Source organism: Alligator mississippiensis, chromosome 1 (genome assembly GCF_030867095.1).
Source record: "Alligator mississippiensis isolate rAllMis1 chromosome 1, rAllMis1, whole genome shotgun sequence".
NCBI classification, from domain to species: Eukaryota; Metazoa; Chordata; order Crocodylia; family Alligatoridae; genus Alligator; species Alligator mississippiensis.
The window spans coordinates 151,812,130-151,884,218 of NC_081824.1; the positions used below are offsets into that span (position 1 = coordinate 151,812,130).

Consider the following 72,089-nt stretch of genomic DNA (forward strand, 5'->3'; position numbering starts at 1 on the left):
CCATTTTTGCTACCCTTTGCTGGATTCTCTCCAACTTGTCCACATCCTTTTTGTAGTGGAGGGGGGCAACACTGGACATATAACTATTAGGTGCTATTGCAGGGGTGTAGAAAATGGCAAATCTGGCTGACTGGTGGCTCCATTTCACAGCAGCCACTGCTCGTGTCACTCTGGGGCCAGGGCTGGGATCCTGCAGTAGTAACATCATGGTCTGGAACCAGGGCAAAGCCGTGATCCCTATACCCCTACCCAGGGCATGCTGGCAGCAGATCGCAGCAGATCGCAACTCTACCCTGGCTCCAGACCATGCTGTCAGTGCTGAAAGATCCCAGCCCTGGAGCAGCTCACTGACCAGCCGTGTGCCTTGCCAGCAGTGCTGGGACCTGTCTCAGAGGCCATCAAAAGCCCAGGGACTAGTGTAATGCCCTGGGCTTGGCGTCTGAATGTGTTGACCCCCTTCCCTTCCCTCCCCTCTGACCTCCTATATAACATGAACCATGGAATCTCATTTATTTACCCCTGCACTGAGCACAATACATGTGTCTGACTTCAGCATATCTGCCAATTTTGATATGAAAATTAGACATGAAGAATCAACCACAGCCCTAGGTTGCTTATGTCAATGTTTAATCACCCTGTTAAAAAATCGTGCTTTTGTTTGAGAGATAATTTCATCTCACTTTAATTTCTAGCCCTTGGTCTTTGCTAGGAATTTCTTCTCTAGGTTACAGAGCCCAGAGTTGCTGCCTTTTAAAATTTCATTGTGTACCCTCTTCTGTGGCTGCATAAATAAGAGAGGCCCTATAGCATGTTATTATTTTATTTTAATTTTATATTCCATTATAATTCCTCTTCTTTATGTCATTGGTCCATATTTCTCTCACCTGTACTGAAGTTTTACAGTCCTATTGGGGTTGTTGGTTGTAGCCATGTTAGTCTAAGGACACAGGCAGACAAGGTTCTTTGGGTAAATATAATATCTTCTATTAGACCAACTAAATAGTTGGAAAAATTGTACTTTGCAAGCTTTCAGGTACAAAATGTCCTTAGACCAACATGGCTACACCCCAGAAACACAGAAGATACTGAATTTTGCGGTTTGAAATGGAAACTTCACAAGATGGAAAAGAAGAGGAAGGTGTTTGCACCCGAAAGCTTCAAAGAACAACTTTTCTAACTATTTAGTTGGTCTAATAAAAGATATCACATCTACCCAGAGAACCCCTGCCAATAGGGCAGACAAGATTTGTTGGGTAGATGTGATATTTATTAGGCCAACTAAACAGTTGGGAAGATTGCTCTTTGCAAGCTTTAGGGTACAAAATGTCGTTAGACCAACAGGACTACAACCAACACCCCCGCAACACAGAAGATACTGAATTTTGCTGTTTGACATGGAAACTACTCAAAAAAGAAGAGGAGGGTGTTTGCACTGAAAGCTTGCAAAGAACAGCTTTTCTAACTATTTCGTTACTCTAATAAAAGAGAACACATTAATTTCCCCTGAGAACCTTGTCTGTTCACATCCCTATTTCAAGAGGTTCTTTGGGGAAATGTGATCTCTTTTATTAGACCAACTAAAGAGTTGGAAAAATTATTATTTGCAAGCTTTTGGGTGCATGCACCCTTCTTCAGACAGAGGGAAAGCTGGTACATCTTCAGGCAGGGGGAAGCTCTCCAGGCAGAGGGAAAGTTGGTACATCTGCAAACAGAGTGTAAGTCTCCGGGCAGAGGGAAAGTCTTTATAGAATGATAGAAAATAAGGGTTGGAAGAGACCTCAGAAAGTCATCTAGTCCACCTGCCTGCTCAAAGCAGGACTATTCCCATCTATATTATCCCAACCAGGGCTTTGTTGGGCAGAGGGAAAGTCTGTACATCTTCAGGCAGAAGGAAAAATCTTCATTCAACCACAGAAAATGAGGGCTGGAAGGGACCTCAGAAGGTCATCTAGTCCAACCCCCTGCCCCAAGCAGGATCATCCCGATCCCCATCCATATCATCATGGCTTTGTCTCGCAGAAGGGAAAGTCTGTACATCTTCAGACAGAGGGAAAATCTTCATTGAACCATCAAAAATGAGGGTTGTAAAGGACCTCAGGAGGTCATCTAGTCCAACCCCCTGCTCAGAGCAGGACCATTCCCATCCCATTTATATCATCCCAGCCATGGCTTTGTCCAGCCGAAGGAAAGTCTGTACATCTCCAGGCTGGGGGAAAATCTCCAGGCAGAGGGAAAGTGTGTACATCTTCAGGCTGGGGGAAAGCCTCCGGGCAGAGGGGAGGGCTGTACATCGTCAGGAACAGAGGAAGCCTCCAGGCCGACGCCGGCAGAGGAGCAGTCCGGAGGCAGAAGGCAAGCCTGCACATCCCTACCGCCCCCGGGGCAGGGCGGGGGCGGTCCCCGGCCCGGATACCTGAGCGGGGCGTCACGTGGCCGCCACATCATCTCGCGCTCAAAGCCAAGGCCAGGAAGCCGGGGCGGCGGCGGCGGCGCGCGCGGGGAAGATGCTGCAGTCGTTGGCCGGCAGCTCGTGCGTGCGGCTGGTGGAGCAGCACCGCTCGGCCTGGTGCTTCGGCTTGCTGGTGCTGGGCTACGCGCTCTACCTGGTCTTCGGCGCCGTGGTCTTCTCCTCCGTGGAGCTGCCGTCCGAGGACCTGCTGCGCCAGGAGCTGGCCAAGCTCAAGCGGCGCTTCCTGGACGAGCACGCCTGCCTGGGCGAGCCGCAGCTGGAGCGCTTCCTGGCGCGGGTGCTGGAGGCCAGCAACTACGGCGTGTCCGTGCTCAGCAACGCCTCGGGCAGCTGGAACTGGGACTTCACCTCCTCGCTCTTCTTCGCCAGCACCGTGCTGTCCACCACGGGTAAGCGCGGGCCCGGCAGCTCCGAGCCGGGCCGGGGGGCGAGCCGCAGCAGGGCGTGCGGGCTTGCCGGCGGCCCGCATCACGGGAGGCTGAAGCCGGGATCTTAGCACGTGAGGGCTGCAAGGGACCTCGTGTAGGCCAGCCCCCTGCTCCAAGCAGCGTCCTCCCCTTCTAGACCAGCGGGTCTCAACCTTTTTTTGTACCAGGACCCATTCGTAAACATCAATGGCCCGTCCAGACCCAGTGCCCCTCGTGCCTGGCCCACTGTGTGTGGGGCATGGGGAGGCCCCAAGCAGCCTGGAGCTCTGCCAGCGGGCAAGGGGAAAGCCCCAGTTTCCCACCTTTTTCTCCTTTCAAGGAGAATCCGTGTTTAAAAGTTTGTATACTCTTGCAACCCACTTTTTGGGTCGCAGCCCACAGGTTGAGAAACACTAATCTAGGCCAGCCCCCTTCTCCAAGTGCAGCCTCCGCATCCAGAGCAGTGGTTTGCAAGGTTTTGTGTGCCAGGACCCGTCTGTAAACATCGATAGCCGGTCCCATCCCAGTGCCTCTTGGTCTTGCCCCGCTGGCCCACGTGTGTGGGGCAGGGGGCCCCCAAGCAGCCCCTCACAGCCTGCAGCTCTGCCAGCCTGCAAGGGAAAAGCCCCGGTTTCCCACATTTTTCTCTTTTCAAGGAGAATCTGTTTTAAAAGTTTGTTGATTCATTATTTTAAGTTTGTCCGTGACCCTTTTGTACATTCTTGCTACCCACTATTGGGGCTCGACCCATGGGTTGAGAAACGCTGCTCTAAATCATCCCAGCCAAGACTATGCCAGCCCGGGGCTTAAAAACCTCCAAGGATGGAGATTGCACAGCCTCTCTGGGTAGAGAGGTTGTGTACAATTTACCTGTGTACAAATTGTTGCTTCCATGCCATGGGAAGAGAAGCCATTTCCCCAGCACTTCCTGGTGGGCAGCAGGGCTGCGTAGGGCTTGGTTGGTGATGTTCGCTGAGCATCTCTTTCCTGTATCTTTGGACGTAGGGCGTTACGAGACTCTTCTGTAGGTCCCACCTGTGTTTGGGTGGGGGTCGGGTCAGGGACCTGCCAGCCTACCCACTTTGGCGGTGCCAAATAGGGAGGCTAGGTGTGTGGGCACATACTGATACAGCAAAGGCTGAGGAAAACTGTCATGTACAAATTAAGATAGAAGGCAGGGTGGATCTGCCCCTTTACAGATTAGTGAAATAAGAGATAGTATAGGGCAGGGGTAGGTAACCCCCAGTACAAGTGCCAGAGCATGCCATGTGAAGGCATTTTGCTTGGCATGCAGGCCTCTGGGCAAATGGCAGGGATGGGGCCGGGGCTGTGCTGCCCCAAATGGATTGGGCCCCTCAGCTCCCCTACTGTCTGCCTCTGGCATGCCAACATCTTACAGGTCGAGGTTGCCCATGTTTTTGGCACTCTGCCCACATACATTGCCACCCCTGGTATAGAGTACAAGTTTTCATGAACCCAGGTTCACTTCTCAGGTGCTGATTGCTCTGCATGAATCAAGATTATTGAATTCTCCCTGGATTTGTAGCAGTGTAACACTTGGTTTCAATTCTGTTTCTAGCTTTGTACATATGAGCCACAGTAGTTCCACTGGCTTATCTGGAAGAGGAATTTGACCTGGTGACTTTCAGGTTGATGGATTTGACTTGGGTGGGGCTGGTCTAGTGTAAATGAGAAGGGAAGTTGACTCAGGGAAGCTATTCTGTGCTCTTTAGTTCAATGTTTTGAATCTATGATTTAATGGGTAACTGGAAGAAGACTAAAAACTTAAGGGGTCTGATTTACCACTCCATCGCGCTTAGGAAAATTATGCTGGTGTAAGGATCCAGTAATGCAGGAGGGAAGCAGCGCTCAGGTTCCATCACCCTTGCTTCATTTGTAAAGTAACTTAAGGAGAGCAAGTGAGTGTTTGGTTTCTTTTCACAGTGGAAAAACTAATTGTTCCTTGCGTGTCTCTGGAAAAAGAGCACACCCATAACTAATTCAGTATGCATACTTTCTATCTGAGCAGTCTTTTCTATATTTACAGTTATTCACTGAGTGCCAAACAGTGTTGGTGTGATTCAAATATATATGTAGACATAGTTGCTTCCCCCAAGCTGCATACAGTTTTTTTTAAAGTTTTGAGCCATCTGTCTGCTTCTGGGCTGATAGTTCAACAGTATGTTCTAATTTAAAGAGATACTGTCAGCTTAAACTCGTATCCCACAGTCTCTGAACTGAGCAGCACCAGGCAAAAAGTGAATGCGGCAAGTGTTGCCTTATAATTCTTTGCTAATATGTGGCAACATGCTGCCAAAGTTTTTTAATTCTGTCCACTGACCCATGGCTTCAAGGGATGATTCTGCTGGGTAGAGAAAGCCATAACACGGAGGTATCATAGAAATGTCCCGTGTCAGGATTTCAATGGAAATAAGGCACCAATATGCTTACTGAAAATTTTAAGAGCGTCTCTGCATCTTTAGGCCTCTGAATGACTTTTACAGATCTGGATTTGTGGCCTTGGTTTGTTGCATTTCCATTATCCAAACTGAAATAAATTAAAAACCTAAATGTCACTCTTGTTGTGTATAGTTATTTTCAGTTTTAGATTCCTAGGGATGTGATATTTGAGTCCAATATGTGATAACTGAATGATGTGCTTAAAAACAACTTTAAAACAATTTAAATTGATGGTGTCCTTTTACGAGTAAGTACAGCTCTATGTGCCAGGGGAGTCAGACTGACAATTCAGTGACTGTTTAAAAAGTGACTCATTGGAACCATAAGAAAGACCTCTTCAATAAATGTGAGATGCTTTTAAAACTGCCCTAAAATTAATCCAGATTGAGTCATTTGCCATTTGATTGAGCAGGTCCTGGCAGCAATGTGTTAAGGTTATAAAAGAAACAAATTATTTTGTTTTAGTAAGCATTTCTGTTTTCCTTTGGCTGCTGATTAATGATGATGACACATATCACAGTGTTCTGCTTAGTCTTACTTTGTTACTTTCTGGCAGACAGACATATTTTGCCTGTTTCAAGAAACACATATTGGATGTTAAATATGTAAACTAAGTTGTTATTTAATAGGGATGCCTTTATAGTACAACATATGATGTATTCAGTGTAAGGGTTGATGATAATTTTTTTTTAAATTTGACTATGAAAACCCTAGTAGAGGTAATGAGAAATGAAGGTAAAATGCTTGTGACATGGAAGTTAAACGTTTTGTAGGAATAAAGGGTTGGGGTTTTTTTAAAGGTTTAGTCATCATAAGATTAGCAGCAATATTGGTAAATTCTAGGAAGCTAAACATATTTTGAATATATAATATAAACGTTTAACCCTCGTGTTTTTTCAGAAACTGGGGAGGGGGGTTGACCCTCTCTGAAGCACAATAAAATTTAAGTACTTAATTGTGTTGACCTAGTGCTGGTGCTGTATGTTATCTTTGTTCATAAATAGTAGAACTAAATGTATTTACCTTCTGGAGATTATAGAAGTTACTTTAATATTTAAAGGCTATTTTAAAATTTAAAATTAATGTTTTACTATATGTATTACGGGGCATATAGTAATGCATACTATATTAAGGTATGTTATAGAAACGGTATATTTTTATGTAATTTCTTAAACACTCAATAAATATGTAGTTTCTCTTGTTAATAAAATATTAATTTATAAACAACACAATATGGTGCTTAATAAACTTGGCAGGTTATGCATCAGGCATGAGTCAACATTCAGAAGATTCAATGCCTCTCAATATAAATAAAGCACTAGGTTTGTACTGAGTTGGCAACTCTTCAAAAATGTGCTATGGTCCATATTCACAGAGTACTATTATTTAGATTGGTTGTCATTTAGGTACACTGTAATATCTTTTTTGTAGAGGTGTAGCCAGGGATTTAAAACCCATTTTTGAAAAAAACATTTTAATGGCCTTTCAGAACTTCCTGTCACCTACATTCAGATGGAATAGAGATCCATAGTCATGCATAAAATTACCTTGATGTACTTACTGTAAGAGGAGAGGGTTATATCTCTTCCTATGGGCCAAGTCCAAAGACTTCTTGGACACATGAGTTTTAATCGGAATATTGGAATCCATCTTTGGTTTGCTCTCGGCAACAGCAGAGATGTTGTATGTGCAACAAGGATATTTTGTGCTCAAAACCTTGACTGACATCTTTCCTAACTACAAAGTTGGCTCAATAAAAGTCCAACAGATCTTGTTAAGTGCTGCAAAAATATTTTTAGGCAATCTGTTGTTACCCAAATCTTCCTTCCCTGCATATAACTAAATATGGAAAGTGGATTCTTGAAGTGAGGGGAAAATAAAAACATTGTGATGTTTTATGTTTAAAAAATATATACAGGTTTATTATTTTACCTTGGGTTGTTTCCTGGGTACAATAGTTCACAACCAAACCAATCTAGAATGTGCAGCAGTTATCTAAATTGCATCTGATTGCAGACAACACTCTAGGCCTGATTTCCCTCCCCTCCCCTCCCTTTCCTTCCTCCCCACCATTGCCTTGCAACTTGTGTAATTATTTACACCTGTACAGAGTGAATGAATGACCCTACCATATCAGATTTCTTTACATGGCAAATGCAGGTGTGCATGTAGATGACAGTAAAGAATTAAGTCTTCAAACTCCTACTATTCTTTAGGACTTGAGGCAGTTATCCACTTCAGTGAAAGTTAAGAAACTTAGCAGTTTGGGACAATCAACGGTTAAGATTGTTGCACATATAATATGTCTCCTGCCCCATCCCTTGCTTAGGCAAGTGCAGGAAAGAGAATAGTGTTACCAAAGACTGCGACTGTTGTGATGAGGGTGGGTTTGAGTTAGTTAGGCATGTTGAATTCTTTGGTCATCTCTTAATTTAAGCAATGGGGTACTGATACCCTGGATTCAAAGCTGACCAGACAGACAGGACTTCAAGCTAAGTAGAAGAAATATTTTGGGAAGAAGGTGTTTTAATTTAGCATTAAAAAAGGATGTCCTTTTGCCTAAATTAAGAGTAGATGAAGATGAACTGAGGAAACAAATCTGTTTAAGTGCAAGGAATATACAGAATAAGCAAAGCGAGGTAAACTGTTATCTAAAAACAACACAAATTGGCTGGATAAGTGCATCATCACATGACTAAAAGCTGCCTGAAGGACAGGGAAACAAAGGGCAATGAAATGATCTGAGTGAGGCTCCAGAGGAGTATTGCAGGGACTGGCACTAGGTTCTTTCTTTTAATGTTATTGTTTCAATGTAAAATTTCAACTGAGAGAATATCAAAAATGAAGCAATTTATTCATAAAGGTATCAACAAAATGAACCATTAAAAATAAAAATGAAATTGATTATAATGGTAACCCTTAGAAACAAAAACGTCCTTCATGATCCATGCCCAGATATGCTTGTATGATATAAATGCTAGGTGTTGTTAACGATTCCAGTCAAGTTGGTAGTGCTGCTTGCAGTGGTTGCTGCTGTGAGTGGAGGTGGCAGTTTATGGGTCCATCATATGTAAATCAAAAATTAATTCTAACGACGTGCTTATTTTGACTTGGGTGGGGGGGGAAAGAAAATGCTTTTGTCCAGGGTGTGGTTCACCATCTCAGCAAATATGTCATCCTGGGTGTCAGTGTATGCAGTTATGCTCCAAACCTTTCTTGTATAGTACAAATAGGAAAGCTGTCAGGGGGAAATGTAAAGAAAAGAAGTTTTGGTGTGAGGGTTAGAAGAACAGGGTGGGTACTTCTTGTTTTTAAGAAACCAGTATGGGTAGGGTTGGTAGGGGAATACCAGTTGAGGAGCTGCTGGTGATGGTGAAGACCTTCCTTGATATATGTATTCTGGCATGTATAGGTATGTCTTGCAGCATTTCCTGGGAATTGAAGGATGGCTCAGTACCTGGGTGACTCTTTTCACCTTTAGCAAACAAAAGCCTGGGTTTCATTTTCCACTTGGCTAATGAGAGTGGTGGGGAGATCATGTCTCTCAGTGCTAGAGAGCTGTGAGAATAGATCCCTCTATGAAGGATCAAATGGGGTTATCCTTATGCAGAATAGCAAGCTAGAGGTTTACAGCAGGGATAAAGGACATGTTTAGTGCTTCCATAATAAGAATGCATATACTTGTGGTGGGGAGGAAGCAGGACTTGTGGCTGTGCCAAGGAAGCTAATGGTGAGATGAGTGAGCTCCGTTCCACTTCTGAATATGACAGAGTTGATATTTGCAATTTCTGTGGGCACTGAATGTCTTTTGGGATTTATCTTGAATGTGCTATAGTGTGGAAAAGGGGTATTTCACACTGGGCCACATTTAAAGGGAACGAAACCTGGAAAATGTGATATGTTGTGTTCACAGTTCAGTTTGGTGCAGACTAGGGGTAAGGATGGGTAAGAGGGAGCAGTAGCTAAATACTAACAGTGATCAGCCATCTGCGACAAAGCAGAGGTGAATTTCATGATAGCTTGAGTGGAGAGTTTTGTATTAAAGGAAAATGTATTGTATCACCTGCCTGTCAGATTCAGATAAGGGATGCATCCTTTGTGAGATTTGGTAGGCCGGTTCCAGATGTGAAGGTATGTGCATTTCCCCAGGGACAAACAACAGTGGCACAATATGTGTCGCTGCTACTTGGAGCACCCGTGTACATGTGTTCTGGCATCGGGCAGCTTGCCCTGGGTGGGGTAGGAGAGGCTGGGGCCAGCCATCAGCCATGGACTAGCCCCATCAGCTTTACCTGGGATCCTGGAGGCCTCCTGGGGCTCCAGCGGTGGTGATCCAGCTCTCCTTTGTTTGATCTCATGGGCATTAACAGGGGAAAGAGTAATCTCCTGTCTCTGTGGAAGGACCTCCCAACTTCTGTGCAGACCAACGGCCAGGGAAGTCTGTCTCTGCAGCACCTCCAGTTTACAGCCTTGGCCTCGGTTTCCGGCAGTGTGACTCCAAAGGACCTGAGCTAAGAAGACTTCCCTTGAGTACAGCTGTCCATACAAAACCATCCTTTTAAAAGGGAACCCTGTTATGGAAGGATTCTGTCGGGTAACAACATGCCACATCTGTACTGCATTTCTATTTTAAACTCTTCTGGTTCATGGTGGAAAGATGCAGAGCTCGGTCTTTTCATGCTCTTTCCAGCCTGCTCCAACCCTACACTGTTCCTGTGTGCACACTCAGGATTCCATAGGGAAACGTGCTGGCAAGGCAGCTGAGCTGTGTTTCTGTGAGGAATAGGGAGAGCTGTAGAGGGTGACTATTTTTTAAGGTAAGGTTACTGGGTGGTACAGAGCTGGAAAAGACAGTCCATGTGCAGAGAAATAGCATTCAAGAGGGATAAGGTGACAGTCTAGTGCTAGATAGTTCACGCCTAGAATGTTGCATTTTGTCCTTGATGTGTCATTACCACAAAGGCCTTGACAAACAGGAAAGAATTTGTGAAAATCAACCAAAATGCTGGATCTGGAAGGACTGAATTAAGAGGAAAGATTAAAAGTCACAGCAGCACATATTCGCCTATTTCTTAAGTGGGAAAGTAGCAGACTACAAATATACCAGTAATTTGGTCTACTGGATTTCGTATTAATTTTGGCTCTTGTACTGATGGAAAAGTACACGAGAGTGAAGGAATAAGATTTAATATATTTCCTGGCTCCTAACAAAATGTCTCTGTAAAAATATGCCACAATTTACAAGGGATTGCTTCTTGAACCAAAATGTGAAAGCTTCCTTCTAAAGCAAATGGTTTTACATATGAAAACCCCAAATAATCATTTCCTTATCATCTGTTCTGCAGCCTGAAATTATAAACTAATGTTTGCCCAGCATTTGAAGCCAAAATGTACTATATATACATATATATAGTGTGTGTGTGCGCACGCGCCAAGTGTTATGTTTCAACAAACCCCAGTAAAACTTTTCTTATGAGAGACTTGGATATACGTATAGGTGAACCAATGTCTTTTAATTGCTTAAATGCATCAAAATGAATTGTGGCCCATGATCTGAAGTTGGTTTTAACTTTAACGCATGCCAACTTCTCAAATGTATTATATCATCTACCTGCCTAAATTTCTTAATCTTTCAGACCAGTACAACTTGTCACCTTTGACTCAAATAGCTATCTGAAGACTTATTGTCCGTCTTCTTGCCTGAGTATACCATATGTATAGTGCATTCTGTGTATATACATTTCTGCATAAAAATGTACTACCCATCAGGGAAGTGTGCCAGACATTGGGTACAAATTTTTGGACCTAACATTTAACTAACAGATATCTGTTACTTAGTAACAAAAATGTGCAGGAAGGTATAATTTTCTGGAGAGGATAGAAGAGGAAAAGTTAATGTGTAGCTCACTTTACAAAGTATTTTGATTGAGCCACTTGTAAGTAAAATAAAGGAGAAGGGCTGGGTTCCAAAAATGGTTGGAAGAAGTATCCTCTTTTATCTAATAGCCTAAGTCAGGGGTTGGCAACTTACACCCTATGGGTGGATCCAGCCCATCAATGTGGCGTTTTGGTGGCATTAAGTACTAGAAGGCGGGCACCGGCTGCTGCAAGGATAAACACTGGCATGGTACTAGCACCTGCCCTCCCATCCACTTCTGACTTTGGGTTGGTCATTCTGGGTTGCCTGCCCCTGGCCTCGGGTGTACCGAACTAACCCAAAATGAGAGGAGCACAGATTCATTTTTATGTCATTTTAAGTTCCTTTTGTACTGACTGAGTGTAGCAATAAACCTTAAGAAACTGGCCTGTTGAATTTAGTATAGCGTGCCCCCATGTAACTGAAGGCCAGTCTGGGTCTGTGTTGTTCAGCATTGTGTTTAGTCCAGTCGTGTTTTCTTGAGATTAATTTTGTGGAGCAGGGCTGTCCAACTGCCAAGGGCCATTTGCTACAAGATTGGGGCCTGCCCTATGGCTCTCTTCTTCCATACAGGTAGTCCAGGATCCTTCCCCACTGTGCATAGTGTGGCCAGCCCAACCAGCATACTTCCCTTCCCCTCCTGGTCCTATGTGCAGCTCAGTTCCCCGTCTCCTTCATGCAGGCAGCCTGGCTCCCTGCTCCCTCCTGGCCACGCGTGCTGCCCACCCGAGTACATGCAGCCCAGCTCCAAACTTTGTTGCATGCAAGGCGCACAGTATGAACACCCCAGCCTAAGTGCTATGTCTGCAGCATAGGCCCCCTGCCTGCTTCTGCTGTGCTGTCCCACCCCACCCCCAGGAAGGGAGGCAGGAAGTAGAAGCTGGAGGAATGTGGGGGAGCCTGAAGAACCTGGCGCCATAGCAGGAGCAACAGTGGGGGTGGGGATGGGGGGGACATGGCAGCTGATTGAGAGCCTGCAGGCTGCATGCCAATCCTTTGGGGACCGCCTGTTAGACACCCCTGTTGTCAAGTATTTCTTTGTTTTCTGTTTCCAATATGTCTTAACTGATTGCTTTATGTAATGGAGGGATTAGTGTAAAGCATGTATAGGGCACATAGGATGATTACCCTGGTATTTAGCTTTATTTTGAGCTGAGGAGTTTACTTCCTTTATGAAAGTAAAAAAGTAATCTCCAAAAAAAAAAAAATCTGCTTCTCATTGGGAAGGCCCCAGTTGCTCCCTATGATTACTTGAAGCTTGAGTTCTTATTACTATTATGCCGACATCCTAAATTGGATTTTTAAGCCAAAAATTAGGTGAACCTTCAGGGTAGGATCTCTCATAAAATTCAAAATCTATGAACTAAAGCTGCAATTTCTGTTCAACCCTTCAGATTTTGGTGGGGGGTTCCCTTGAGTAAGGGCTTGGCTTTGTATTTGTATTAAGTGCGTACACACATGCACATGCATGCACACACACAGTTAGGTTAAAATATGCTTAGATGATTTTAGGGGCCTTTGCCCCATTCTCCTTTTACTTCTGACCTGATGGAAAAACTCCTTCTTGCCCTGGAACCTGGTGATTAGATTTACCGAAATGAGGTACTTGTGAAGAGTAGGAATACCAGCACACCCCAGCTAAGCTTCCATTGGTAGAAGTGGCAAACACTGAGTGTTTAGGAAGAAAGTTGGGGGAGGAAGGATGTCTTCAGAATTGCAGTTTTGGAGTTAGGAGACTAATTTCTTTTTAAGTCTTTTTTTTCAACCTGCTTGTAATGACTAAAGAATATGGTGTTCAGGACCAAATGTAATTGAGTACCAAAGCCAAATGGTGGTAACTGAAGCTGAATGAGAGGATGTTAAGAGAGATATCTAGTTTTAGATTTTATTAAAAATCTTACTGAAATGTTAAACTTTTCATTCTTTTTTTTTTAAGACAAAGGCAATTGCATTGTTCTGGGTAAAAAATTAAGCAACAAAGTCCATATGAAGCAAAACTTTACAAATAGTTATGCTGTGAAAAAAATACTAAAGTGGCCTTTGTACTGTTAGGTGGAGTTTCTTTATTTGGCAGGGACCAATTGTTAGGACGTTTTCCCATCTTAATGAAAGATGGGGCAGCTGTTTGTTTCTAAGCCAAAAAACAGAACTTTCTGTGTTTGTTAAATGATGCATGCTCACTATTACAGGTTACTTTTAATAGATACTGTGCCAGCAGCTTAAGCACCCCTCCCTTTAGGGAAAAATCACTAATAATTGCATGAAAGTCTTGAGCAAACAGAATGGGTTGGGCTCAGACTTTACTAGTTGAACAGGAGAAACCAGTTCTCCTCCCAGAACAGCCCTGCTGATGTGCAGAGATGGGTCTCTGTTGCCCCAGGCCACAGTCCTTTGGTAGTGGGTAAGGGATTGGCTCTCATAGCAGCATTAACTGCATCTCTCCTTTTCTGTTCACTTTCCCTTTGGCCATATTATGGCCCCCACTAAATGTGCTAAAGGAGCAAAGGGTTTCTTATGTCCTCCTTTCCCCTGACTTTACAAAGTGAAAGTAGATATTACTTACATCAAGAATATGCCCAAACATTATACAACTTCATGCATCTTTGAGTTCTAAAAGGTATTTTGTCTTACTTTTAGACCTCTTTGAGGTTAAAAAAGGTTTAAAAACTGTTCCGTTTCCTCCCGTGTCAGTGACACCCTGTATGAGTTTTGAGCCAGTTATCAGGGCTAGGGACAGACATTACACAGAAACCTGTATAAGTGATCGGAAACCAATTAAAACCTGTAACACAACAGAAATTCAGTACACATAAACTAGTTTCAAAGTGGCTGAAATCAGTTTAAGATCGACTTGGATGGATGTATTACTAGACTTAAGTGATCTGGGTTAAACAGGCCTATCAAACTTATGCCCCAGCTCAAGTTAAGTTGCTGTCCTCCAGTATCCCATGATCCTTTGCATGCCTGTGCTGTCTGCTCTGCGGAGCTGTGCCAGCCCCACCCCCACCCCCGAGCTATCACATTGCTGAAACTTTGCTCCCCAGCCCTGTGTCCTACATGCGCCTGCCAGTGGTAGTGCAGGAGGGGAGGGCAGAAGCAGAGGCCCCCACTGCTCAGGCCTCCGCAGCTGTGCTTGTTCAGGTGGGGGGGGGAGGCACGGTCACTGTCACTGTGCTTTCAACCAAGTCAGGCACATGGCTCTCAGCCCTGCTCCTGCCTGCCCATGTCAGCTAGGACTGGCAGAGGAGATAGAAGGGTGGAGGGGAGCACAGGTTCCTCCCCAGCTGTGCTTGCTTGGGCCTGGGACCCTGCCCCCTGCTGCTGCCTGGCTTATCTGACACAGGGAGGCAGGAGCTGGGGCTGAGAGCTGTACCAGGACTGTCATCTGAGCTGGTCAGCACAGCAGGGTGGGAGAAGTGGAGCCTGACTCCAGCCCCTCAGACCTGAGCAAGGACAGCTGGGGGGGTGGGAGGGGTCTCTGCTCCCTCTTGTTCCCTGGCACTGCCCGGCTCAGCTGACAGCCCATGTGGCTCTCAGCCACACTACTGCCTGCCTGTGTCACTCGAGCCTGGCAGTGGGGGGAGCAGGCTCTGCCCCTCTCCTCCCCCACTGTGCTTGCTCAGGTCTTGGGGCCTAGGGCCAGGCCTGCGGGATGGGGGCTTCTCTCTGGCTCATCCCCCCTGGCCCCCCTGGTGCTGAGTGGCTCAGCTGACTGTCCTGGCACAGCTCTCAGCCCTGGCTCGTGCCCGCCCATGTCAGCCAAGCTGGGCAGTGGTGGGGGTGGGCAGGAGCAGAGCCCCAATCCTCCCCAGACCTGAGCAAGGACAGCTGGGTAAAGCCTGTGCTTCCCCACCCAGCCTGGCTCTGCTGACACCAGCAGAGAGGAGCAGGGCTGAGAGCCATGCAGGCTGTCAGTCTAGCCATGCAACATCAGGGTAGTGGGGAAGCAGAGCCCCTGGCTTGTCCCTGGCCTCCCCCAACCCAAGCAAACACAGCTGGGTGGGTGTCCCACTGTTAATGACAGGGCTGCTGGTGGGGGCAGGCAGGGATGGAGAAAGAGGCCCCACTGGGAGGTGTACAAGAGCACCCCTTGCCTTTTGGCCTGACCAGTGCAGACATCTGCCATGCTGCTCCCCCCACCCAAGAGTGTATATGCATCTGTTCACAACCAGTTCAATCTACGCAATTTAGAGAAACTTTGGGCTTTGCCTGTACTTAGCCCTTAGTCTCTCTCTGTGGGACCCAGGGAGGAAGTGTGCTTATTGCAAATTCCACTGAGTTTCTTGTAATCTGTCATCGTTTTGACACCACCCGCATCACATTGGTATGATGGACACTGAATGAGTGAATGGTTTGGGTGTCGTAGCCCAGCCCTGATGAGGGTTATGTGTCAGAGCTCATGCTTCATAAGTATATCCCAGAGCAAAAGATCATTTAATTTTGGATTGTGCATTTCCAGAATCGCTTTATAAAGGGTGTATAAAAGCTTGTAGGATAAAATATACCAAAGATATGCCAGGCAGCACTGCAGCCAGAGAAACTGCTATAAATTACACGTCTCCCAAAACTGTCTGAACTTTATCAGAGGCTGTAGGATGCAAAGATTAGCACCTTTGACAGTGCTGTATCTCTAATAAGTACAGCACAGACTCTCACCTAAGCTGTAGTGTGCAGTTCTAGTTGAAAAATGAGAAGTTATAAAGATATGTTGTTTATGTTTTAGTGGGACAGAGATTTATGCACTGTTGTCAGTTGACTGACAGGTGACTTTGAAAGTGCTGGGTGACTAAAGAGCATAGACTGGACCGAGACTCTCTCACCCTCTCTAGCCTTTCATAAAAGTCAGAACTCAAATTGAATGCTCAAATAATGTCTCCAGGTGCCACTAGTAGAGTTTTTTCTCCATGGGGTCCTGCCTCTGAAATTTTCTGCCTGAATTACCACACAGCTAGATATGAATTCGATCTCTTCTAAAAAGAATGACAAGAGGTATCTCTTGGCCTAAGCTTTTCAAACTAATTAAAACCTTGTTTCCACATTGACTTATTAAACCGTTGGCAAGGGAGGAATGCCATTTGGTCTCTGTCACTGAAATCTTGAAGAAGGAGTCTGCTTAAACCTTAAGTGCTTACATATCCTAGGGACAGAAGCCAGATTAATGCTTTCAATTATAGTTGATACGACTGGAAATCATTAAGATGATAACAAATTACAAATGTGATTCACTTTAATTATTTGTGGCAACATTGGTGAAGGCCTAAATTTTGAGGCTTTGATTTATAGACATGTAATGAAAAGGTCTCAGAATTCTTTTTATACTGTTGGTTAAAAAAAAAAAAATGTAATTTGGCCTATAGAAAATGATATGACAGCATAGTTTGCCCCAACCCCTGGGAATTCAGTCACAGGTATATGCCTGCTTTTGCTCTCTTTCTGCTATAATGGATTTAAACATGTCCCACAAATATTTTAAAACCAAACTAACAGCCAGGTTATTTGCTGAAGATGTTCCATAACACCATAGCTATAGGACTGAAAGCAACTTAAGAAGGTCATCTAGTTCAACCCATAGCTCAAGGCGGGGTCATCCCTGTCAAAAACAGCTCTTCCGAATGTTTGTCTAACCAGCTCGTAAAGACTTCTAAGGATGGAGAATCCACAATCTCTGTAGGTAATTTTAATAATGAACCTCATAGTGACAAACTTATTACTAATATCCAACCTCCATTTTCACTGACTTACATTTTTAAGACTTATTTCTTGTCCTATCCCCTCTGGCTCCAGTTAATAGTGCATCACATTTTTCATATCAAATTCCCTCCCCTCCCCCCATCACTTCTTTGCCAGATTAAATCCCAGCTCTTCCAACCTTTCCTCATAAATCATGCTTCCTAGACTTGTACTTTTTGTGGCTGTGTACTGGAGAACAATTTACCCATGTCTTTCTTGAAGTGTCCCAAAATGGACTAAGCACTCCAGGTGAAGTTTGTAGTGTGGAATAGAACAGAAAAATAACTTCCCTCAACTTTTGTAGGCGACTCAGCTCAGCATGCTGAGAATGTTGTTGAAAATCAAAAAACATGTGGTTGACTGGTATTCATCTTTTGGCCCACTATAATCCCCAGGTCTCTTTCTACAGTACTGCAGTCTAACCAATCATCCCCAAATTTGTACTTGTGCATGTGATTATTCCATTTTACGTGCAGGATTTTGCACTCATTCTTATTGAATTTCATCAGAAAGTTTTACACCATGTTTCCAGTTTGTCAAGATTTTTCTGAAATCTAATCCTATATTCCAGAGCAGGGATTGGGAAACTATGGTCCATAGGCTAGATATGGCTCATAAAAAGATGTTATCTGTTGCACTCGGACAACAGGTTAACCCCTCCATTGAAATAAATGGTGTTCACCTGTTATCTGGGTGGGGCTTAATCTTCTCTTGGCCAACAGGTAACCATCCATTGAAATGAAAGGGGTTGACCTGAATCCCAGGTAAGAATGCAGCATCTAGTAGCAAAATATCTAATGATTATGGCCCAGTTTAGGACTAAATTGTGTTAATTTAGCCAACTGTTTGTGAAGGTTGTCAAACCCTGCTCCAGAATATCCGCGATTTACCACTCAGTTTGTTGTCATCTGCAGATTTACTAACTGTGCCTTCCATCCCATCCTCCAAATCATTAACTTTTAGGCCTAGGGCAGACCTCTGGGAAATCCCACTTGTCCCAAGTAGACATCAAGCCATTGATGACTATTCTTTGAGCACGATGATCCAACATGTTTATATATCCACTTTACAATAATTTAGTCTAAAATTGTATTTTCTTAGCTAAGTAATGAGAATATCATGAGAAACAGTATTAAAAGTCATGGTAAAGTTGAGGTATATTACATCTCCTGTTTTTCTCCATCCACACATGATTTCACCTTGTCCTTAAAAGAAATCTGTTAAGCATGGTTAGCTTGGTTTGCTCTTAACAAACACATGTTGACTGTTCCAGATCACCTTGTTATCCTCTAGGTACTTTGAAATAGATTCCTTGACAACATGCTCTATAATCTTTCTGTGTACTGAAGTTAGACTGACTCCTCTATACTTCTCAGAATCAAGTTCCTTCCTTTAAAAAAAAAATAAAAAAAAAATGGGCACTATAGTTGCCTTTTTCCAGTCATCTGGGACCTCACCTGGCCTCCATGAGTTTTCAGATAGGTCAGGTAGCAGACACATTGATTATGTTTTTCACTGTTTTACCTTTTATGTTCACAAATTTTTCTTCCTCCCTTAAGTGGCATGTAATAAAATAATGGCTGGGAGGATCAGGAAGATGGCCCGCCCTAAGACCTCAGTTTGAATTGGAACTTGGGCAGGTGCTTAACTGTAAGCATGTGCTTCAAGAGCACTGACTTAATTGGTACAAACATGTCCTTAACTTTAAACACATGGTGACCTGAATGAAATCAAGACTTGTATTTTGTGTCCAAAGATCGTTGGTATCCAAGGAGCCTGCCTGTACATGGGCAGCTTGATCTTCTAAAGCAGGAGTGAGCAAAATGATGACTTTGGCTGGCAGCCAGACTCCAGTTCCCAGCAGCCCCTGCCCGTATGGCTGGGGCCGGTCTTCATGGAGACATCACCTGCACCTGTGCTGTGTGATAGTGCAGCGCTGGGGTTGCCATGGAGACCGGCCCAAGCCATGCTGGCAGGGTGTATGGCAGGGCAGGAGGCTGCTCTGGAGCTGCTGAGATCTTATGGCGGGAGTAGGTTGATCTGGGACCAAGGCAGAGCTGTGATCCACAGCCTGCACGCTCCAGGCAGGGGTGTGCAGACAGCGGATCATGGTTCTGCCCCACTCAGGGCCAGGCTGTCACAATTACAAGGAGCCAGGGCGGAGATGAAGTCCACTGTCCGCAGTGGCCCTAAAACATACCACAAAACAGCCACTGTGTTCAAAAGTTATTTAGATGCTCTAGTTTGTATGATTGGCTAATAAGCAATTAGGTTTTAAATACCTTGCCAGAGGAAAAAAACTTCTAGCTTCTTAACTTACAAATATGACATGTTGAAAATAGCATAAAATTGGTATTCTAACTCAACCTGCAATGAGAAACTTACCACAAGAATCAGAGGATTATAAATGTTTTACTGTTTAATCTGATCAAACTGTTGTAGGTCTTTAGCCAATCACACTCTAAAGGAGGAGCTAAATGATGTTAAACAGCTGGAACAAATAATGCATGCCATCACAATGCTCCTACTTCTGTTTCATAACATAATTTTATTTGACTTGATTTAGTTGTGTTTGCATGTCCCTTTCAACATACAGAGACAACTCTGTCTTCCAACCCCTAGTTGTACACCAACTCTTAACACTCTAGGATGTTGAAATCTGTGCACAACTATTTTACTCATTGATAAGCAAAGAATATATCCACATTAGCAGAGATCCTTGTTTTACTGTTGGTTTTTGTTGGGCTTTTTTTCCATACATTTGCAATTTGCAAAATAAGGTCTGATCTTATACTTAGCTAAGTGCAGTTCCAGGGTCTAAACTTATTCTTTTTTTTGACAATGAAATTCCATCGTGCTGAATTTGATAACCAGTATTTTCAGTCGCATAGCTTGTCTATCGGATAACTTGCCCCTTGGTGTGTGGTCCACACAGTGTGCAGCCTAGGGGGTTGCATGTTGGAGCAGTATGAGGCCCCAGCTACACTGAAATTGGACGGCCCTAGGTTAACATATTAGTTCTTATAGCAATAGAATTCCCCCCTCACCCCTTCATTTTCTAAAATGCCTTGGTGGAAGTCATTTGAGCTTAATGTTTACATCTCTGTACATATGCAAAAGGACCAAAAAGTCTATTTAACTGAAGTACCAAGAACCATTTAGAAGGAAGGGGTTGGTAGTTACTGAGCAGATCGTTGTTTTTCTGTGAACTGGAGAATAAGCCTCCATTATAGGTGCAGAATCGTAAATAGCTTGGCTCTCAAATTATGAATAATCAGAGCTCAAGTAGAAAGGAAAAAACAGGAGTTTGATACCATCCAGGTGGGCTCAGTGGATAATCCTGATTAAGCAGTACACATGATGGTGTCTGCTGGAGTCAGAGGTGTGTTGACTTTGTTGACCCTTTGCATCCAGTAGTATAGAACCTGCATCCTTTGCAGTGTCAGTCCCCACTACATGAAATATAGTGCCATATTTCTAAAGCTTGACCTCAAAAGTTAGGATTTTGCCCCTCATTCTTATGTAGAAGAAAATCAGCCTTTAGTTCCAGAGTTTCTATTAGAAGCTCATGGACTCAATGTATTCATTTTATTTAAATTATTTTAATAGATTGTACTACATTTTATATCCTGGCCTATGCTGTATTAAATTTAAATTTCATTTTAAGATCCTTTTATTTTTAAAAAAGGAAAACGTAATTATAATTTAAATAAAAATCAAAATATTTAATTTAATTTTTTTTAAATCCAATTTTAATGGTTTTTAATTGATTTTTATCAACCCAGGCCCTTACCTTAATGCTGTCCCTGAGCATCAGAATGTCTTCACTTTAAGTTATAAGGGGATTTCTCCCATTTGTAAAATGTCTTCTGTAGAAAGAGAATCATGTAAGTCAATTTTGCATGATCATAGGATTATAAAAAAATTAAGATTGGAAGGGAGTTCAGGAGGTCATCTAGTTCATCCCCCTGCTCAAAGCAGGACCAGCCCCAACTAGATCATCCCAGCCAAGGCTTTGTGTAGCCAGGTCTTAAAAACCTCCCAGGATGGAGATTCCACAGCCTCTCTGGGTAACCTGTTCCAGTGCTTTACTACCCTCCTACTGAGAGAGTTTTTTCCTAATATCCAACCTAAACTTCCCTTGCTGCAACTTGTGACCATTGCTCCTTGTTCTGTCATCTGTCACCACTGAGAACAGTCTAGCTCCATAGTCTTTGGAACCACCGTGCAGGTATTTGAAGGCTGTGATTATATCCCCCGCCCCCCCTTCTCTCCCCCCGGTCTTTTCTTCTCTAGATTAAATAAGCCCAGTTCCCTCAGCCTCTCAGAAGTCATGTTCTCTAGTCCCCTCACCATTTTCATTGCCCTCTGCTGGGCTCTCTCCAATTTGTCTATATACTTTCTGTAGTGGGGGGCCCAAAACTGGACACAGTACTCCAGATGTGGCCTCAACAGTGCCTAATAGAGGGGAATAATTACTTTCCTCGATCTGCTGGCAGCACTCCTACTAATACTGCCCAGGATGTTATTTGATGCCTGTGCAACAAGGGGACATGGTTATCTTATGTTCAGCTTATTGTCCACTGTAATCCCCAGGTCCTTTGGTACAGAGATGCTGTTTAGTGAGTCTCCAGCCTGTACTAGTTCATGGGATGGTTCTGTCCTTCATGCAGGACTTTACACATGCCATTATTGAATCTAATGAGATTTCTTTAGGTCCACTCTTCCAGTTTGTCGAGGTCTGTCTGAATCCTAGCCCTACCCTCCAGTGTATCTACTATTCCCTCTAGCTTGGTGTCGTATGCAGACTTGCTGAGGATGTACTCCATCCACTTTCCAGGTCATTGATGAAATTATTGAACAAAACCAGCCCAGGACCAATACCTGGGGTACTTCACTTGATACCAGCTGATATTAACTAGACACCAAGCTGTTGATCACTACTACACTCTGAGCCAGTTTTCTGTCCACCTTGCAAACCATTCATCCAACCCATACTTCCTTGGTTTGCTTGCAGGAATGTTGTGGAAGACCATGTCAAAAGCCTTGCTAAACTCAAGTTATATCAGACTGGGCAGAAATGACTTGCCCTTGGTGAATCCATACTGACTATTCCTAATAACATTCTCCTCCAAGTGCTTAGAAATGGATTCCTTGAGGATCTGCTCCATGATTTTTCCAAGGAGTGAGGTGAGGCTAACCAGTCCGTAGTGCCCTGGAGTTTTTTTTCTTCCCTTTCTTAAAGATGGGCACTATATTTGCCTCTTTCCAGTCATCTGGGATCTCTCCCAATCACCGTAAGTTTTCAATCATGGCCAGTGGCTCTGCTGTCACATCAGCCAACTCCTTCAGCATTGTTGGGCGCATCCTGTCTAGCCCTGCAGACTTGTATATGTCCAGCTTTTCTAAATAGTCCCTAACCTGTTCCTCTGCCACTGGCTGCTCACCTCCTCCCCAAAATGTGCTGCCCAGTACAGTAGTCTGGGAGCTGACCTTGCCTGTGAAGACTGAGGCAAAAAAGGCATTGAGTACTTCCATTTATTAAGGCACCCACACTTTCCCTGATGTAACTCTCGTTTGATTCTTTGACTGATTTCCCCCCCCCCCCCCCGCATTAATTGTTTGGGGCTGGGACTGGGGGACGGCATTGTGCCAATTTGGTTGCAAAACCAAGATTTAGTTTCATGATTTGTTGTTAAACTTTATTTTCAGAAATTGGCACCATTTATAAAATGAAGCAGAATTAGAAATTTGTACATATGCTAGTGTGTGTGGTGCGTGATATAAATTCTACAAATGTGTGTGTATATGTATATGCATACATTTTCATATCTCTGTGTATGTATACAAGATAACAGTTTGTTTCTGGCATACCCTTTGGATATCAAAATATCTTGAAAAGGTAGGTAGGAATTACTATCTTGATGTTGAAAATAATGGAACTGATTCTAAGTGATTTGCTCAAAGTCCATGCACAAAGTCCATAAGCAACTCTTCCACCATCATACTCAATAGATGAGGGGTAACCAAAATGCAGCACACATGCCACAAGTAGCACAGGTAGTCTCTGTGTCTCATGTGGTAGATCAGAGAGGAGACAGGCAACAAGGTAGCAGATAAGGCAGGAAGCAGAGCCCAGAGCAGCATATAGAAAAGGGTACGGGGCAGGGAGCAGAAAACAGAGCAGCAGATTGGGGAGGGGAAGGGGATAGGAGTGGCACTCAGTGTGGTTGCTGGGCTAATTTGTGGCAGCCCTGCCAAAGAGATTGGCTCCTACTGCAGTAGATAATATTTTTGTGCATGTTGAGGTTACTAACCAGTTTGATTGTAGTTGTCTGTGGCATAGACAGGTTGAGCTTTTGCTGTTCTGGAGTTTTTTAATGTTGCCTGTTAGTTCTTTGCTACCTACAGTACAACTGGCCTCATTAACTGATTATGCCCTCAATTCCTCTTGACAGTGCAATAAAAAAGTATTCTTGTTTTGGAGGGGGAGGTAGAAAGCATACTAATCTGCAGCTGCTGTTCTTCTTTATTCCCAGATGGTAGGAAGAATAGTAACTGTGGCTTATTCCAGTGCAAGAAATGATAATTTAGCAAAACTACATATGTAATTTTTTCCCTAATTGGATACTTGATTAAAATCCTGTGGTAAATGAAGGTGCTGCAGTGCCTAAGTTGTTGACGCATCTGAGGCACATTTGTAATGGTAACAGATACGCACTAGAAACCTGTTCCTAATAAACTGCACCTGTCTTTTGTTTTTTCAAGATGAGCAGCTCCGCTGCCCAGGTGCTGCGCTCAGCAGTGGCAGCTGATCCTTCCCTCCACCGTGCTGTGCATAAAAAACTGTTCCAAGTGGCAGAAGGCGAAAGTAACTGGAATGAACTTTAAAAATCAATGTGGAACAAAATGTTGCACGTGATAAAAAGCCTTTCTGGAGATAGAAAACTTAATCCTCCCACACTGATCTCCCCAGAAAGTGTATATCCTCTTAGGCTTAAAGCTTGCAATGTTAAAATGAGTGTTTGCTGCTAAACTGTACTCCCATAAATGCCAGTGCTGTGGCAAAGTCTAATATTCAGAATTTCCCTGATGAATAGGTATAATAATAAAAATACTCTTCTTGTTGTTATAACAACTTGCATTATTGGAGCATCCGAATGCTTGGAACAAAGTCAAGGCCCTATTGTGCTGGGCACTGTACTAATGCACTGTATGAAATGACTGCTATCCTGAACAACCTCGTGTGTGTTACTCCTTCTCTACTGAAGTCTGCAAAAACACTTTTTCAAGTGAAGACGCTTGATATTAAGGCTGGTTTTTAGGGAGTCATGCCAAGAAAGAAGGTCCACACGACGCCCAGTGCACCATTTAAACCTTTAAGTACTTCAGAGGGCTCTCTGAATTTTGGCCTTGCTGAGCTATGGCTAAAAACAGACGTGAAGAAATGCTGCTCTAAGTTAGAGGCACGAAAGGGCAAAAGCTAAAACATCAGCTAAGAAAAATATGTTTATTTTATAACACGTCACTTTGCTTGAAGAAATGCTCCTCCACTAGAATACATTTGTACTTCTATGTAATTGTAGTTCTTGAGACTTATTGGGTTAGTTCTATGAGGCAACAGCCATAATAAAATAGCTTGTTTGGTGGGACCTGACTTTGGTACAGATTTGACCATCTGTTGCCTAGTACGCAGGTAAACCAATAAAAGAATAATAATCGGAATCCTCATTACTGAATTCTCACAGGAGCCCTCGGGAAAGCTAACCTTGCTTGTGACCTGTGGCTTGGCTTGTGTTCAACAGACTTATTATTTTCCTGTTTTTTGTATTTCTAGCGAAAGGTGAGTCTTAAGTGAGAATAAAAATAGCTGCATATGCAAAACATAATTCCTTGTTTTATCAAATTTGGTCAGAGACCACTCTAATAACAAAGATCTTGTGAATTAACTTTTAATGCATCTATTTCTAGATATGTCTTTCTTATTTGTAGGGGGAGGAGAAGACCTGCAATTACTTGTGGTCCTACATTCTTCAAAATAAAATTGAACACTAATTTTAAATCCCCACAGAAACCTTTTGGTCCATATTTCTGTTAGTATTAAACTCTGATTTTTTTGTTTCTACCAAGATGTTGTAGGTCCATATCTGCCAAGTAATGTTGCATGTTTAGTCCTTATTTCTACCATGAGCTTTCTGTGGAACCATTCGTAAGTATGGAGGGCACTAAAGCCTTTAAAATGGCACATTGGCTCAAAAATGCAATTGAAATCAGTAGGGCTGATTATGTGTGGGATCCCTGGTCCCACACATAACCTACACAGGTTTATATCAGGAACAATATTTAACATGCTTTTATAATGAAAGAAGTTTCTCAATGGACAATTTCTTATAAATTAAGTAGGATGCCAGTATTACAGCAGGGTCTAGAAAAATCCAGTTGCTGACTTGAACTGGAAGCTTTGTCCTGGGCTTCTGTAGAATCAAGACTTTCAGTTCCTTCAAAAGGGAAAGCCTTTCTAAAGGATGCTTAAAGGTCCTGGAAATGTGGAGGAGCTATCATTATGGCAGTTCCATTGGTTGGTTGCTTGCTTGGTTTTCTTAAAGATATTTCCATCCATGAACAAAAGAGAAGATAAAATTCTCCCTGTTGCTGAGAAGTGACATTGTGTCAAACATTAACAGCCATCTTCAACTATGACATGTTCATCAGTGTACATATTTGTCCATTCCTTTGTAATTAACTGCATCTTCCGTTGATGCTATTGTGAGGTAGTAAATCACATTGCTATATGACATCTACATTTCTCCCAGATTATCTTAATTTAGTTTCTAATTACCCATATGTTAATAATAAACATTACTGGGTGAAAATCAACAGTAGTCACAAATGTACGTTTTCCATTTACCAAAATTCACTATTCAATTGCATATGAAATATCAGGTTTTTTCCAATTTTCTGTGTGTGTATGTGTGTGTATAGACACATGCATGCATGCATACATACATATGCACACACATGCATATAATATATACACACGTGTGTGTCTGTATGTATGTGTACATGTGTGTACACGCATGCATGTGTAGTGTGTGCATATACACATGTGTGCATGTATATGTATGATATGTATATACAGTAAAAACTCCAGTAACCGGCATCTTACAAGCCGGCATGCTAAATTAACCAGCATGCCGGCTTGTAAGATAAAGTAAAACCAGAAGTGCCCGCCGTGGCACTTCCGGTTTCTCCAAGCCCCCACAGTCCGGGGCAAAGCAGCCTGAGCTGCTGAGCCCCCACTGCCCGGGGACGTAACAGGCTGTGCGGTGCCTGCAGGGCCTGTGGGAGGGGTGGTGATGCTGCGGGAGGGGTGGAGGGACACCCCAGACGCAGCAGGAGAAGTGGCAGCCCAGGCCGCTCAATTAACTGGCATATTTTGTTATTCGGCATCTCCCCATTCCTGGGGGATGCCAGATAACAGCTTTTACTGTGTATATATATAGTGTGTGTGTGTGTGTGTGTGTGTGTGTGTGTGTGTGTGTGTATTTCATAGCCGTTAGGGCTGGAAGGGACCTCAAAGATCGAGTCCAGCCCCCTGCCCCAGGGGCAAGACGTCAGCAGGGGTCAAAGGATCCCAGCAAGATAAGCATCCAAACATTTCTTGAATTAATCCAGAGTAGGTGCTTGTACCACTTCTGGAGGGAGTCTGTTCCAGGTTTTGGGGACTCGGACAGTAAAGAAATTTTTCCTTTTGTCCAGCCTAAAACGGTTTTGGAGGAGTTTATGACCATTGGTCCTTGTTTTTCCTTGGGGTGCTCTGGTGAACAGAAGTTCTCCCAGATCCTGATGTACACCCCTTATGTACTTGTACTTGTAAACAGTGATCAGATCACCCTTGAGCCTGCGCTTTTCCAGGATGAAGAGTTCCATGGCTCTCAGCCTCTCTTCATAAGGCCTGTTCTCCTGCCCTCTGATCATGCGTGTGGCTCTTCTCTGGAGTCTCTCAAGCTTCTCGACATTCTTATTGAATTGTGGAGCCCAGAATTGGATGCAGTGTACACACACACACACATACACATATATATACATGTGCATATATGTGCATATATAAACACGTGCATACATATACACACATACATATACATGTATACACACACCTGTGTGTGTGTGTATGTATTGTGTGTGTACACACACAGACAACATTATCAAAAATATTTTGAGACATTCATGATGGCTTTTTTTAAAAGCCAGTGGGTGTATATGTATGTATATATTCATTCCAGATGCCATTAAATAGTAACTATTGTATAATGGTAACTATTAGTAAATGTTTACTTTAAAACAGCCATCATGAATGTCTCCAAATATTTTTTGTTATTGTTGTCATTAAGTATCCCAGAGATTATTATCATTAAACATCACCTACATTATGTAATGGCTGTCACGCAGGAGGATAGGTAAAAGTGTAGAAGGCCCTGGTCATAAGTAAAAAGGAAGGAAACATTTTACACCTGTTTACGTTTTTGGCTTATAATGGTAAGTGGTTTTCCCTCACTTGTTCCACTGTTCACTACTTACAAGGTGCATCTACGTGAGATGCCAATGTGCAGTGGTTACTGCACATTTATTTAGTACTTATATAATCAAGTACTAAATAAATGCTCAGGAACTGCAGTTACTGCTCAGTAGCACCAGTGAATGCCTTTTTAGTGATGCTACTGTGTAGTAGCCTAATAATACCGCACAATAGTGTATTACACTATTGGTGCCGTGATGCGCTACTGCACAGTATTATTCAGTGACTGCACAGTTGGCATATCATGTAGATGTGACCACTGTCAAATGGTAGCATTTGGCACTATTTGCTATTGTAACTTGGTTTATGTCACAACAACTCAGTAGTGAAGGTGATTTAGAGGCTATTTACAAGTGGAGGTTGCCCACTAGAAAATCTTGCACACATTCAAACAGAGTAATGCCATAATATAATTCAAGTGGGAAACTGTACCTTTTGAGTTGAGAGCCATTCAATACAAGTCTGTTGGACCTGGTTGTGCAATTTAGGGACTTGCTTTATACAATGCCGATCATTTGGACATTGAAGGAAGAATACTTCTGTTGGTCTCCATGGCTCTAAGTAAACTAAAACATATGGTTTTTTATTCTTTTGGTTTTCCTCTCATCTTTTCCCTACATCCCCAAGTTTCTGGTAACAATTTAACAGTCCTGCATAGTTATTATCAAATAGGGAATCCCTTTAAAAATTATTGACACCGGGTAACAAAACCTAATGTTTCATTACTATGACCGAACTACTTGCCTCCATTTAATTTAGTTAACAATAAGTCATATTAAAATATTTTAAAAGTAAAAAATATTTATAGGGATATTTCCACTGTCAGGCTATGGGACAAGGAAACGGTTTGTTATAATTGCTGTGAAATCTTGTCCATTCTCCCATTACTTCTTTCAGGAGGGGGGGGGAGTATCAACATTTTCTGAAAAATGATCACCTATAAATGCATAATTTCCCGTTAATTCCCATGCACGGTCTGCAGCTTTTCTCTTATGGTTCAAAATGACATCAGGATAATGGAGTGACCCATCCTGTGTAGCTATTCAGAGTTTCTGATTGGAAAATATTTTTTTTAAATATGTTTTATTTCTCTCATACTCCAGGAACATCGATAAAGACTTAAAGCAAAATGTTAACGTGATAGTTTTTCATCAGTCTTCAAGAAGTTAAGGTTTCCCTAGTTTGAAAGGACAGTTTTATATCCCTATCTCTACATGAAACTAGTTTTGTAATGATTTTGAAGCAAGAAATGAGTAAGAATAAATCTGTGCTTTGTTACTGATTTGCCATTAATGCTTAAAATTAGAATGGTTTCTACCACTGTATAACTAGGATATAAAAATATTCCAAAATTGGAAAGATGCCACGTGCATGCACATACACACAAACATGCAAATGCATGTGTGCACGTGCACCTACATAATGTAATGCAAAATTCACTCCTGAACAGAGCCTTCTCTGGCACTAGTAACTAGGTTAGAAGGAAAGGGCTGCTCAGTTGTCTTGGCTCTCTAACTGGGAATGCATGCTGCATCATTTGAAAATCACATAAATATATTATAAAGCAGCAGCAACTTCATAAAACTTACTGATGTTTTATTATATAAAGGCTTCCCTGCCTTTTTCATTTATGAAGTGCTTGAATTTACTGCTTGGGGAGTTCCAAGAACCGTTAAGCCGCAATTTGTTGATACTAGGTACTGCCCTAACAGCATATACAACCACTTTATTATATCCAGAAGAGATGAGAGACTTTTTCATAAGGAAGAGATGATTCTAATGGCTTTTCCACACTTAAGATTGGAACTAAATTCTTAAGGTTTTTAAACTTCATTCTAGTCCCCCTTTTTTAATTCCTCAGGAGTAAAGAGGCACGCTTGAAATTTGGTATTTGTGATCAGTGCCCAAGGGAAATGTGTGAAAATATGAAGCTGATTTTGCGATATGAGACTTGTAATTCATTTTTGAAAAATACTTTTAATAAGCTATAAAACTTCTAAAAATAGTTGTTAGGGCTTCTTCCCATGCTACCCCTTCAACAAGCTTTGGTCAGGTATGATCTAGGAGGAGCTATGCCCATGTCTTACTATAGGTTTTTTCCATGCTTCTGAGCCTTGCTAGTTGGTACATGGGGCCAATATATATTAGGTTATGTCTTGTGGTTGTGTTAGGGTTGACTGTAGTTTTGCTAATAGTTTAGACAGTAGGTCTGGATTGGGACGATCCTGCCTCAGGGAGAGGGTTGGGCTAGGTGACTCTCTGGAGGTTCCTTTCAGCATGACTTCTCTATGATACATTGGAGGTCAAAGGGCCTCTTAGGCCTACTGCGTCAGAAGAAAAGCATGGTTAAGGCACGCCAGTTTTAGTAGCCGGTAGGACATAAGAGGTTTAGGTGGTTAGCACCATGTCTAGCCAACTTTGGCTGAATGACATAGTATCCATTACATCTGGATCAACTTAAGCAGTTTTTAGTAAAAGCCTAAAGCATGGCTCAGACTAATACCTTGGAGTTGGAGCCAGACGCTAACTATTTGGTCATCATGTTGCTCTATAAATAAGTGTACAGATACTTCATTGTTCTTGAAATCTCTCCTCAGAACGGCTTGCTGTGATTCCAACTCCTCTCTCCACCCCACTCCCTCCAAAATGTTTAGGGTTCTGGCCTGCTGGCCTTACTACCTGCTCACACTGACCAGCATTCATCTCGCTGCTCTTTGAAGCAAAGAGCATAAAGGTCATATTTGTATGGCATGTGCAGCACCTAGCACAGTAAGGTTCCCAGTCCGTGAATGAGGCTTCTAGGTGTTACAACAGTAAAACACAAGGACTAAATTTAGTAATAGTTCTAACATCATTTCTCAGGTCATTTAGGCAATGCTTTCAAGCCCCTTTTGTCCATAGTGTCAAGGATGAATGAAAATATAGGTGAGGTAAGCCATTTTAAAAATTTTTAACCACTTCTTTATCATTCCTTTTTCCCAGGAATGACTTGTACTACAAACCTGAAATGTGTTTATTAAAGAATTCTAATATTATAAAAGCCTTAGTCTGTCTGTCCATAACGCTTTATTTGCACTCTGATTGGTTGTTTGAAATAACCAATGAGAGGGCTCCAAGAGTGTTCTGGACAGAAGGTGGTGGCGGAGCACCGCCATGATGGCAGGGGTAGAGCAGCGGGGGTGCCCCTTGGAGGTGGTGGCGGGTGGAGTGACCCCTTACCCCAAGTGGTGGCGGGGGGAGCAGCCCTGGCCACATTGTGCTGCAGGGAGACATAGCCTGCACAGCAGTCTGGGTCAGCCAATCAGATCTGCCTTGTGCACTGCTGTCATTTGTCATTAGGCTGTCTGGGGATCCTGCAGAGCACATGTGCATAGGGGCCCCCTGGCTGTGCAGGTAGTTATGTACTACAAGGAAAGAACTTTTTCTTTTTTCTGGTGTTCACAAACAAGGTGTATATTATATTCTGGGGCATATTGTATGCAAGAAACTAGGGCATAGCTTCCTTGCTTCTGGAAATGAAAAAATCCTAGAGCAGTGGGGAGGAATTGTAGTATGAATTTTTGCGTATTAGCTATTGTGTTTAAATGATAATAGTACCTCTATGATTGTATGAACAACTAAAACTCCATTTTGTGCTTGTTTCTCTTTCACATGAGTAGATGAACTTCATATGCATTGGGTACATGAGTGTCTGTGTGAGAGGGTGAGTGGTGAAAGAATGGTAACTATTTGCATGAAAACAGAAGAAGATTTAATTGATTGTGTAAGCAACAAGACACCGATGTATAAGTTACTAGACAGTAAACTAATTAACGAATGGCTGAAGAACTTGTCTGTGATCAGGTGCAAACAAGTAGAAATTTTGCATATCCTTCCATTTGAACTACAATGCTTCAAGGACACTTCAGAACTTCGAAAGACTGACTACACAGTGCTTCAAGGCAAAGATCAAGATTGACCCCAGCAGAGATAACCAGCTTTACTGGAATGACCCCAGTGGAGATAACAAGATGAAACAATCTTTAATTAAAGACTGAGCATAGAAAAACCCTAATGGTGAACAAAGACTTGAAATCCCTATAAAAGTGAGATGCAGGCAAGCCAAGATGGGGAATGCACTCGTGGAGCACAGGCATACGTTCCTGTATACCCCCTGGTCCTATCACCCTCAATAAGTCTGGACCTGGCCATCCAGTGCTAATATTGAGTAACATCTGCTGGTAACTATAACATCTTACTGGAGTGGTTTTGTCTGTATGTCTGTGTAAGTCTGTATGTATGCTTGTGTGTGTCTTCATATGACTGGTGTGTCCAAGCTTATGTATCTGCTTCATGTAACCAATAAACATGGCATTTTGCCTTATCCCCTTTTTAAGGTCTCACTCTTAATTTGAGCTATTGGCAGTTTTAAGTAACAGGATGTCATCTACAGGAGATTCTGGAAAATATACTCTCCATTTGTCTTGTTGGGGGGAGGGAATGGCTGGGAAGCTAACTCCTTGCCCTTTCCTACCCTCATGTTTGTAGCATCAGTTTTTGTTCCCATACCAGCAGCAGCAGATTCTTGAGGTGTCTTTAGACCTTACGCATTTTGCTAGATATTTAGCTTAGCAGGTGACTGTGTTGATAGTTTGAAACCTCTTTGGTCAAACAACTGATTTCAGAGGCTGTGAGCAGGTATGTAAAAGCTCCGTTGGTCAGACCTCTTCAGCTCAAAAGCATTTCCTATTTAGCTGGCAGCAAGTAGAATTAATAAATAATCTCCCACATATCAAATTGCTCAAGTTTGAAGAGACTACAGCTTCTACTGGTGTAGCCAGCAATTTTTTTTATAAACTTATTATAGGAACCACTATTTATTTAAAGAGGCTACAAGCTGAGCTAACAGAATATTTTTTCTGAGGAGCTAATTGTCATTGATTTCACTAAATAATGATAGTAAAATCTAATTTCTTTCAGAAGGAAATTAAGCCATATACAGCAGTGCAAATATATGCAGCAAAAAGCCAAAGAATTCTCTGAGGCAAAACTTTAAAGATGTAGTTGAACTACAAAAGTAGGGATTGGTAAATTACAGAACTGGTGAACTACAGAAGTAGGAAATGGTAAAATTTAAATAGAGATTCTACTCTGAAAAGTGGTTGGGTAACAACTCATTACTTGGTGGATGTTCTACGCCAGGTCTGTAGGCATAGTTTGGTTACTGATTAAAGTAAGTTTTCTTTTGTTTGCTTTTTGTAAACAACTTTTCATTTGTATCACCTTTTAGAAGATATATTAATAAAGTAGAGGAAGTTGGGTTCAGTATGCATAGTCAGCAGAAATTTTAGTAAGTAAGTTCCTTATTTGGATTGAGAAGGTAGGGCACTTTTACATGTGCTTCAACGTGTTCTGATTAGAATATGTTGGAGCAGATGCTGGGGCCTTTTAGAGTGGCTCCTGAGTGCACCCCAGAGCATGTGAATAGGGGCTCCTAAATTCCTTCCCAGCCCAAACTAGTTTGACTTTCCTTTTTCTATTAGGAACACAGAAGGTAAATATTATTTTCAAATACATTTTACATTGGATCAAATGGTCACATACAACACAACTGTACTATGACTTTTGCATCTTATTTTACTCATGCTGCATATTAAGTTGCTGCATAATTTATGACCAGTAAGCTTCTGTACTTTACATAAATGAGCTAATCAACTGCTTGAACCATAATATTGTTGTGGGTCTGGTGCTCTGAGGGCAGAATTCTCGTTACTGGAGTACCTGCTATCAAAATGATGAAGTATTTTGTCCAGCATTTATATAGCCCATGAACATATCAGAAACTAGCATTGTGTGTGTGTGTGCGCGCGCGCGTATGTGTCTATACACATATACATTTTAAAGGAGAAAGAGTTCAGCCATAAATAATCTGTTTGTTTATTTTACTGTGAACACAGGTTCAAGAGCATGAAAAAATATTATATGAAAGCAGGAAAGAAACTACTTAAAGCACGTAATTGGCCTATACCCTACAGCATCCCATGTGTAGTGATTTAGTATAGTATAGTGACAAAAGTTTTATAGTTGCAGTTTCCCCTGACTTCCCCTTATGAAAGTGGAGGTCACTACCCGGAAAGAATGTGCAAGACTTCTCCATTACTCTTTAATATTAAATGCAACTCAGTTTACCTATTTAATCTTGGATTTCTTGTTACCTGACCTTTAAGAAGCCATTATTTCTGGGGGCAGATGCTGGAGAATAGGGAATACGTGATCGCTGGGGTGCGTATATGTGTTGTAGACATTTCTGGATTGGGCGAGTGGATTTCCAGGACTCAGTGACACTTGTATTGCCCAAGTAGATATCTTAAAATATGTATGCTAAAGAAGGTGGCCCTATCAAGAGAACTTTTTTTCTGCCAAGTTGGCTGGTACAGAGGCAATGGATCACCTTTGGGAAGGACTCTCTGGTCACCTGAAAACTTGTAGGGGGTCCTCGGACAAGGGGATCAAAGAGGCTGCAAACCAGCCACATTAGAAGAAGTTTGATCTGGAGAGTAAATGGGCACTGATTGCAGAAGTTGAGTTTTTGTTGAAAGGAATCAGCAGTGCTCCTGGGACTTTTAGGCTATGAGGTCCCATTTCTTTGAAGAGACAAGAGAGAGAGAGTTCCTAGGAAATGTGTATGCTGCAGCACTGTCGCTGGCTCTATCTTCTGTCTTGGGGGACAGAGCCAGTGATAATGTTGCGGCATATTTACAGAGCAAGCAAAACTTAAGAAGATATAGCTGTATTGTGGTGGGACCCATCATAGCAGCCTAATGAGCATCCATCCAGCTCAGAAAAATCTACTAAGGGCTACCTCCAATTCATCGTTTAACCTTCTGCTTGTCTCCTATGGATCTGAGCTCCATGGAGCTTCTTGAGCTGAGGATAAAAAGGGCTGGGTCAGGCAGTGTCAGAATCCACAGCATTATCTGGGGACCCCTGCCTACAAGTAGCTGCTGGTGGTAATATGGCTCAGTGCCTTTATCACCTCTGCCTCCTGGGTCTTTTCTGTGGTTGCAATTGAGGAAGAAACTAGGAATATCATCATTTTCTGATCTAGATTTCTTTGAGCATGCTAATAAAATAGTAGATAAAGGGAAAATGGATCTTAAAATTTATTTGGACTTTCCCTAAGTCTTTGTCAGAATCCCTTGAGAAAGCTATAAAAGAAGCTAAATAGTCACATGGGGAAATGTATTCTTGTGGATTAGAAATGCTAGGAGATGAAATAAAACAAACCAAAGAGTAGGATTAAATTTATTATGCACTTGAAAGTCCGCAGGCTAGGACTGGTAAAACTCTATGTAGATAAGTGCAAGGTAATGTACTTTGAAGGAATAATGTGCTCTATCTGTACAAAACAAAAGGTGATCCATTGCGCTCCTGCTTGCACTAAACACCTATGACTTAGTGGGGCTAACAGAGACCTGGTGGGATTCATCCCATGACTGGGTGGTACATATTGAGGGCTATAGATTGTATAGAAAGGACAGGTTGGGGAAGAAAGGGGGGGGGGGTTGCACTTTATGTCAGTGAGCAATACACATCAACCCTCATCAAGACAGAATCCGAGGCTGAGGAAGTAGAAGGATTGTGGGTTAGGCTGCATGGGGGGCAAGGAGAAAGGGATTTGGTGGTAGGGGTCTGTTACAGACCCCCACACCAAGGGGAAGAAATAGATGCGGGGCTCCTGAGGCAACTCTCGGAGACCATAAAAGCTAAAGAGGCGGTAGTCATGGGGGACCTAAACTACCCGGACATCTGCTGGGAGACGCAGACAGCAAGGTCCCATCGCTCACGCAGGTTTCTAACTTGTGTACAGGACCTCCACCTGACACAGGAGGTGCATGGTCCCACTAGGGGGAATGCCATACTGGATCTGGTATTGGCAACGGGAGATGACATGATAGGGGACCTCCAGATCGGTAGCCATCTGGGAGACAGTGATCACCTTATAATAGAATTCAACATAAGACGGCGAGTGGGTAAGGTAACTAGTAGGGTAAAAGTGCTAGACTTTAGGAAAGCTGATCTCATTGCACTAAGGTGATTAGTCAAGGAAGCACTGCAGAGTAGGAGTTTTGATGGGATGGGTGCCAAAGAAGGGTGGCTGTGCCTAAAGGAAACGATCCTTTGGGCACAAAGCAAGACGATCCCCGAGCGAGGCAAAAGAGGGAAAGGGGCCAGGAGGCTTCCATGGCTGACCAGAGAAATCCAGGGCAGCCTAAGGGCCAAAAGGGGAGCACATAAAAAGTGGAAACAGGGTGAGATCACTAAAGATGAATATACCTCCTCTGCTCGTGCTTGTAGGGAGGCAGTTAGGCGGGCCAAAGCTACCATGGAGCTGAGGATGGCAACCCAAGTAAAGGACAACAAGAAATTGTTTTTTAGATATATAGGGAGTAAAAGGAAGGCCCAGGGAGGAATAGGACTCCTGCTAAATGGGCAGAAGCAATTGGTGACAGATAGGGGGGACAAGGCTGAACTCCTCAACGAGTTCTTTGCCTCAGTGTTCCTAAGTGAGGGGCACGACAAGTCTCTCACTGGGGTTGTAGAGAGGCAGCAGCAAGGCGCCAGACTTCCATGCGTAGATCCTGAGGTGGTGCAGAGTCACTTGGAAGAACTGGATGCCTTTAAGTCGGCAGGCCCGGATGGGCTCCATCCGAGGGTGCTGAAGGCACTGGCCGACGTCATTGCAGAGCCACTGGCGGGAATATTCGAATGCTCGTGGCGCACAGGCCAAGTCCCGGAGGACTGGAAAAGGGCTAACGTGGTCCCCATTTTCAAAAAGGGGAGGAAGGAGGGCCCGGGCAACTATAGGCCGGTCAGTCTCACCTTCATCCTTGGTAAAGTATTTGAAAAAATTATCAAGGCTCACATTTGTGAGAGCCCGGTAGGACAAATTATGCTGAGGGGAAACCAGCATGGGTTTGTGGCGGGCAGATCGTGCCTGACCAACCTAGTCTCTTTCTATGACCAGGTTACGAAACGCCTGGACACAGGAGGAGGGGTGGATGTCGTATACTTGGACTTCAGGAAGGCCTTCGTTACGGTATCCCACCCCATACTGGTGAACAAGTTAAGAGGCTGTGATGTGGATGACTGCACAGTCCGGTGGGTGGCGAATTGGCTAGAGGGTCGCACCCAAAGAGTCGTGGTAGATGGGTTGGTCTCGACCTGGAAGGGTGTGGGCAGTGGGGTCCCGCAGGGTTCGGTCCTTGGACCGATACTCTTTAATGTCTTCATCAGCGACTTGGACGTGGGAGTGAAATGTACTCTGTCCAAGTTTGCAGATGACACAAAGCTATGGGGAGAAGTGGACACGCCGGAGGGCAGGGAACAGCTGCAGACAGACCTGGATAGGCTGGACAAGTGGGCAGAAAACAACAGGATGCAGTTCAACAAGGAGAAATGCAAAGTGCTGCACCTAGGGAGGAAAAATGTCCAGCACACCTACAGCCTAGGGAATGACCTGCTGGGTGGCACAGAGGTGGAAAGGGATCTTGGAGTCCTAGTGGACTCCAAGTTGAACATGAGCCGGCAGTGTGACGAAGCCATCAGAAAAGCCAATGGCACTTTATCGTGCATCAGCAGATGCATGACAAATAGGTCCAGGAAGGTGATACTTCCCCTCTATAGGGCGTTGGTCAGACCGCAGTTGGAGTACTGCGTGCAATTCTGGGCACCACACTTCAAGAAGGATGCGGATAACCTGGAGAGGGTACAGCGAAGGGCAACTCATATGGTCAAGGGCCTGCAGACCAAGCCCTACGAGGAGAGACTAGAGAAACTGGACCTTTTCAGCCTCTGCAAGAGAAGGTTGAGAGGCGACCTTGTAGCTGCCTATAAGTTCATCACGGGGGCACAGAAGGGAATTGGTGAGGATTTATTCACCAAGGCGCCCCCGGGGGTTACAAGAAACAATGGCCACAAGCTAGTAGAGAGTAGATTTAGACTGGACATAAGGAAGAACTTCTTCACAGTTCGAGTGGCCAAGGTCTGGAACGGGCTCCCAAGGGAGGTGGTGCTCTCCCCTACCCTGGGGGTCTTCAAGAGGAGGTTAGACGAGTATCTAGCTGGGGTCATCTAAACCCAGCACTCTTTCCTGCTTATGCAGGGGGTCGGACTTGATGATCTATTGAGGTCCCTTCCGACCCTAATATCTATGAATTTATGAATCTATGAAAACTTAGGATTCTAAATTGGCTGTTGTTACTTGGGATAAGGATTTGGGAATAATTATGAACAGCTGGATAAAAATGTCATTTTACTGATAGTCCAGGAAGAAAATGAAATGTAAGGGCCCAAAAAAGAATGGGATACAGAAAAATATAGACCATATTCTAATACTATTTTTTGAGCCTCACTTGTGATACCAGTTTTGGTCAGCCTATCTGAAAACATTATAACAAAACATAGGTATGGAGAGAGGAAGGGAAAATAGCTGTATAGAGACAAATAATAGGAAACATGAGAGGCATTTAGAATACCAAGTTGTACAGAAAAGATAAATTCAGGTACTCCTGTTCTAATATTTCATGAAATAAGAACAAAGGAATGATGGACATAAATAAAAACCAGTATGTTGAAAATCCAATAAAGAGAACATTTTACCCACCATATAATTTGCCATATAAATGACTCACCAGAAGGTAATATAGAAGCCAGGGGCTTAAATGTAAAAAAACCCCATATATACTAGCACTTGTATACACTTTATATAATAATATCCACAATACTTCAGATAGGAGAAACATATATGAGGTGCGTAAACGCATAACACTTTGTCTTTCAGGACATAACCACTAAGAGTGCGTCCAGATGAGCGCGGACATGCCTCTTGCAGCATCCCAAACCAGTTTCACATGCTGCAAGAGGCACGCTGGAAACAACAACAACAAAAAAAAAACAACATTCCCCAGGTATCAAAAAGTACCCCGGGGGGAAAAAAGCGGGCCATGGCACAGAGGCAACCGGAGGCTCAGGTCTTCCACAGAGCTGCTGTGATAGCCAGCCAGAGTCTCTACAGCCAGCCCTTGCCCCAGTACTGAAGCACGCTGCCTGCCTGTGCAGGGCTCCATGCCTGGACCCAGGCTCCATGCCAGGCAAGAGGGGGGAGGGCTGGAGGAGGGTGGACCACAAGGGGGCAGCTTGGGAGGGATGGGTCCCCTGCCTGGCCCCAGCCCCCAGCCTGTTCCCCTGTCCCCTTGCCCACTGCCTCACCTGGTCCCTACCCAGCCCCACCCCCACTGCCCCAGCCTCCCCACACTCACCAATAGCAGCAGCGGCCATCGAGGCCACTTGGCCTCATGGCATAGCCTCCCCGTTCCTGCCCCCCCCCCCCTCCCCGCCACAGCAGGGGGCAGCAGGGCTCGGCCCTGGCTGCCTGGCACCTACACTGCCGCATCGCGTGGGTATGGGCTAGCTTGGCAGGATGCTGCGCAGCACTGCGCACTAGCCCCAGCAGCCCCAAGCTGCCAGATGTCACCCAGGGCTCAGCACTGCTCAGCCTGAGTGGCCCTGAGCTGCCTGAAAGCACACGGCGCCCTGCTGAGCCCACTTGACTAACTAGTGGCCCCTACAGTGTGGAGCCAATGAATGAATAATGCAACAAAATGCTTGGAATAACTAAGGCAAAAACAGGATAGGAGTGTCGTGTGAGTCGAAGGGTCAAAATGTGAAAATAAGTGTGCTTGAGAGGGACACCGAGCAGAGCTCCCCGGGCTGCACCCACCGGTCTTCAAAGGCATCCAAGGAACCGGTGGACACTGCCCACTGCTCACTCTGCCTGGAAACATGCACGGGCAAGTGAGAGAAAAGCGGCCCCGCAGTCTCTGGGCACATTCCAAGCCAAGAGCCTCCTTCCTGGTCAAGTACAGGGCCCACTTGGCCAGGGCCAGGAAGAGGTTATGTAGGAGGTCCCGGGACTTGGTGGGGCCATGGATGGGGTGACCAAAAACAAAAAGGTGGGAGGTGAAATTCAACCAGAACCTCAAGAGGAGGTTCTGAAGGTGGAGAGGCTGCAGCCTGGTGCACTCCAGGGTCATGTGCGCCAGGGTCTCTCCCAGAAGCTCCTGAGAGCAAGTAGCCCTGAGCTACTTGCCAGGGCAGCTTCTTATACTGCTGGGGCCAGCACAGGTGCTGGCCCTGGGGTCTAGTTCTCCCTGGCTGCTGGTCCAGGAGGAGACAAGCAGGGTAATTTTGCCCCAAGTGGCACAATTTGCCCCACACCACAGTGCATGTCCAGGCACATGTGCCGAGACAAAATGCCTCAGCTCAAATTTGTGCTGCTTCTATTTGAGCTGCTGCAAGCACACATGCCTTCATATGTGGACGTACCCTAAATGGCTATTATGGGGAAAAAAATCACCTTTGAGCTGGCTATTCCATAAATGTCCACTATAAGAGGCACTTGTATCTGGTACTGGCTCACTGTCAGTGATGAGATGCTAAACCAGATGGATCATGACCTTATGCACTACAGCATGCCTATGTGTCTTGTAGTGACTTCTGGTGACTTTTTTCTGCAGGAGTGGGACATATTTATTCTTTCCATCTCAGATTTTTATAATTAATAATTGAATTACTGGATCTTTCACCTGAATCACTTAACTCTAGCCACCTAAACCAAGTCTGCCTCTGTCCTGTTAGACTGATTTAAGGGTGTTGGAGTGATGTTGTAGCCACAGTGGTCCAGGAATTGGTCCAATAAACGATATCACCCACAAAAATCCTTGCTTCTGGACTGATTTATTAAAAAGAATAAATTACTTAATCCAGTGGTTCCCAAATTGTGAGTTGTGACTCCAAATGGGGTCACAACATCAGGAGATGGGGTCACAGGAGTGGGTGGCTGTGGGTTGGGAGTGAGGGGCCATGCTGAGGAAATGGGGCTGTGAATGGGGTCATGCTGAGGAAAAGTTTGGGAAGCACTGGTTGAAGCCCTGCTTTCTTATAAGGGAAGCATGCCTTAAGCTACAGTTGTGATGTGCTTCAACATGACAGCTTCAGCTGAAGAAAAGAAGCTGGCATGTTGTTGTTTATTATATATTATTTATATAGAATCAGTGCGTCATAGAGAGAAGGCCTTGCCTTTAAAGAGGTGACAGAGCAAAAAATAACAAATAGATCAAAGGAGGGAGATACGGTGAAACAGGAAACAAGTGACAAAACAGTGACATGCACGTAACTTAGTTTCCTAATTTTTTTTCCTCTCCCCTGAATGTCTGGCCATGCTGTTTTGTTAACGTGTTTTGCAGTGGAGTACAAAAATGTAGTGGCATTGTTGGGAAAAGTCATATAAAAATGTTATAACTGGAAAAGTTTGTGTGTCCCCCCCCCCCCCCCCCTTGCCTCAGCCTCATAAATTTCCACACTACTTGTATGCAATTTTTAAAAGATAAAATAATTTGCTTACAAGCAGATACTCAGCCTACAAAAGGTTAATAAGAATAGGTCTGTCAATCCAGGTGATTGACATGCTGGGTTTAGCACCTGGCTCAGTCTAAGCCAGGAGTGCTCAACCCTTGGTCCATGAGCCAGATGTGGCCCCAGAGCCATGTTGTTTGGCCCATGGGGCTTCTTACAGGTCTCAAAATTTGGTGGCAGGGTTGCAGTGTTAATTGCTGCTCCTCTGCTGCCAAATTTCTGGACCCATGGGGAGTCCCGTGGGCTGGATAGCATGGCTTGTTGAGCTACTTTGGGGGTGCAGGGCCTGATCCTGGGGCACAGTGCCAGGCAGTGGGTAGGCATCAGGACCTGATCCCAGCCCATGGGGCCTAATCCGGCTTGTGGATCAGCCCTGCGCCACTCATCTGGCCCACGAGGCTGAATTAATGGACACCATCTAAACTGGTTACAGGCATTCTCAGAGCCAAGCCATGCAGGGTCCTCACTGTTTCTGCACTTGTCCCTTTGCATCTGGGCAGGCAAGTTTAGATGCTTTTCTACTATGGCTGGTAACAGTTTACAAACACATAGTTAAAGTTGGGGGAAGTGAGAATGTGATGGTGAAACATGTGAGCAGACCTGTGTTAATAGATTGTTCTGGCTATTACAGGTAACAAATAGCAGTGAAGGCACAGCAGCATGATCTTCATTGATTGCTAATTAGCAGTCGGATGGCAAACTCTACAAGGACTCTGGATACACAGTGCACTCTTGGCCTTCTTGGGCTAAGGTCATGCATTTGTATCCCTGCCACTTTGTCAACACTGCTACCATTCCCTGGGTGAGCTAGATGAAGATCACACAGGTCTGTTGACAAGTGCTGGAACTACACGTTAGTTTTGCTGTATAGACATACCCATGAACTTTGACTTGAGGACCACACAGTCTAAACAGATGCAAGAAGGGTACTAATGGTAACAAGTTCAGATAAGTGAATTGATTTTCCCAAGGTCCTTTAGCAAACCAGTAGCAGGTATTGCTAATAGGTCTCCCAGGTCTCACAGTAGTGCCCTAACAACTTAGTGCTACTTAGTAGATTTAAGAACCTGTCCACCTTACCTTTAGTAAGCTATTCTTTTTCATTAATGTCTTAAATGGTGCTAAGAATAAATTTATTGTTGTAAATTATTCTTTTATATCTGGATATGGTGTGTAAATATGCGTGTTCAGGTTTCATAAGACCCAATTAAAACAAATATTTCTTTCACAGAGACAGCTAACAAATTGAATCAGAAGAAAATCTAGTTGCAAAACTCTTTTCCACCAAGTGGCACATATCTTGCATAACCCTGACAGATGTGACAGGGAAAAATCAAACTATGCAAATTGAAATTGCTGTCTTAAAATAATCTGAGCATTGGAAGGCTTCAGGATCTTTTACATAAATTAGGCTTTTGTTTGTTTGAAGAACTGTGATCACTCCTGCCAGAAGTGAATGATTAAAACCCCATTCTCAGGAACTTCATTTAGGTGCTATTAAGAGCTGACAACATTATGGTTTGACCATTTGACTTTCACCACAAGTGTCTATCACCTGAGCTGAAAAACAAAGCAGAGCATAAAGAGAATGCATTTGAGCCTCTTAAACTACTGACATAAATCTGCTACTGACGCGGAGGAAGAGGGACAGAGCCAAGACCCATTCTTTCCTGGGTTCAGTTTCATTGCCCCAGGTCACACTAGCACTGTACAAGGTCTCCTCTACTGTTGCTGTTCCTTCTTTTCACAATGTTTTTTGCTGCTGCCTGTCTTAACACAAGGAATATATTTTAAAATATTCTCTGGTGTTACTAAGCTCCATGTTTTCTGCCTCTATTCTTATCTAAATGGCACATGCAGAAAATTCAAATCATAGCACAACCATAGGCAAAATAATAAAGTCATTTTAGTTGAGAGCCAGTAAAGGATAAGTAATGGGATGTTGTCCTCACTTGCAGGTTAGTGATTAAAATCCAGGCATTCTTTGTTGTGGCTGAAAGCTGTTACAATTGTTGGCTCCTTAGTAACTTGTATGCAGTACATTTTATTGTCACTGTCTGGTTGCTAGTAAACATATAGTCATATGCTATAAAACCAAAACCACAGCTAATCTAATAAGAGACCCTGTTGGCTAGGATAGATTGATTTAAATGATATTTTAAAATAGCATGCAAAGAACTTTTTGTTTTAAATGATCTATATGAATCCCATTTTGCATTTATACTTCTTGTTATTTTCCTAAAGAAAGGTTAATTCCTTTTGCCTAGTAATTAAGACAATGATTTGCATGTAAATGTAGACCTTACACTAAACTTGTTACTTATTTTTGCTAGCTTATTTTTGCTAACTCTGTACATAGTTACACAATTACATATTTATTTCATTTTATGTTTTTCTTGTGGTGGTAAATGGCACTTCCTATTTACCCAATAATCTTTTATTTACCATTTGTGTCAAGATGCTTTTGGATAAAAATAGAATTCAGTGAATACGGAAAGCTAGCATTTTAAAAAGTGCATTTATTAGTTTAAAATGTGCATATGTAAAATAGGCTTATCAAAACTTATTTTGCTTTTAAAAATAATTTGTAAGTTAAAGAAAGGAAATATCTCTAGTTAGTGTGTTGAACTGATTATTTGTGGTGCCTAGGTCCTTGAAAAATTTAGAGCAAGTAGGTCTGAGCTGTTCTCACCTACTTTTTATTCCTAGACTGGAGAAGAAAAACATGCTTTCCTGATTTTTTTTTCAATTCCCAAATGGTTTCTTAAATTTAAATGAGCTAAACTGAATAAATTAAAACGAAGAATACATAATCTGTATCTTGCAACAGTAGCCCACATTGTCCAAAAGCTGGTTCAGCACCTCAACAAGTTCTTGTTCAAGTATGTAGCCAATTATTTCCCACAGGATAAGGGTTTGACACATTTTTTTCTCCAATTTTTAAAACAATATGGCTTTGAATATTACATTATAAAAGATAAATAAATTAGATTACTGTAATATTAAGCCTCATTATCAGTTGTAACAATTTCAAATCTAAAATAGATTTTTATTAAAAGAAAACTAGAGTTAAATGTACTTGCACTGGCAAATTGCTTTGATCCAGCCTGGGGCTGCCCCCCCCATGGTGCTCCACATGGGGTTGAGGCCCTCCCAGGGCAGCCTGCACCATGTTCCAGCCCGCACCCACTGGCCTGATCCTGGTCAGCGCGTACAGCTTACCAACGGGATTGCTTCTGGTGCAGTTGTTACTCGGCTCCCCTCACCTCCAGGAGCAGCTCCTCCCCCCCTTGCTTCTGCTGCACCCCTCCAGGCTGGGAGGAAGCTGCATCTGGGCAGCTTCTGCCCCAACATGTGGGGCTCCAGTCCACCCACCCTGCCACCCGCAGGTGGCTGCTCATTGTGCCAGGCATGCAGAATGGCTGGAAGGCAGCTGGGAGCTGGAGCCAGAGCCCCAAGTGCTGGGGCAGGAGCTTCCCAGCCTAAAGCAGCACAGCAGGAACAGGAGGAGCCACTGCTGGAGGTGAGGGGAGCTGAGGAGCAGCCACTTTGGGAGCAGCCCTGCTGGTAAGCTGTGCATGCTGACTGGCCCCAAGTGCTGTAGGGGCATCTGCAGACCGCAGTGCCCAGGCAAGCGCTGCTGCATATGTCCCCTCCTCCCTCCCTTTGCCCCTGGCCAGCTCCCAGGACGTAGCACGCAGGCATTCCCCACGCCACAGGGCAAAGGCTGTCCTGCTCCATGATCCAGCCTTGCCTGTCTGTCTCACTCTTAAACATTGCTCCCTGCTTGCCCGTGGCCCCGTCCCCCATAGGGAGGTTTGGTGAATTGTTGCAGCAGGGTGAGCGGACGGGTGCTGACCTGGCCTCCAACAACTCGTCAAAACTCCCAGGCCCAAATAATTTCCCACCCCTGAATTAAAAGGAAAAAGACCTGATCTGTATCTTCTTGGATTAGGTCCTAAAATTTGGAAAAGGAAACAACTTTAGGCATCACTAATTGTATCACATATGTTATTCTTTTTCCAGTTGATTTTAATAATACATTAGATGATTTAGGCAGAAAATTGCAGGGGGCAGAGCCAGTAAAAATTCAGTGAACAAATTGGATGAAATGCCCACTTTGTGTTGAAAAATTGACAAGGCTTATAATAGATTTCAGTAATACTGTACTTTAAAAAAAACAAAAAAAAAGAGTGCCCTGTGATGTGATTATTCTGGGGTTCAAGTTACAAACTTTGATGAATTATTCATTATATCCTTAAAATTAAAATAGGACCAAAGGTTCCTGTTGGATGCATCATGTTAATAGAAAGAAATTAAAAGCTTGCTTTTTATAACATGGAAAACATCCAGGAGAACACAAAACAACAGCAGACTCTCCCTTTGCCTGAAGAAACATGTTTATGCCCAAAAGCTTGCAAAGAACGGTTTTTCCAACTATTTAATTGGTCTAATAAAAGATATCACATTTACCCAAAGAACTTGAACTTTAACACTACTTTTCAAAAGGCTGTAATAGTGAGAAGATTAAAAAGGATGCATTTTTTCTGCCCATTACCTAAAAGTTTTTTAAATGCTTAAAAAAGACTTTCTCTGAGATGCATATTAACAATTTTTAGATTACTGGAAATGCATTCAGTCAAGAGGAGAAATTCCTCATGTTCATATAAAATGAAAGGACATTCTGAACAAGATAGTTTATTTTTCATGGCCAGCTTCCCAGGCGAACATGATCAAAACTTTGGGTTTGAAGTTACTTTAGTGAGAACAATTTTGGTTTTTTGAGGGGATTTTTTTGGCTCCAGTATGACTGGGGCTTGTGTGGTGTGATATTGCTATAAATCTTTCAAGAGATGTAACATAATCGATTGTAGGAAACTATCCGGATAGAATAAAAAATAAAATAGCTACTTTGTTGACTGGCAAACAGAAAAAAACATTCATGATTTGCAATGAATGTACTGTGCCCCTGGCTTGCTTTTAAAACCAGGCAGTCTAGCATGAAGTACTGAAGTACTTTGACATTCTAGCCTGTCAGTCTGTATACAAGTATAATTGCATACATTTTCAACATCAGACTGCAGAATTTGTTGAGCGTCCTCAACCTATACAAAACTACCTGTATTTGTATGCTCTAAGTTGAACAGATTGACATTTATAAAACACCAATGACCTGTAGAAGGTCCAGCCTCTAAGCAATACTTTTTGCTTTGGAGGGTTTTTTTTTCTTGTTTTATTTTGTTTTAAAGCAGCTTGAGCAGATTCTCATGTAAGTGCCTTATGGAAAAATCGCACTATGAAAATAAGAGTTAACAATTGTTTTTGGTAATGCTAATTTATAGTAGAGCAAAGTTGAAACCTTTGTATTCTGAGAAACGTTCTTGGTCTAGTTGTCACAGGGCGCATCTACAAAAGACACTGCGTCACTGTAGCTTGTTGGGCACAAAGTGTGACGGCGATATAGGATATAAAAACTGCACCGCCAGGAACGCGCAGTACCAAATGCACAGTCAAGGGCACGTGTAAACGCACGCACAGATTCCTAAACTAAGCTCCCCAGTGTTGGGTTGTGTATGTTCCAACTTATTTCCCACATTAAATATGTCCCCTTGTTCTGCTTTGTTCCAGGGTATGGCCACACTGTGCCTTTGTCAGATGGAGGAAAAGCCTTCTGTATCGTCTACTCTGTCATCGGAATTCCCTTTACACTGCTTTTCCTGACAGCTGTGGTGCAGCGCATCATAGTTCATGTCACCCGACGGCCTGTGCTATATTTCCACGTTCACTGGGGTTTCTCCAAACAAGTTGTTGCCATCGTCCATGCAGTGGTTCTTGGGTTCATCACTGTGTTGTGTTTTTTCTTTATCCCAGCAGCAATATTTTCTGGTCTGGAGGATGACTGGAATTTTTTGGAATCTTTTTACTTTTGTTTCATTTCCCTGAGCACCATTGGCCTTGGAGACTATGTTCCAGGGGAAGGTTATAATCAAAAATTCAGAGAGCTGTATAAAATAGGAATTACATGTAAGTACCAGACTAACCCTTTAAATCAGAGGTTGTCAACTGAGGGTACACATACCCCCCGGGGGTACTTGGGAAGGCCATAGGGGGTATGCTTGGGTGGGCAGGGACGGAGCACCGCCACCCACCACCCTGTGCCGCTGTGTCCCAGGAACAGGGCTGGGGGTGGTGAGGACAGCGGTGCCCCTCTGTGGGCTGCACAGGCACCACCCAGCTGCCTGGGGGGGAGGGGGAAGCTCGCACACATTGGCTGCCACCGCCAATCACCAGCCCGGACTGCTGGCGGTCTGCATCCAGCTGCACCCCCCAACTCCACATCCGGCCACTGGGGGTACACTTAATAAAAAAGGTTGAAAACCCCTGCTTTAAATAATAGACATAATCAAAGGGTTTTCTAAGCAGTTAGTGCCTTTGTCCATGCTTATTACTTTACTCAAAGATGAATAGTTCATGTTTAAGGGAGGAGGAACCAGAGAAGAATACAGAGAATGGTGTGATACAATCAAGGTCATGAGCTGAAAGAATTATCATTGCAACAGCAGGGATTGGATGTGAGCAGGGCAAGATTCTTCTATATCGGTGCCACAAAATACAGCATTTGCCTGAAAGATTTCATTGGAGATGATCCTGAATCTTCAGATGTGCTGGACCCAGGATCCAAATAATTAATGCAGATACAAGCAATTCCTACCAATTACATTCACCCTACTGATCAGGAGATGCCTGTGCTCCCACGCTAAGTACATAATCTGTTGTCAAATTGTCCATTACTTATATGGGTGACAGACTATGGGAACATGTACAGAATTTGCATTCTCTGAAGCAGTCCCTTAAATTAGCCAGCAGTATATTTTGTCCTCTTCAGCATTATACTACACTCTAGCTCCTAGCTAACGGCCTCACCATCCTGACTGTTGGCATGAGCATTTAATTATTTATTACTATTCAGATAGCTTAATATGAGTACAGTGCATGCTTAAGGTTGTAGGAATAGAGCTATGCAAGTAACTTGACTTTCTGGTTTACTGGCAGCTCCATTAAAAACAAATTGCAAGTCAACCCAAAACAATTTTTTTTTCTGATATTTTGGTGAACTGAAAAATCAAAGAAAATTTCAGGTTAAATGAACTTTGCATTTCAATTTCAGGATTTTTAAAATAAAATTGAAAGAAATTTCTAACCAAAAAGTTTTTAATCAACATAATTTGTTTTGAAAGTGTATTAAAAGAACTTGTGAAAATTTTCCATATTTCCAATATGTTTCAGAATCTCCAGAGAATGTTGTGACCAAAATTTCACCTATTCACAGGTTCAATAAATGACAGGCTAGGGGTCCAAATTCATAGTCAAAGACTTTCCCTAATGAGAAAATCTAGGTATACTTTTCCTGGTAAGTCATGAAGTTGAGATAAGTCTGGCTCTCAGAATCAGTACCTAGTAAAGATGTATAGATGCCTTTCTATTTTTAGAACAAGTATTTTGCCCTTATTGTGTTGCATGGGTTCATAGATTAGTAAGGCTGGAAAGGACCTTAAGCAATCATCTGGTCCAGCCAGAAATCAAACCTGTGGCCTTAGTGTTACAAGTGCTACCCTCTAATTACCTACGCTCGGTGGTCCTGTTTGGCTATGTGAGTTAAAGCATAAAAATGCTTAAATTTAAGCTTCATAAAATGAAATTGTGCAGACTTAGGCCAGTAGTTCCCTAGTGGGCATATCCAGATGAGCTGGATGATCGGAGATCCCAGTATCAAAAAAAACCCATGCCAGAAAAAAGTAGGGTGGCATGCGTGGCAGCATTGCGCGCTACTCAGAGCCTGGCCAGCTAGAGCCATACTCCAGCTGCTGGCCAGCCTCCACACACCTGGATAGCTGCTGCTGGAGCTCCAGGAGGCTCCCAGGACCCCAGATAAGGTTGCTGAGGCCATCCCAGGTGCTGGTCCCAGCCTCCTCTACCCCACCTGGGGCAACTTGCCTTGCGTCACAATGCACATGCAGGGGCATTCCCTGGGGAAAAGTAGCAGCAACATAACTATGTTCTGCTGCTATTTACCCCAGGGAAACGCACATGCATACTCATCTGGACACACCCTGAGTATTTAATCATGCTTTAAAGGTGTATTTTAGGGAGGAGGAGAGGGTTTCATGCAGAAGTTAGAGGTTTCAAAGTATATTTAGTCCTTTCAGTTACAAAGAACACTGTACCCAAATGAACATTGAAGCCAAATGAAAAATGATCGTAAAAATAATGATAGGTTGACTGTACAGCATATTATTGCACAGACTGGAGAGCATGCCATACTAATTAAAATGCAATAAACTCCTGTTTGCTTTACTAAACTTTTACTAAACAGATTATTAATGAAATTATAAACCATGTGGGCAAGAATATAAATAGTAGTGATTATAAATAGTCATGGTTTAATTAGTGTATTTAGATTAAGAAATGCTTGTTAGAATACCCTCCCTGGAGGCCCACTAGGAAGCTCTGTGTATGTGTGTGTGTGGTTAGAGAAAAAAAAGCCCAGTGGATGATTAGCGTGAGGCTCATTTTCAGAAATGCTGAGTGCTGTTAGCTCCCATTCAGGTCAACACCCCTGAAAATAGAAAAGAAAGGAAAATAATATATATTCAGTGATCATAGGTGGAAAGAATTCCAAGTTAGAGCTATGTCGCATCAGCTCTACCTGTTCATGTTTTAGGCATTGTGTTTTTTGTTTCTTTTCCAGGTTACCTGTTGCTGGGCCTTATTGCAATGTTGGTGGTTCTAGAAACTTTCTGTGAACTCCATGAGCTCAAGAAGTTTAGAAAAATGTTTTATGTGAAGAAGGACAAGGAAGACGACCAAGAGCATATAATAGAACATGACCAGCTTTCCTTCTCCTCTATTTCAGACCAAGCGACTTCCAGGAAAGAGGATCAGAAAGTAAATGAACCTTTTGTGACTGGTCAATCTTCAGTTAATCATGGTTCTATTAATAATTAATATAAGGGCACCCATCCCAACATTATAGTGCACTTACACTATTACAGTAAGAAATAGAATGCCTCTCCCTATCTCTCTCTGTCTATCTCTGTCTCTGTGTCTCTCTCTCTCTCTCTCTCAAGTATAAGCGCTGAAAAACAATGTAACAAGTATTCATCATTTCAGGCACTGGAAAGATTTCTGGAGCAAATTAATGCGTCTAAAACAGAAACTACACTAGGAGAGTTGTCGGAGATATGACACAAAGTTGGCTGTAATACCTGAGACCAGGATCACGTATAATGTGGCATGGAAGGATGGATGCAAAGTATGGACTGGCATCCACACTCCTAAGACAGGTATAGTCTGCACTCCTTCAGTGCAGCCCCATACCTCCAAAAGTGGGCTTGTGTCCACACTCCCATGCAGTTACACACCCTGTGGGCAGTCCTTCCTCTAGGTCTGGAGAAAATATTTCCAGTGAAGAAAATTCACTGAAAAATACAGCTTCTGTCATCCCCACAGTATTCATTAATGGACATTAATACACCAAATACTTTCAGGTGAAAGAGTTTTTACAAGGGGAGGACTAGATGCACAAAACTGCCAAAGAACCTGCCATGCCATTATGTAGTAGATTGGGGTTACAGCACTGACCTGGGATGTATGCGAGTTGGATTCAATTCCATCCTCTGCTTTAGGAGCCTTCAACCCACGTCTCAGACTTTGCAGGAGTACACCCTTTATTTAGTAGCTGGCAGGAAACTATTCTGGAAAAGAGTTTTCTCATTTCTTCCTGTTAATCCTGTTCCATGGTATAAAAATACATGAATAGACATCAAGACAGAAGGAAGTAGGTAATGAACCTCCAGCCTGGTAATTAGGACATTCTATTGAAAAATGTGACACCTAGATTCCAACCTCTTCTCCAGTGAGTGTTTACTTATTTATACAGAGCAGGACAATGTCAGCAGCAGAGATCGTGAGCACCCACCACAAGCTTGGAGGCTGAGCAAAATGGCTTAATATCCTGTCAGGAAAAGGATGGAATCAAGCCTTTTTCTCCCATGACCTTAATCAGTGCTGTAACCTCAAGCCAGATGGTGAAAGAGAGGTAACAGCAACAGCTTTGTGAACCTAGCCTTTTACTTCTTTTGCTTTTCCTACAAATGCACAAAACTGTGTTTCATTTTTAATCCAATGGAACATTTCAGGTTGAAATAAATAAAACTTTTCGGTCTTTTTCAGGGAGGAGAATAAAATGAAATTTTTTCAATCTGGTTTGCAGCAAACTGGATTTTTGTTGTTGTTTGTTTGGTTTTTTGGGTTTTTTTTTTTTGTTTTTTGGCTTGGCTTGGCTTGGCTGTCAACAGGAAAAATTATCTACCTGTATAGAGCAAGCTAGCTCCCGCTCCTCCTCCCCCCTCTCCCCCCCCACCTGCTTATGGGCTCCTACACCATTAAAGGGTGAGAGAGAGAGATCAAAGATCAACAATAAGGTGTTGGGCTGCATTCAGTAATCACTGAGTAAAATTCAAGAGCCTGTATTATGTAGGTGGTAAGACTAAATGATAGCACCAGCCTCTCCCAGGCTTCAGATATATACATTGCAAGCTTTGCAGTTGATTTCAATGGGCATGGGATCAGCACAGGTAGCCCACGTCACGGCTGCCTTCCACATAGGAATAGTACAGGGGAAGACCTCTTCCCTGCAGTTCATGCATGCCAGACTGGCCATAATTTGCCCTGTAGTGTTAAGAGTCGACTAGCTTACTGTAACAAAGCAGCAAAACTAAAGTGTCTAGACTTTGCTGATATGGGAATAATACTTGAAACTAAATTACCTAAAAGATACTGTGTATGAGTCTAGTTAAACCTAGCATCAAACAGATTTTATAACTTTACTGGGAATTTTCCTTTGTGGTTAAATCAGCTAAAAATGTATGATAAACATTTATATCCAAGAAAACAGAGCTAAAAGTGATTTTTTTTATTTTTTTTTTAAAGCTAGGTTGAAGCATACTGTGTTTGCATGTTCCCAGCAAAGTGGCTATTTTTCTACAACCTAAGTTAAGACAACTGTATTTATAATGAATGTCTAACCAATATATGTGTACATATATACACATAAATATATTTATATACTGTACATATATCGTAGATCACCAGAGTTTAATTGACTTAGAAAGGACATTTTAAATAAAAGATATTTTCCCTAGATTTCTCTTTATACAATGAGTAGCTCAAAATTATGGCATTAAAAACTATGTTACCTTCAGATTCAAGAGTACTGAACTACAAGGAACATTTATACTGTTTTTCAGTGAAGTTTTATTGATTGTCTTCAGTACTGGAAAACGCCAGATTTCTATCAACTTCTGTATTACTGAATTCTAAAGAACAGGATATGCATAGAGATATTATTTGAAGATAAGTCTGTATCAATGGCATAGTACAGACACTTGATATTAAAAGCACAGAATTTGAAACGGAAGAGACAAGCTGAACAGTCTACTGTTGTATGTTAATATTCAACGTTTTCAACATATATATAGTAAAATAAAAAAGTTTGTGGCTTCAGCAGCCTGAACCATGTTGTGTTTTGTGTTCTTTAACAAAATGTCACCCACATGCAGTGTGTATGTACAGAACTATTTGCATTCATTTATATTGTAAAACCTTTAACAAGTGGAGATTTTATCTGTTTCACCTAACAAGGACCATTCATGTCAGAGTGTGTTTAAAAATAAGGTTTTTACAACTTAGCCCTCTATTGAATATTCTTGTAAAAATGAAAAGCAGTGCATTTAAACAAAAAAAAAAAGATAATAACAGCAAATAAAGCACAAATGTACCATAGTACTTATTTTATCATCCTCAAGAACCTGGTCTGTTAATTGTCGATGCAAAAATTGTTGTATTATCAGTAGCATTGGTGGAACTAATGAACACTAAAAGCATCAAATCTGCATGTAAAGCCAAGGTAAAAGCATGCATGAGATCCACCACACATGAGACCACAATACAGCTACAACCTATACCCCTTAGATGAGCGGGTTTTAATCCAGTTTAGAAAAAGGAAGATCACTCTACATCAAGGCCTCTTGTGAAATTGGAAATGTGTTTTTGATGTTAATCAGAAATCAAGGCAGCAGGTGTAAGCTGAAATGAAGAGCAAGAATAGACAAGTGCAAGTGAACAAGCTTCCTCAGGAGTGCAGGAAGCTTAAGAAGAAGCGATTTTTATTTCAGCATCTACTCCAAAAGATCTCAATGGATGTAGGATTCTGTCCTAGACATACAATGGAAGATTTACTGCTATCCTTAAAGTTCACGTTCTTCATCCTTCCCATGTTTGCTTTGCACTTGTATATGGGTATCATTTCTATTGTTAACACCTAGGAAAACCATGGACAGGCCAATCAGTAGCCACTCTTGTTGGGAAAGGCTTGTGCTAAGTGATAAGTGCTGTCTGGATCCCTGAAAGTGCCAGAACTTGGGCTTCTTTTGACCTTGGTTGCCAATAAGATCCAAAGCCAGAATCATTCTGCTGAGGTCATGTTGTCCCATTCTCCAATATTTTCTCCTTGGGGGTTGTTGGAGGCAGCTCCTCTGATGAATGTGGGAGTTGCAGTAGGGTGCAGAGAGAAGCAATCTGTGAAGTAATCTGCTGAAGCTTTAAAGTTTAGAATGAGAACTTTAAAATCACAACCCTATCTACCCAGGGGTCTATAACAGAACTGTTATATCTGATGGGGATATAAGGCCAATATGGGTGCCTGTACACATGCAGGGAGTCTGGTGCAATGTGCTGCAATTACAGTGTAACGGAGCAGACTCAATCAAGTCTGATGGAACGTACTAATTAGCTCACTCCAGCCAGCCTTGTACATCTCAGCTATCAGCATCCCCACTGCCATTTTGAAGCATGGGGGCACTGATACACAAGGCGCTATGCCCCTTCCATCTCCAGAGTACAAGTAAAAATGCCCTACATGCTAAGGGTGTTCAACTGTACTGTGCTTTTATGCATGTCCTACATAATAGATTCTATATTCCCTCCTCTACCTAGTCCACCTCAGATGTGGCATGGATCAATGTGATGTAAAAGCCTCTTGGTCAAATGGAGATGCAGAAGGGAAGTGGGAATAAATTTTGGTCACTGTCCTTTTTGGATATTTATGAATAATACATGCACTGCTTTCCCTGAGATTGAATCTCACAACTCCATGATATTATCCTTGGTTATTCCAAGTTAACATATTTGGATCTTCTAATGCCAGAATTTAGAAATGTTACGTGTCCAGATGCTTAAGGAACAGAACAAAATCCTGGCCCCATTGGGCACAACTAGATGAGCACACACGGGCGATTTGCAGCACCATCAACTTGTCTGCAGCACTACAAAGCACATGCTCTGCACGTGCAGGCAATAACCGCACTGCAAATAAGCAGTAAAGTGGGGTTTTTTGATACAAGGAGATCCCAGTGTCAAAAAAACACCTGAAAAAAGCAGGGTGGCACTTGTGGCAGCAGCATGCAGTGCCCAAAATCAGAGCCTGGCTGGCCAGAGCCACACTGGCTGCTGGCCAGGCTCCATGCCCCTGTATTGCCACCGCTTGAGCCCCAGGAAGCCCCCAGGACTCCAGACAAGACTGCTGGGGCCAGCCCAGGTGCTGGTCCCTGCCTCTCCTACCCTCCCAAGGACAACCTGCTGTGCACCAGAGCATGTGTGCACAGGCATTCCCCAGGGACAAGTAGCAGTGGCACAACTATGTGCTGCTACTATTTGTTCCCAGGAAAATGCACGTGCATTTATTGGGATGTGCCCATTGGGGTGAATGGGGGCAGGATTTCACCATTCCCTTGGTTCAATCTGAATGAATCTGAAGTAATACAGCTGACATCAATCATGTTATTTCACATTAACACTCCTGAAAGCATTTAGTCTTTGTACCCATAAAAAGTTACACTAGCAACCTATGTTATTGCAATATGCTTGCTATCTAGGATTCTAGAGTGTGTATCTTCACAGCTTCTCTCTTCCATTAGATTTGTTTCAATTGGCAATAGTGATTTTTAATTGCAATCGAATCACCTTGATTAGGTTTGCAAAATCACAGGTTCCCTAGTGCAAATTAGGTATTGTATGTGAGTCATTTTAATGGACAAATTGTTGGTTGCATCACTTCCTTACATAATGTTCCTCTCTGTAGAAGTATTAATAATTTCTTCATCAGTGTCCTTTTTTTACCAGGGAGAATTTCAAGGTTCCAATTATGAAATATCATTATATTGCCAGTGATCATTAGTGCTATTGTACTACAGTGCCACAGTGTTATTCTGTTGATCATGATATAGGTACATTGGAGTATTTGTACAAATGACAGAGAGAGGCAACCTTTCATCAAGGAAGTTTTGGTTAAATGACAGATTAGATCCCGAAGAAGCAGAATATGAATGGGAATGTGAAAAAGCTGACAGTCAAGCCAACTGAGTGTCACAATGCAAAGGTCCGTGTGATGGAGAGCAGAAATCAGAATAATAAAGGATGTCATGACGAAGACATGCTGACATTTTGTTAGGTGTAGCACAGGCTTTTTTAGTCAGCCTCAACTATTACTTAGCTTTTTTCTTGTCACGGAGAAAGATGAAAGTTTGGACAGTGAGAGGAGAAAAAAAATGTTGACAGACCTAATGTGAGTCTAGATCCAATGAGAACCTCAGGTGGAATACTATTTTTTTCCACAGAACAGCATCACTCTAATAGGAGATTCACTATAATGGTTCTTGCAATGTGCAAGGTGCAAGTCTTTGCAAACAATTCAGAATTTCACCCTAACCATTTGTTCCTATATTTATTGTAAGCAGGTTATGTTTGTTAATTGTAGTAAATAAAGATTTATACATATGTCCCTATGGGTGCTTCTACGCATTCATTAATGTGCAGTAGCTGCACATTTCATTTAGTACTTGCTCAATGAAGTACTAACTAAATGAGCAGTAACTTGCACTCCTGCGTAGTAGTGCTGGTGCACTTTTTTGTGATTCTTACTCTGCAGTAGCCTAATACCATTGCTCAGTAGTGTATTAGCACAATTTTTGCCTCGTACCCTACTATGCAGTGTTATTTGTCTACTATGCATTAAGTGCCTTATGTAGGCATACCCTATGCTTTGAGCGAGAAATGATCAGATGGAGGAGCACCACTAAAGCAATACTACTAACCTGAAGGTTTGGAGCAGCGACCATTTTTAGATTCTCATGTTGACTGCTGTCTTAAGGATGTTTCACGGTGAATGATGTATTCTGCACACCCTTACCTTAGCCACCCTTACCTTGTCAAGTGAAAAATCCACTCTTCTGGGAGAAGTGAGGTTTCCCATAGCTCAGTTCCATGCTTTGTTATGTAGGTGTAACTCCTTTTGTCCTCAGTGAACAGATTTGGACCCTGACTTTTTTTGCCTACCTTCTGTCTGACTTCAGACCAACACCACTCTCTACCTCACTTTTTTCACCATGATCACAGAGGCATCATGGTCCAGAGAACAGAGCACAAAAAGTTGCAGCTCTGAAACAGGTTGCTGTTTTTAACTCCTACTTTCTTTTTTTTCTGTGGCCTTGGCAAAGCTACTTCATCTTGTTGCATTTCCCCATTTGTAAAATGTTCATAATGTAACTTGTCAATGGATCCAAAGCACTTAGGAGTGCTTATGGTTTTATTCTGTGGAGTACATATTGTGTACAATTATGTGCAATAATTGGATAAACACTCTTCAGCCACTGCTGCTGAAATGGCACAGTAGTTTTGAGAGAGCAGAAGCAGCTTATACACAGCATACCCTTTAAACACAGTGTGTGTGGGAGGGAAACAGCTGAATCAGTTTACTAATCAATGAATCATTCACCAATTTTGTTTTTTATTGGTACAGCAAGCAGAATGATTTGTAACCAGAATGTTCTTTTGCAAAGGGATATACAGAAAGTAAAGTATTTTCTTTGGCATAAATGTGCATTTCCATGTGTCCAGGGATTAGCCTATTGAAATAACACCCAGAAACTTAATCAACAAGCTAGTAGGCACATCTACACATTCATTAAGGTGCCATAATTACAGTGCATTAAGTTTAGTACCTGTCATTACAGTTACTAATCTTAATGCACTGTAATTCATGCTACTGCACACTAGCATAAACAAATGCTTTTTTAGCGGTGTTAATGTGCAGTAGACTAAATCTACTGCATGTGAGTGCATTAGCCCGGGTTTTGCCTACTGCACTAATACGCAGTAGAATTAATCTTCTGTGCATTAAGCATCTCATGTAGGCACACCCAGTTATTCCTATCTCCCCATCTGAATCAGTACCTCTTACTTACACAAACACCACCTGAATACAGGGTGAAGTGTCAGGTTCCCCCCATTTGGCATAAAATTTACAACAAAAGTTGGGTATGCAAAGTTGCATTTTCAAAATAGTAAGCATTGACCTCTATCTGTTCCCATAGACAGCAAGGTGAGGTGAGTTCAACTAATACCAAACACTCTTCCGTACACACACACGGCAGTAGGTTCTCAGATGAACAAAGTTGCTTTTAAAAATAAATCTAAAGCCCATCATATTGACATAAGTGAACTTCATGTAGATCAGGCTGGATGTTTATTCTCATGCTGAATACAAGAGCTAATAGATCACATAGTATTTCATCTTTATTTTTCCTATTGGATAGCTGCTATATTACTTGCCAGCATTCACACCTCTCAAACAGATTTGTATGAACAATGCCATGTTACAAACAAGTTCAAAGCTTTTGTTTCAGAGGTGTGCCAGCAAAGATTAATTAAACTGATTGCTTAAACAGAAAGCGGACAAATGTTGTATTAGTTTACATGGGAATTAACAAATCCTAATTCAGAATTCCATAAGCATCCTTTCCTGATTACCTTAGGTGATAGGTTGAGTTCCTTTTGTGATTCACCATTGTTGTTTGAAGCATTCATTCTGAAGAGAAATGTAATAAATATTGATGTCCAGTAATAAAGCACAATATGACCTTTGGGTTTAATTCTCAGAAATGTTTATTTAACAGCTTTAGAAGATTAATTCTGTTTGCATGGAGGAACAAGAACTTATTTGAAATATACTATGCAGCCTAAAATTGCAATCCATGCTCCATTTAACTCAAATTTCTGCTGAATGTTCACATGAAAAATTAAGTTTTCTACCAAGCTCTTTGGGAGTTTTGCCTGGCATTGCTCTGTCTTGGGGGCACTGTAGAGTCACACTTCCAGAGAGGGAGTCCCAGGAGCAGGTCTGCCTCAGCAAGAAAGAAATCCTCTCTGAATTCTCCAGGATGTTGGGGCAGTCCAAATGCTGCCATATCCCTTTGCTGCACATAGCACACTCTGGTCAATGCCTGCCCCATGGTATGGTGTAGAGAGGTGGATGGCAACCCCTTGCTAATGGTGGGTTGCTGCTTGCAATCCAATCACAAGAGGTGAAAATACCAAAATATTAGTATCGTGTGGGTATAATAGAATAGGGAATTAAGCCTAGCACTATTGGGTGCCTTCCCGTGAGCATGCACATGCAATTTGCAGTGCTGCAAACCACATGCATGCATGTTTGCTGCATTGCTAATTTGCAGTGCGGTGGGTTTTTTTAATACTGGGAGACCCTGGTGTAAAAAAAACCACCCAAAAAAGTGAGGTGGCACACATGGTTGCAGCATACACAACTCGAAACCAGAGCCTGGCCAGCCGCCAGAGCTATGCTCTGGCAGCTAGCCAGGCTCTACACATCCAGATCACTGCCACTGCAGCCCAGGGAGGCCCCCAGGTAAGGCTGCTCTTGTCCCTGGGGAAACCCACATTCCCATTCGTGCAGATGTGCCCATTGGGTCCAATTCAGTACTTTAATTCCTGGACTCTCCTGGACTGGGTAAGACGGAGTAGAAAGTGGAACAGTAATTTAGGCAGGAAATGCTGATTTTTCCACTTCAGATTGCTTTCTTAATAGTTGTTTCCTGTCCATGTAACAAGTATTAAATAGGTGGGTGGCCTGAGCTACCCAACTCTGCTTCAGGTCAGGTGGGTGGCTCAGGTGGCAAGGGGAAGCCGGAGAGGCTGAGAGCCAGGCTTAGGGAAAGTCTACACATGACAGGCTCTCAGACACTCCAGATTTTAAATCCCAGGTCACATATAAAGTAGTCGTGATACTTGTTTGTATTCAGGCTTTAATACTGTACGCAGGACTTTTCTAGCATTACATTGTTTAAGCTGAGCAGGGAAAAAAAAGCCAACAACAATTAAGTGGATTACATTCAAATATTTGTGATAGGTTGTAAAGTTCCAGATAAATATTTAGAACATAAAGAAACAAGCTCAAAATAAATGGAAATTTAGGTTTTAAGTATGTTGTAGATTTGTATCAAAGCTGCTGCAGTCTTGCATGTTTTAAACAGGCTTAAGTCTTACCCAGATATTGGTCCTCAGAGAGAGGTTGTCACATGGTTTAGTCTAGATGCATACACTCTTTAATGGCTGAACAATAATGACCTCAAGGGACATTATGGGAAAATAGTACTTCTAAGGAGAAAACCTACCTTTATACATATTTTCTCAGTAAAGTAAGCTGAAAAGGAACCCTCACAGTCTATTGGGTTAATAATACACACTGTAATAATACCTATTTACAGCTCTTTTGATAACATGAAAATAGATCACCGCCTCGCAGAGTACTTACAAACAATATCTTCTCTAATTCTCATTTAGTAGTATTTAATTACCCTGCTCTATTAAATAATAACCAACCAAACAAATTCCCATGAGATTTTACAGCTTGTGAAGGGTACTGGAATGGAAAGCCTTTGACTTCCAGATTCCTTTACATGAGTAATTTTCTGTGGGTGAGCTATCCCTTGGAATTCAATGGGATTACTCACATGTATGCTTTATTCATACACGTGTTTGCGGTATTGAGCCCAGTCTGACTCCCACTGAAGTCAAAGGAACTATACCCGTTGACTTCAGTGACTATGGAGATATCAACAGCTGGTGATTATAGTTCTTTTAGTGAAATGTTTTGTTTGTTGCTTACTGAAACTTTATATTAATGCTACAGATAAATTTTTGCACCTCACAATCTACACTGAATCTTACATTTTCTGAGATGACTCATTCCTTTCTCCTTCTTCTTTTATCCAATTTCATCTTTATTGGTTTACTTAATCAGTGGCAGACACACTGAAGTGTACAGCTAAGATTATACAAGAGGAATGTGGGATGCCCCTCAACAAAATATGTACTTGTCATTTATAAATTAATATAACTTCACAAAGCCCTAGTGAACTGATACATATCATTAGGAGCATTGTACAGAGTAGGGAGGCAAACTTGGGTGGAGTTAATTTGGTCACGTTCACCCAATAATGACCCAAAACGTATTTCAGTCAGCCAGTATCAACATACTGATTTTACGTCGGCTCCCTGTAACATACAAGCATCTTATGTCAAAGCTACAACTGTCATGTGTGAATGAATAACTGCCATGTGCAGAGCTGCATATTTATAAACAGGAAACTTGTTCATCATAATCGGTTGACATGGTCAAGTGTTTTTGCGACTCCATTTTTTTTGTTGTGATCCTAAATGGGGTCATGACCCCAAGGTTGGGAACCACTATGTTAGGGTGAATCAAGAGTAAATTTATTTCCTACTGTTTGTGGCCAATTCTCGTGACTTCGGTGTCACAGAGAAAGAAGTTCCCAAGCTGGTGGTGACCTAGCTTGGAATCTGGAGCCTGTTCCAGCCTTTTGTTGTAGGGGCTGATTTCTCACGATCTGTTTGTTCATGTATATTAGAGTACATAGCCTGGGACTTGGGTTGGATGTTTAGAGACCTAGACCCAGTAGCAAATTCCAAACACCATTTCCTATGTATAGCAGTGTGTTTAAACCTATGAAGTAGTGGAGCTTCTGATTCAAGAAATTAGCCTGATGCTTTCACACCTTTTCTGGTGGCCTGCTGCAGTTAGAAAACCATTGCTTTTTGTGGGAATGGCAGTTAACAGCCATTTCTAACTCATCTGAGCTGCCTTGGCATAACATGGCTGCTGAACTGTTCTATCTACACAAGTGAGAGATCTGTCCATGCATCTAATTTTGGCAACTCTTGGTTTTTGTGAATTTTATCTTGACCCAGATGTGATTTGGTTCCTTAAACAGGATTCGGGAGGAATTTGAGCACCTGACTTCCAAGAAGCAATCCAGGTTTGTTCTGTCCTCCCAGCTACAAAATTCTGTAGGCACCTAAGTTCAGGTGGTGCCTCCATTTTGAACTGTCAAGTGCCCAAGTGCCTACACCTACTATTCTGGGCATGCCCAGACACAATCCAGTTTGATCCCAGAGGCACTTACCCCCTGAAGTTTAAACTTCACTGAGGTCCAAATTGGTGCTGGGAAAATGTCCAAACCCTGGAGGGATCCAAACTACTAGGTATGCTTAGAATATACCTTGTTTGCATCAACAGCCAATAAAGTCAGAGCAAATGCACTGGTGTTTGTTGGTACCTACGTTTTGCAGAACCTAGTGGCTGCAGAACTTGCACAGAAGGTTAGAACCTGAATCCTCAGACTGAGGAAATTCAAACCCACATATCCCACCTCCCTGGGGAGTGCCCTAACCACCAGGCTGCAGGACAGGCTATGCAGAGCACGCTCTGCCTTTCCTGTGGAAGCTGGCCCACTTTGGTGCCAAGAAGAAAAGTCATGGAGCCAGAAAGAGAGGAACAGAGAACATGATTATTGTTCGGTGGTTACTGCCCTCCTCTGCATAACAAGAAGGTTTTCTACACGTATGTCAGCAACAAGAGGAGGATCAGGAAAAGTGTGGGTCCTTTACTAAATGGGAAGGCAACATGGTGACAGAGGATGCAGAAGAGGCTGAAGTGCTCAACACCTTTTTCACCTCGCTCTTCACAGGCAAGGCCAGTCCTCAGACTACTGTACCAGGCAGCACATTTTTTGGAGGAGATGAGCAGCCAACCATGGCAAAAGAGCAGGCTAGGGACTATTTAGAAAAGCTGGACATATGCAAATCCATGGGGCTGGATGGGGTGCATCTGAGGGTGCTGAGGGACCTGACCAATGTGATTTCAGAGCTGCTGGCCATCATCTCTGAAAACTCATGGTGATTTGGAGAGGTCCTGGATAACTGGAAAAGGGTAAACATAGTGCTTATCTTTAAGAAAAGGAAGAAGGAAGATCCAGGGGACTACAGACTCACCTCAGTCCCTGGAAAATAATGGAGCAGGTCTTTAAGGAATCTGTTTCTAAGCATTTGGAAGTAGTGCCGACCCTAGGGGTGTGCAGGGCCCGGGGCATATCAGGCTGTGTGGGAGGGCGGTGGCAAGCAGGCAGAGTGTGGAGCACGGAACGGGGGGAAGGGGCAGGGGGGTTGGTGAGTGGCTGGAGCATGGAGCCTGTACGGAACTGTCCGTGGGGCCCTCCAAAGCATAGGGCCCAGGGCGGTTGCCCCAATTCACTCTCCCCCCTCCCTCCCCCCCAAAGGGACGGCTCTGCTTGGAAGAGAAGAAGGTGATCAGGAGCAGTCAGCAGGGATTCACCAAGGGCAAGTCATGCCTGACCAATGTGATTGCCTTCTATGATGAGATGACTGTCTTTCTGTGGATGCAGGGATACCAATAGATGTAATGTACCTTGACTTTAGCAAGGCTTTTGATATTGTCTCCAACAACATTCTCACAAGCAAGTTAAGGAAGTATGGGTTAGATGAATGGACTGTAAGGGTGATAGAAAACTGGCTGGATCATCAGACTCAGAGGGTAGTTATCAATGGCTTGATGTCTAGTGGGCAGCTGGTATCAAGTGTAGTGCGCCAGGGGTTGGTCCTGGGGCTAGTTTTGTTCATTATCTTCATTAATGACATGGAAGATGAGATGGAGTGCACCCTCAGAAAGTTTGCAGATGACAGCAAGCTGGGGAGAGTAGTAAGTTACAGTGGGCAGTAAGCCTTATATGAGCCAAAGGTGTGCCCTTGTTGCAAAGAAGGCTAACAACATATTGGGCTGTATCTGTAGGAACACTGCCAGCAGATCAAGGGAAGTGATTATTCCCCTCTATTCAGCACTGGAGGGCAACATCTGGAGTACTGTGTTCAGTTTGGAGTCCCCTACTACAGAAAGGATGAGGATAAATTGGAGAGAGTCCAGCATAGGGCAATAAAAATGGTAAGAGGGCTGGGGAATGTGACTTCTGAGGACAGACTGAGGGAACTGGGCTTACTTTGTCTGCAGAAGAAAAGACTGGGAGGGGATTTAATAGCAGCCTTCAACTACCTAAAGAGTGGTTTTAAAAAGGATGGAGCTAGACCAGAGGTAGGCTAAATACAGCTCGTGGGCTGGATCCAGCCTACCAGGCCATTCTATCTGGCCTATGGGACCCCTAAAAAGTTTAGGGAATATTTATCTTCTCCTGGCTGCCTGTCAAAGATGACAGGAGCCAGGGGCAGTATGACCCAGGGGGAGCCAGCAGCAGGAGGCAGGAGCCCAGTCCTGCGAACCCCCCGCCATTTCTTTGCTTCCTGTCCCCACCCTGCTCCAGCACCACTGCCTTCCGGCTGTATGGTTGGACCCAGGAGCATGGGGTTCTGCTGGTATGGGGCAGGGTGCACACACAGGCAGGGACAGAGTGTGTGTGTGTGTGTGTGTGTATGTGCACGCATATGCGTGTAGTCAGTCAGGGGCAGAGTGTGTGTATGTAGGCAGGGGTGTATGTGTGTGTGTGTGTAGGCAGGGGCAATGTGTGTGTGTGTAGGCAGGGGCAATGTGTGTGTGTGTGTGTAGGCAGGAGCAGAGTGTATGCGTGTGTTCGTTGGGCAAGTCCCACACACACATGCACCCACAGCCAACTCGCACTGCCATACATGCAGACCCCACACTCCCAAACCCCTCAAACCCCCCAGCCACCCTCGTCCCACACACAACCCCCCACAAACCCCATACCCACCCATATCCCACATATCCACACATATAACCACATGCTCCCTCACTCCCTCCAGCTCCCCACAAACCTATACCCCAACCCCCAGCAATATACAAGCATTTTAAGCTATGGTGCAATCACCTCTATGTACACTACACAAACACGTGTAAACCAGGGCAAAAATATTTTTTGAAATCAAATTAATGAAAGTTTTAGATGTTCACTTTTTAGAATATTGTCCCAGGGACATAAGAACGGGTGAGCAGGAAACCACGCCCACAGAGAAATGCCAGTCAAACTGGAAAGGAAAAAACTAACGTCTAGCAGGGTGTCAGAGAGAGACTCCCATGTGGTTCATCAGCTGCACCCATCTGCAGCTGAGGCTGGGTGACGTTGACGAGAGACACTGCCCAGCAAGGACAAAAGCCGGCCTCAGGAGCGTGGGAAGGGCCACACCAGGAGAGGGAGAAGAGGCGGGGGATTGCCACGCTGGAGGCTCCCAGCCCCAGCAAGGAGCCAGGGAGCCAGCGTGGGGAGGAGCAGCTGCAGCAGCGGGGGCTGCAAGGGTTCTCCACGCTGGGAGGGAACAGCATCGGCAAGGAGCTGAAGAGCCGGCACGAAGACGAGCAGCTGCAGGGGCTGCAAAAATCCTCTGAGCTGGGAGTGACCAGCACCAGAGTGGGTTGGAAGAACCAGCAGAGGGACTGGTGGTGGCAGCAGCAGGAGCTGCTGTGGGAGCTTGTATCAGCATCGAATGGCACTGAGATGCCGAGCTAGAGGGGGCTCCGGCAAGAGCTGAAGAAGACCCTGACTGGCGTAGAAGTGTGGGTCCCAGCCCAAGGGATACGCTTGCCTAAGGCACTTAAGGCAGGGAAGCATAGCCTGTGGCTCTATGGTCACCCCACCCCTTTCCCTCCTTTTCTTTTCTTCTTTCTCCCCCTGATCCTTTTCCTTCCTGGTTTGGGGTCCCCCTTTGTGTGTTTGTCTTGCGTTGTGGGAGTGGTTTTGTTTGTTCTTCTCTCCCATCCTATTTTCTTTAATAGTCCAACGCGGGCTTACCCAGCTCTCCCTTGCTGGGTTTCAGGGAACTAAGGCCCTGATGGGAGGTCACGAGTGATACATGAGTGTGGCAGCGATCGGCAGCATCCTTCTGGGAGTATCTGGAACATCAGTGGGGACATCTCCAAAGACAAGGCGTCTTGAACCTCCTGGATCCAGTTGGAGCCCCAGATACCCTTCCGCAAAGGAGGAAGCATGGATACTGAGGAAGATATTATCCAAGGGCTGGCCACAAAAGATCCTGAGGCCCGTTTCGAAAGTTGGTGCATGGCTGGGGTGTAGGGGAGGTTGGAGCCCCGTGGACATCCGCCAAGGGACGTGACAACTCTGGAGGCATCCTCAGCAGAGACCCCCTCCACTGAAGATCCATCCAAAGTCATGGCAGGCGAGTTTGGGGGTCACTGTGAAGGTGATCGAGGAGCTCTCTGGGGTTTACACAAGGCTACTTGGCATGCAAGACCAGCCACCTGTGCCAAGGTGGAGCAAGAACAGATCATCGAATGGAGACGGGCACAAATATAATTTGTTATTTTTCTGGTTCTGAGATGGTAAACCCTCTTGCTGAAAGGAGTACTTCTGGGGGTAAGGAGAGGGTTTTCTGGTGGTAAAGGTCAGGGGTTAGGGGGCAGAACTTCCAGTCCCAAAATGGTGACCAGGGGGCAGGGCAATTGTCAAGGGATGGGGCTACCCATGCAGCCCTCGACAGTTTGCCAAAACTTGGTAAGCGGCCCTCCACCTGAAATAATTACCTGCCCCTGAGCTAGACAGTTCTCAGTGGTGGCAGATGACAAAACAAGGAGCAATGATCTAAAGTTGCAGCAAGGCAAGTTTAGGGTAGATATTAAGGAAAATTTTCTCACTAGGGCAGTAGTAAAACACCGGAACAGTTTACCCAGGGACGTGGTGGAATTTTCATCCTTCAAGGTTTTTAAGACCTGACTAGACAATACCTTGGCTGGGATGAGCTAGTTGGCGGTGGCCCTGCTCTGAGCAGGGGCTTGGACTAGATGATGTCCTGAGGTCCCTTTGAACCCTAATTTTCTATGCTTCTGTAAGGGGAAACCTGAATTTGGTCCCTGATGCCAGGCTTATTTCTGCAACATCCTGGATAAGCTGCAGCAGTCACATTCCCTCTTGTTTGTTCTCCTTCTAGCCCTGGTATGCTTACTAGCAGAATGACCCAGTTTTAGCAGGAAGAGTGAAAGAGGCCTCCTCCCTCCCAGCTGATTACATAGTCAAGCAATTAGAGCACTCTCTTGGAGTGTATGCAGTCTCAGTTTGAATCTCTTCAGGCTCAGGATGGCCCTACAAGATGGGCTCACATTTCCTGGGTAAATGCCATAGCCACTAAATTATTGTGTAAAAGTGCAAGCACTGGCCCTTTAGGAGCCTACTCTTAGAAGTAGTACTAGGTGTTCTGAATCACAAGTGAATAAAGGCAACTAAGGAGCAGACTGAAGTCACACTTAAGCTCTTCAGACAGGGAGGAGTTCATATACTGTCTTATATATGGTATTTCTTTTGATTACATCTGGACTTTTCTGGATTGACTTTTGGAGGCACCTACCTCTTCTCATCCTCTTTACAGAACACCTAAATCAAGTCAAATGGAACACTCTTTGGAGGTGTTCAAGTCTCCCAGTTGACAGTACAGCAATCTCATACTCCCAACTGGTCAAACTGGACCATGTTCCTGGACAAAGCACCTCAGTTGTATGTGCCTACATAAGCAAATTGGATCTGCCCCATGGTAACTATTAACAGGATCATAATCATCAGTAAGTGTAGATCCGCAGCACACAGCTGAGAAAGGGACCCTTAAAGAGCCAGGAACCTGGTGATTAAGTTCTTCCTGTATACCTCAGTACTGCCCTAAAACATAGCTGCCAAAGTGGCAGGCTGCTGGCCAGGGGATTGCAAGGAATCAAGATGTTCTCCTTGGTTGCTCCTCATCCTTTAGGCTCATCAGTTTGTAATCAAGTCTTTGGGGTGGGTGTTCTTTCTTTGGCCATATACAGACATTCATTTCTACCAGAAGCAATTTCTTCTCGGAGAAAAACAGCCCAGGGGCTGGACTGTACAGGCATTCCTCCAGCCCTATTACTAGAGAGCTTCATAGGCAAACTCTCCAGCCCTGAGGCACTAGAAGGCTGCTCCCTGGGCCACCCCTGCCCCTAGGGGAACCTATTAACTGGCAACCTGGCCTCCCCTGTCTGGTAAGGGGGCAGGCTTTCAGTTGGCAGTCAGCAGCTGCTGAAATAAAGCAGCTTCCACAGACAGCCTGGGAGGGTTCTTGCCCTGGAGAATGGGAGAATGCCCCTAACATCCACAACCAGTTGGCTGACAGAACAGGGGCATTCTCCCATGATGGGAACCTGCCCAGTCTCCCCTGCAGGAGAATAGCCCTGCTCATTGCACTCCTCCAGGCTGACCCGGAGCCAGCAGCCTACCTTGCCCAACGCTACTCAGGGCTGATCCAGAGCAGTGCAGGGCAAGGTGGGAGCATTTTGGCTTCTGAGTAACCTGCCTCACCTCACTTTGCTCCAGGTGCGGTGGGTGGTTCAGATGGCAAAGAGAAGTGGGAGAGGCTGGGAGCCAGGCTTGGGGAAATCTTATATACAACAGGCTCCCAGCCACTCCAGATTTTAAATCACTGCCCCCACCACTCAGCTGAGCACTGGCAACAGTGGAGTAAGGGCAAGCTAGAGGGACTGGAAGCCAGGCTTGGAAGGCTTTCCTTAAGCTCAGCTCCTGGCTCCTCTGGCTTTTAAATTACTGTCCCTGCTGGGTCACAAGGAGAGCCAGGCTTGCCACCCCTCCTGCTTAGCTCAATAGGGGGTGGGAGGGCAAGGAGACGCAGGCAGGAGACACCGCTCTCTGTTCTCGGCTTCTGGTGCCCAGAAGCCAAGCAGAGAGCAATGTGGCAAAGCTCTGGTATGAGAAACAAGCAGGAACTCTGGAGTGAGAAGCAGGCAGCTGAGGGCTTCTCTGTCTACAGAGATGGGTACAGCAGCTGTGCCCTGCACCTCCTCCAGAGCTGGAGAGGAGGAAGGTCCTCCAGACCTGGTCTCCAGACCTGGTCTCAGGAAGGCATGGGAGCCTTTTTCCTAGCTCCCATGCCACACACTCCTTCTGGTATGCAGACATTCAGTCTTCCAGGAGAAACTCTCCTGGCAGCAATTTCACCTTGGTTGTTACCGGGTTAGTTTTATCCTGGAGAAAGCTTGAATGTCTCCACATTTTTGTCTTCTACCAAGAAAGAGACAATTCTCTCAGTGGAAACTGATCATCTGTACGTTGCCTTAATCCATCTGTTCATACCTAATAACCCACTTATTCTGTGCTTCCATTTTCTGTTGGTTCTGTAGTAAAAATCCTTCATTGCTGTCTGTTTAGCTTTGCCCCTCAGTGAACAAGGCAACAAGGAAGAAGAAAAATAAAGATTTTGTACATTTGCCAAGAGAGAAAATGACCAAGGGATACAGTAACAGAACAGATTTCCACATTAGGAAATGGTCTTGAAATCTTTAAAACTGTTTAATGTTTCTTCCCTTTTCTTTGCTGCTGTTCTCTCATTAAGAGCTGACTACATGCTAATCTGGATTGTCGCCTGTCCATCCCATTCTCCCCATCAATGGTATATTTAGTTTGCATGGTGTCTTTCATACAAATGGCCTCAACAATGCTTCACAAAAGAGAACTGTGCTGCTTAAATTAGAACAGAGAGGATGGGAAATCCAAAGATGTAGGCAAGGGAGAAAGGATGTTTTCAGATAAGATCTGAAGATTCAGAGATTCAAGAAGATGGTGGGGAGGGATAAAGGAGAAGCAAAACAGAAACATCTTTCAAAATCCCATATATTTTGCATTAGCCCCTTTAAGAAATTTAGCTTAAAAATTCAGAGTAATAGTATATAATGGTTTAGGATAATAAATTATTACATCCATTTGGATTAAAGGGGAATTTAGAGATCTATGATGCCTAGAGCTGGAATCTGGCCAGACTGTCATTAACAAACACAAATAATATAGTGAAATTTTTAGTAATTGCTTTTTATAAAAAATATATTGGGTTTGCCTTTACTTCAAATGCCCGCAATCCAGTGCTCACTGAAGAAAGTGGAAATGCTCACATTGTCTTCAGTGGGCACTAGATCAAGCCTAATGATGGGATTTGTAGCCCACAGTCCCCTTAATGCCATCTGTGGGGCTATATCTGGTTCTAACTCAGGAGGGGGTGCTATCAGTAACACTTTCTTCCAACACTCTGGGGGTTTTTTGGTGGTCTCTCCTTTGTTATGGAATAAGTCTCCTCCTGCTTCACTTATGTAAGCTGATAGTATCACAGCCCACAGCTGTTTGGTTTCTAGCTATATCACAATATCAGTTGAGCTATCCTGAATTGGCACTTAGCAATAAGAATCGCAGATGGTCAGGAAATTTAGCACCCTTCTACTCAGTCCCATCCACACAGAGTTCATTAATAAAAAAGACTGTGCCAGTTTTCTCAGAAAGGTCAGACATATGCTGGCTAATATCAGTCCATTTTTTTGTCCATGATTTAATGTTGTCATTTGCCTGCTGCACAGCTCTACCAAATCTTACAGACTGTATTTTCTACAGGGGTCACCTGAATTTCTATGTTAATTTTTTCCTTAAATCATGTTCTCTTGTTTTTCAGGCTTGTCTGCTTTTTTAACTGTTTTACTGCTGCATTGCTCTCTTTCTCGATGCCTAATACTCTCCCATTTTGTTCTGGTGCCTGCTGTTATTCTTGGCATCTAAATCAATATTAACTGGTATATAATCAGACTGTGTTTTACAGACCAACATTTGTTCAACTGTCAGCTTTCATTCTGGTCTCCAGTTGGAGGCTGGGTATGGTCTCTGTTCTCCCTGGATCTTACTTTGAGTGCTTTGTTGCCTCATGTGTATCATTGTTTGTTCCAAGTCTAATTACTGCTGCCATGGTTTCAAGACACCTCCTTGCCTGTGATTTCTTCTTTACTTCTTTACTAAACTCACCCATAGAAACTTTCCTGGCCCCTGTTATACATCACGTCTCTTTGGCTCCCGGTCATCTTGTATTACATTTGCATGAGTCTTATGATCATAAATCCATACACTTTATTTCTTCATTTTAAGCATAAAATGATTAATATGCCACACAAATGCCCCCTGGCAGACTTTCTGCATTCAGAAGAGGATATTTGACAGTTTAGGCACCAAACAAATTTAATGCAGTCTGCTTTTGATAATCAAAATATGAAAAAATCCATTATATTCAGTTTCCAATTATTGCCAATTATTAGTTGTTTTTATCAAGCACTTACAGTGTGCCCATGCTATATAAATATACATATGCCTATGCTAGTGCTTATAACTTGCATTCAGCGTCTTCTATAGATAGGATTTTAGCTTTCATAGCTATTTTATTTGGCACTTTTAAACATCAGTTACAGGAAAATGGCTCTTAGAGTATTAAACTCCTCAGCAATGGACTCAGTCCCTCAGTACAAGGATTACTGTAAATAAGGTTAGTCTGTAGATGACTGAAGAGGGCAATCTGGGATGTGCAAATTCAACTGCAGACATGGCAAATAATTCCAGGAGGAAGGAATAGATCCTGGTGATGTCAGGTCACAGTTCTTTCCCTTTGTCTGTCTTGACAATCCACCTCTATAGTGAGGTGAGTTTGCTTGAAATGATCAATGCCTTGTCCTACATCATGGTGCTATTGGGAATGATTCAGTGCTTGAGTCTCCCAGATATTGATGTTAACATTGCAGTTCTTCAAACTGACCTTCAAAGTGACCTTGAATGTTTTTTTTTGCTCACCTCTACAGCAGTGATGATGGGTGAGCTGGGACCATAGGACTTGTTTGGGGAGCTGGTTGTCAGACATCCTTATGACACATCCTGTTCAATGGAGATGGTGCCATATTAACATGGCTTCAATGCAGATGTTGTTTGCTTGAACCAAAGACCTGGCATTTGTTCTGTCTTTCCAATTGATGTGAAGGATTTTCCAAAAGCATCACTTACGATAACGTCCCAAAGCTTTTAGGTTTTTCTGATATGTCATACAGGTTTCACTCCCATACAGCAGAGTACAAATGACAACAGCTTAGTAGATGAAAAGCTTGGTTTGAGTCCTGATGTCATGATCATCAAAAATGCAATGTTGAGAAATGTCCAAAGGCAGTACTGGCACAATTTATCCAGTGTTGAATAATGTTGTCTATATTTATTTTTGGAAGACGTGGCTACCCAGGTAGGGGAAATGCTCAACATTCTCCAACGATTGTCCTTTAAATGTAATGTGTGGAGGAGCAGCTGGTTGGTTTGAGGTGTGCTGAATAAGTATCCTGGTTGTCATGAGGTTGACAGTAAATCCAAGCATTTCATATGCTTCACAAAAGCAATTAAGGGTGACCTGGAGCTCTTCAATTTAGTGGATACACACAACACAATTGTCAGCATATGGAAGATCAGTAATGAAGGTGCTGGTTATCTTGGATGTGTAATGTAACCAGTTAATGCTAAAGAGATTCCTGTCCCTGAGTACAGATAGAATCTAGCATCCGTAAGATGCAGAATAACCGTGATATAGATGGAAAAGAGCAGTGATGTAATCAGGGGTTTGGGTTGCAGCTGTGTTGGTCTAAGGACATAGGCAAACAAGTTTCCTTGGGTGAATTTGATATCTTTTATTAGACCAACCCAAATGGTTGGAGAATAGTTATTAAGCAAGCTTTCGGGTTCAAAGGACAAAGGGTTTTTGAACCCAAAAGTTTGCTTAATAACTATTCTCCAACCATTTGGGTTGGTCTAATAAAAAATATCAAATTCACCCAAGGAACCTTGTCTGCCTCTTGATGTAATCACACATTCTTGCTTGAATCTCCATTTCTAATATTGAAGGGACATTGTGCTGTCATGAAGGAGTCTGATGATAGTAACAAAATTTGTCAAATTTTGGCATCCAAATCTCATCAGGATCTCCCAAAGAGCCTCCCTGTTGATTGAT

General features: G+C 43.3%; 1 protein-coding gene across 1 annotated transcript; it reads left to right on the top strand.

The window, feature by feature from the left end:
• Nucleotides 1-2,348: 2,348 nt before the first annotated feature.
• KCNK1 (potassium two pore domain channel subfamily K member 1) lies at nucleotides 2,349-52,590 on the top strand. The gene is made up of 3 exons (XM_014596735.3): nucleotides 2,349-2,859; nucleotides 46,644-47,039; nucleotides 49,765-52,590. Exons 1-3 carry the CDS (start codon nucleotides 2,505-2,507, stop codon nucleotides 50,019-50,021), a joined length of 1,008 nt encoding a protein of 335 aa, XP_014452221.1. The 5' UTR covers nucleotides 2,349-2,504; the 3' UTR covers nucleotides 50,022-52,590.
• The last annotated feature ends 19,499 nt before the right edge of the window (nucleotides 52,591-72,089 follow it).

Bases quoted from the DNA above. Each gene is read 5' to 3' on its own strand.
- KCNK1 (XM_014596735.3), top strand. From the start codon at position 2,505: ATGCTGCAGTCGTTGGCCGGCAGCTCGTGCGTGCGGCTGGTGGAGCAG. The intron at 2,860-46,643 runs GTAAGCGCGGGC...GCTTTGTTCCAG, and splicing joins CACCGTGCTGTCCACCACGG to GGTATGGCCACACTGTGCCT. The intron at 47,040-49,764 runs GTAAGTACCAGA...TTTCTTTTCCAG, and splicing joins GTATAAAATAGGAATTACAT to GTTACCTGTTGCTGGGCCTT.